Raw genomic sequence first — 69,500 nt, 5'->3', positions numbered from 1 at the left:
TGAAATAGGTCGATAACTCTGGTTCCGTTGTTTTTCTGTCATATTAAATTGAAGCTGTGTTTTCAGTCTTTTGGTTGATTTGATTGAACCTTTATTTGTTTGTTCATTTGTCTGTTTTTTGTTTGTTTGTTTCAGGGTACATTCTGGCAACCAAACTGAGGAGACACATGCGTTCGTCTCATGTAACAGAGAAACCGTATGTGTGTCACTGCGGTGCCGCCTACACCCTCAGACAGAGCCTACTGAGACACCAGGCCCTGCACAGGATGGAGGGGGCGGGGCCAGAGGGGGATGGGCTGAAGGACGAGGCCACGGCAACGAGCCGCGCTCAGATACCCTCAGGCCCCGCCCACCTGAAACCCATCAGAGGTCGACCCAGGAAGACATCCATGAAGGAGGCGGGGCTGGAGCGGCGGGGGGGCGGCAGCTCAGATCAGATGCAGCAGGCAGTGGTGTACGTGCGCACACAAGCCCCGCCCCCTGTGCTACTGAGCTCGGAGGGGGCGGAGCAGCAGTTGGTGGAGGTGGTGCTGTCGGACGGGGTGGAGCAGCAGTGCATCGTGGTTGAGGAGCAGCAGAGTGGGGCGGAGCTACTGATCCTACAAGGAGGGGGCGGAGTCTGCTCTGTGGCCCAGACGGTGGAGATAAACACGGGATGACACTTGCATCGGACTGGACCGGACCAGACCGAACCGGACTGGACTGCCGCTGACTGAGGTCATGGAGTGACTGTTACTGAAGATTCACTGATCAATGATCCACGTTTATTTATTGACTGATTAATTGTTTTACAGATGATCAGTGACATCATCATGACATCAGCCAATGAAAACCTACATCTGATGAAGAAAAAGGTTTTATCCAATAAACGGAACGTGAAGAGTCTTTTTTTATTCTTTGTCTGAAATCTGTCCTTTAGTTTTTACCCTCAGGGTGTTGTCATCAGTCAGTCGTCCGTCCGTCCGTCTGTCCAAACACTTTACCATGCATTAATAAGTCAGTCCACTGGGGGCAGTAGTGAGTCTGATAAGTCAGACTGAGGGTTTTCAAGTGCACACATTGTGTTTCCTTCAGTTTTTCCTCAGATTCATCTTTTTTTTCTGTCCTTTCATCCTGTTCAGTCCATAGTGGTCATGGCTTTTTATCTCAGTGTAAAGTTCTTCCCTTCATCCTGTTCTTCTGTTTCATCAGCAGGTTTTTCATCTGTTTTCCTTCAGTGTTTGTGACTCTCTCTCTAACTTGATCTTAAAATGGTCAAACCGTCTCCACTGTGACCGGTCCAAATACTTTTGTTTCCACTCAGTAATCCATAGTAGAATTGATCAGGACTTGGATTGGTAAATAGAATGGACAGAATCATTGATATTGATCTGATATGAGTTCCACCCTGGTGCAGATATCTGTTCTGTCCAGAAGGTTCCATCTTTAAAACACATCTGTATGTTTGATGTTTACATGTTCATTTTCTAATGTTTCTGCCACAGGAAGTACGCTGGACCTGTTATTTTATTAGTTTTATTCAAATACAACTTGGTTAAATTATTTCAGTGTGTATCTAAATGCTTTTGGAACATTTTGAACACATTTCAATAATACTGCGATAATAATGATAACTGATAATTTTGAACACAATAACCGTTATAAGACACTAGCGGCATTGTACCTGTGGTACCATTGTATGATAGCGTCCTCCCATGGTGCAACAGCGGCATTGTACCCATACGCCCTCCTGTGCTGCAACATCGATCGCACATTGAGCAGACATCGGACGGACACAGAACCCCCCCCCCCCACACACACACACACACACACACACACTGATGTACAGATCAGTGGGTCACCTGTGGGACACCACTATCGAAAGATGTGTGCGTGTCTTTCTCCACTTCCTGCTAGAATCTCCTCTCTGTGTTGAACTAAACAAGTCCAAGGTTCAGAGGACGAAGAAAATATATATGACATGATATTTACATAGTTAATGTTTCTGAAGGAAACAGTGGATTTAAACAAAAGAACATTTACATCAAAGTGAGGAAACAGATACAGACAGTGAATCAGACAGACTCCACCTCCTCCCCCTCCCTCCTCCTCTCCCTCCTTCTCCTCCTCTTCCTCCCCCTCTTCCTCCTCCTCTTCCTCTCCCTCCTTCTCCTCCTCCTCTTCCTCCCCCTCTTCCTCCTCCTCTTCCTTATCCTCCCCTCCTCCCCCTCTTCCTCTCCCTCCTTCTCCTCCTCCTCTTCCTCCCCCTCCTCTTTCTCTCCCTCCTTCTCCTCCTCCTCTTCCTCCCCCTCTTCCTCTCCCTCCATCTCCTCCTCCTCCTCCTCCCCCTCTTCCTTCTCCCCCCTTCTCCTCCTCTTCCTTATCCTCCTCCCCTCCTCCTCCTCTTCCTTTCCCTCTTCCTCCTGTCCTCTTCCTCCCCTCCTCCTCTCCCTCCTCCCCTCCTCTTCCTCCCCTCCTCCTCCTCTTCCTCCCCTCTTCTTCCTCCTCTCCTTCCCCTCCTCCTCTTCCTCCCCCTCTTCCTCTCCCTCCTCCTCCTCCCCAGCAGCAGACCATCACTGATCTGCATCACTGTTCCTCAGCTGCTCTGCTCTTTTCTTTGCATCTCCTCCTGTTTCCATCCAGTTTGCGCCTCCTTGTCCTCCTGCTGATGTTCCTCCTTCTCTTCTCGATCCGTTTGCTATGAGGATATCCTGAATCCACACATCTGGATCAGTTTCAGCTTCATAAGTAGGTCATTGTTTCAGCTTTAAGGTTGGAATCCCGTCCACGTTCTCCGTCCTTTATCTGACGTGCGTTGGTAGATGTGGATGAATTCAGTCCTTTTGGTGGATTCTGTATTTTCCTCCTGGGCTTCGTTTAATTCATCTGTGGGAGAAGAAATGTGAAGCTGAAACGAGATGGAAATGAATTCAAACACAGAACAAGATGAAACTAAGTGAGAATCAAGGAAATGACAGAAGAATCAAATAATAGAAATACTGAGAAAAGCAGGAGTTTGTCTTCAGACTGGAGTTTGTCTTCTGTTGGACTTGTGTTCATGTTCTTCTGGGTTCTTTCATTCTATTGTTAACGTGTAGAAGAAGAAACGTGAAGCTGTAACAAAACTGGAATGAATTAAAAGAAGAAAAGGATGGAAAGGACTCAGCAAAACGCAAAAAATGTCCAAGATGCCAAAAGGAAATGTTAAAGAAAAACCAATAAACTGATGTCTACAGTTTTAGAGTTTTATGGCTTTACAGTTTTACGGTTTTACAGTTTTACGGTTTTACAGTTTTATGGTTTTAGAGTTTTACGGTTTTACAGTTTTATGGTTTTAGAGTTTTACAGTTTTAGAGTTTTACGGTTTTACAGTTTTACGGTTTGACAGTTTTATAGTTTTACAGTTTCTTCTTCTACCCTTCCATTGGACGTTCGCAGACTCTTTTCTTCTTGGACCTTCTTGGTTTATCATCTCCTCTGGATGAATAAACATGAGTCTGGAGCAGAGTGAATTAAAAGAATTAAACGACCGCTAAAAATAAACACTGACAATAAAGTGAACGACACAAGATGCAGATAACGCTAACGACGCTTCAACAGGAAACGAAGGTCAACTCGAACCCTGAACCCTGGTCTTTGGCTCCAGATTCGGTTCCTCTACATCGAATCTTTCGGACGTTCTGACGTTCTTCTGCTTTCTTTTTTTTTTTTTCCTGTTTTCGTTCATTCGCTTGTGGGCATCTTCATGATGTCATCGACTCTCATTTAGTCGCCATGGACGTTTTGGTGCCTTCCATGGCCTCGCCACCAGAAGCTCTGCCTCCAAGCTCCACGGTAGAAGTGGGTCCCTCCTCCAGGTCTCCTGCGGTTCCTCCTCACTCTGCGGCAGTGGTGGCGCTCATTGTGCTGGCAGTGTCTGTCATCGTCATGGCGACAGTGGTGGGAAACGTCCTAGTGGTGGTTGCCGTATTGACCAGCCGCGCACTGAAGGCACCGCAAAACCTGTTCCTGGTGTCGCTGGCATCAGCCGACATCCTGGTGGCGACGCTGGTCATCCCCTTTTCACTGGCCAATGAGGTGAGAGTACAACTGATGCTACAGATACTATCACTGTACTACCGATACTGCCACTGTACTACTGATACTACCACTATACTACCGATACTACCATTGTACTACAGACACTACCACTGTACTACTGATACTACCACTGTACTACCGATACTACCATTGTACTACAGATACTACCACTATGCTACCGATACTACCATTGTACTACAGATACTACCACTGTATTACCAATACTACCACTATACAACCGATACTACCATTGTACTACAGATACTACCACTGTACTACTGATACTGCCACTGCACTACCAATACTACCACTGTATGTATATATCAGTGGCGATTTCTCATAGACTGCAAGAGAAGCTTGGCTTCCCCTAAAATTATGAAAATTAAATGGTCAAATATTTACGGTTGTGTTGACAATTCATTGACCACATATGTGTTAGAAGATGTTCATCTCAAAGATGAGTTCGTTCAGAATCAGCTTTATCACAAACCAACGGACTCGATGTTGTTCACTTCTCATACATTCCCATTGTCCCATTGCGCTGTTTTCTCATACCATCTATGGTCAAAGCACTTGCCCGTTGACACCCGGCATCCATGCACTTCAATGGGACTGAGTGGAACAGTTTTTTTCATTGCCTCAAAACTGGACGGTAATTGGATAGATGCCACAATGTACAAATGAAAATTGAATAAATATGTTCTTAAAAAAAAAAAAGCCACAATGTTGTCCCGCCCCCGGAGGCCCAGCGTCTCTGAGGGTGAATGGAGCTGTGGGCGGAGTTCGGCTGGGCTGGACGTATACATATATATATATGTATCTATGTATCGAAGACGCCAGAACACGTGATAAAACTATTTAAAATTCTACCATCAAAAACAACGACCAGAAAAGGATTCTTCAGGTTTTCTGTAAAACAGAACTACTTCATCTGGTGTTTACAGATTCCAACCATGTCTGGGTTTTACTTTTTCCTGCAGGAAAGAAAAAACATCAGGAATCTACAAATAAGTCTGAGCCACAGTTTAACGGTTAAAGAAATGACTGGATCTAAATGGATCCAACTGGACGATGGGATAGAAACCGACTCACACCATCAAACAGATTAAAAATCACATGGACATGACATCCAACGGAACTGTTTCATGTTTGTTTTATGGATTTATTCAGTGGATTTGCACACAGCAACAACTACGTAAAGTGGGTCAGACCAATGAAATAATAACAGAAGAACCTGTAAATAATGACAAAAAAAAATATTTATCTTTGTTTTTGTTTTATCCTGTTCATCTGATTCATGGTGCGTTCACTGACCTTTTGACCTGTTGGTCTGATTCATGGTGCGTTCACTGACCTGTTGGTCTGATTCACAGTGCATTCACTGACTGTTGGCCTGGTTGTCTGATTCGTGGTGCATTCACTGACCTGTTGACCTATTGGTCTGATTCACGGTGCGTTCACTGACTGTTGACCTGTTGGTCTGATTCGCGGTGCATTCACTGACCTGTTGACCTTTTGGTCTGATTTGCAGTGTGTTCACTGACTGTTGGCCTGCTGGTCTGATTTGTGGTGTGTTCACTGACCTGTTGGTCTGATTTGCAGTGTGTTCACTGACTGTTGGTCTGATTCGCGGTGAGTTCACTGACCTGTTGACCTGATTCATAGTGCATTCACTGACCTGTTGACTTTTTTGTCTGATTCAAGGTGTGTTCACTGACTGTTGACCTGTTGGTCTGATTTGCGGTGCGTTCACAGACTGTTGGCCTGTTGGTCTGATTCATGGTGCGTTCACTGACTGTTGACCCCTGTGTTTCAGGTGATGGGCTACTGGTACTTCGGCACCACCTGGTGTTCCTTCTACCTGGCTCTGGACGTCCTCTTCTGCACGTCGTCCATCGTCCACCTCTGCGCCATCAGCCTTGACCGCTACTGGTCAGTTACCAACGCCGTAAGTTACAACCGCCAGAGGACGCCTAAACGCATCAAGGCCATGATCAGCGTGGTGTGGCTCATCTCCGTCATTATCTCTTCTCCGCCGCTGCTCATGTCGCAGAAGGACGAAGGGCGGGGTCTGCACGGTGAGGAGGAGTGTCTCCTGAACGACCAGACGTGGTACATCCTGGTGTCCTGCCTCGTGTCCTTCTTCGTCCCCGGCGTCATCATGATCCTGGTTTACTGTAAGATCTACCGCGTGGCCAAGCAGCGAGCGTCCACCGTGTTCGTGGCCAAGAATGTCCTGGAGCGGCAGCCGTCGCAGTCCGAGACCTGCTTCGTGGACCAAAGAAAAGGCGGGACCTCGCAGTTCGTGGCGGCGAGGTGTGGTTCCAGAGTAGATGTGGGCGTGGGCGGAGACCTGGATGACATCGACTTGGAGGAGAAGGTCTGTGAGGACAGGAACCGGTCCTTTTCCTTCAGGAGGTCGAACAAGGACAAACCGGCCTCCGAGGCGTCAGCGAGCGAGCTGAAGCCGCCGCCCCCTCCGTCCTGCGCCTCCTTATCGTGGGCGTCGTCAGACCAGTGCTCCGCCCACTTCCTGCTGCCGTCCCCGGTGCAGACGCGCAGCCGGAAGGCGTGTCTGTCGAGGACTAAAATGGCGCAGCAGCGGGAGAAGCGGTTCACGCTGGTGCTGGCCGTGGTCATGGGCGCCTTCGTGCTGTGCTGGTTCCCCTTCTTCTTCACCTACAGCCTGCAGGCGCTGTGCAGGGAAAAGTGCTCCGTCCCAGACTCGCTCTTCAACCTGTTCTTCTGGATCGGATACTGCAACAGTTGCCTCAACCCTCTCATCTACACCGTCTTCAACCGCGACTTCAGGAGGGCTTTCAAGAAGATTCTGTTCCTGACGCGCAGACGCTCCTGAGGTGTCGAACGCCGGCGCCAAGCGTGACTTTAACCCCAGTTTAAACCAGACGTTAAACGCCTCATCATTCAGCATCAGGACTGAACCGTTATTGACCTGTTCAGTCTGGTTCGAACCAGGATTAAAACTGAAACATATTCTACAGATGGTTGATATTATCTGCTTTATCAGTTGGTCTGATTAAACTTCTGTTAATATTAATTTCTCAGGTGATTCATTCATCAGATCCATTGAACAGATCCTTTAATAAAACTAATGTCAGTGCGTTACAAAACTCCGTACTACATTAACATCAACCCTTTTACATCCACAGTAATTCTCCGATCATTATCCAATTTCTGCAGTTATTGGAAATATTCCATTGATCATGTAAACAGGATAATCTGATTGGCTTTATCCAATAACAGCAGTAATCTGATTATAATAAATCAGATTAACACACCTAGATTTGTCCCCAATACTCCGATGTGTTCACACATGTAAACATGTTCATCTGATTTATTTAGTTCTTTTACATCTGCACGTGTCAAAAAAAAAAAAATCGATATAAACACAAGTTATGCAGCGACAACATGAACCGAAGAAAAAAGGTAAACAAACATGACACGTAGCATCGAAAAGTTGGCAAAGACTCAGTTCTGAAGTGAAGAGGAAACAACAAATGAAAACTTTCCACATCCTCCATCTGTTTGAAATACAGGAATGGAGACACCGTCCAAAAGTTGTCCTTTAGAATGTCCCAGACAAGACCAGATGTTTGGAAAAGGACAGGAAGTGTATGTCTGACATCATAACGTACCTACGTACTCCGAAAGAAATCAAATAATGGACTGAAACATGTAAACCAGGGTTTATGATTATCCTATATCTGAAGTGACTGTAAATGCATCACATCTGATTAGTAACAGTTATTGGGTTTATGTGGTCGTGTGTCATTCCAGTGTTTTACCACGGGCTGGAGTTTGAGTTTGTGCCATAAATGTTACTAAACTGATGCCTCTATGTAGTTAAGTTTTATTGATTCAGCACCAACATAAGGCATGTCCAACATAAGACATGATCACCTCAAAACATTAGATCAGCACTTTAAAAAGACCACGCAACACCTCTGACACTAAAGTATTCAGTTTAAGTCACGTTGACCTTCAGAGTTGGTTATCATTGGGTCCTGTTTACAGACATGGGGGGTGGGGCTTTATTTGGCCAGCAGTATTGTGATTTGCCACTTGGGAGGATTGGCACCGAGACCAAATGTTAACCTGTAAAGGTTCATTTAGTCTTTGTCTACATGTGTTCATTGTAAATGCCACTGTGTTTATTCTTCTACGTGTCTATTTTATTGTAGTGAGCGTTTGTCCATCCGTCCACCAGAGGGCACCACTTTGAATTAAACTGGACAAAAACCACAAAGAAGAAGAAGAAAGTCTATAATAAAACATGGTGATGACAGGAGATTTCACAGATGTCGGTGTTAAAGGGTTCGTTGTCGTAAATGTAAAGTTCCACCATTTTCATCCATGGGCCAGGCCAGGTAGTGGTACCACCAAAGGGGGCAAAACCTTTGTGGTGCCATCTTGTTAGTAGGACATATCTACTTGTATTAAACCATGATAGCCTTTCCAAATGAGTAGCTTAGTCATGATTATATGGTACCTCTTTTTTCCAAAAAATGTATCATTACGCTTAATGGTACATGGTGGTATTTCTGAAATATTCCACCTTTTCCTGTAAAAATGCGAGTGGGATTGGTCCAAGATAAGGTTGTGACATTACATTATGCTTCTACTTTTCAGATTTTATAGGAAGATGTTCCAATTGATTGTTTCTTTCAGAATATAGTATACGTGTTTTCCAGTGGCAGCTGCTCGTCTTTCAGACAGGGGAAGCTCATTGTCGGCTTACATCAAAACAAAACAAAAAAAAGTCAAGTTATTTAAACATACATTCGGCCCTCCGTTCCTTTTTAAGAAAATGCTCAGTGACCTTATCGTACCAAGTAGGCGTCTTTTCCAGGGACTGGACCAGTGTCCTCTCTGCTTAGATTGCCTTGGCCCAGTGTGTTGTGGGTGTAAGACTTCAGCCTTTTTAAGCAAGAGATGCTCCTTTCACTCCGACCTAGCCGACAGTATGACTGATTTAACTATCTACAAAACGATATTAAACTCGAACAAGAAATGATTAAATTATGTAACTGAAACAAGAAAACTGTGAAATTATGTTAAATTGAAACAAAAAAAAGTCCAATGAGTGTGTTTTATTTACAGTGCAAGAAATGAACGAGTAATTTCATAGTGGTTTCTCTGATTTCACAGCAGAATGTGTGGCGGTATTAAACTGAACCGTGTCAGTGAAGGAGGAGATCTGAAAACAGCTGTCAATCAAACGGGATTCAGCCTTTCGACTGATCTTCCAATCAGCACGTGGGATTCTGGCGTCCAGCCCGGCCGAGCTCCGCCCACAGCTCCATTCACCCCCAGAGACGCCCGGTGTCCGGGGCGGGACAACATCGTGGCATTTATCCAATTACCGTCCAGTTTTGAGGCAATGAAAAAAACTGTTCCACTCAGTCCCATTGAAGCCCATAGACGCCCGCAGTCTACGGACAAATGCACTGAGCAGAGATGTATGAGAAAACACAGACACGGGAATGGAGGAGAAGTGAACAACATCGCGTCCGTTGATTTGTGATAAAGCTGATTCTGAACGAAGTCATCTTTAAGATGAACATGTTCTAACACATTTATAGTCCATAAAATGTCAACACAACCGTACATATTTAACCATTTAATTTTTGTAATTTTAGGGGAAGCCGGGCTTCCCTTGCAGTCTGTGAGAAATCGCCACTGGTGTTTTCATTCCATTCAAGCACCGCATCCGAGGCAAGTAAATATCAATGTTTATTTAAGACTTAGTCAAGACATAGTTACCTCCGCCAAGGAGGTTATGTTTTTGCCAGCGTTTGTTTGTTTGTTTGTTTGTCTTGGGGGGGGGGACTGGTCTGCCTTGGCGGAGGTCTGCGCTCTCCGAGTGCTTTTCTAGTTAAGATTGAAATAAGTGAAATGATAAATTCTCTTTTCATACAGAGCAAATGAAAGTTCTGGAGTGATCACACCAAAGACAGCAGTTTAATAATGACACAACTACGGAGCAGAAAACGAATGTACCATTTCATTTCATACATAAGAGCACATGTTACAGTTCCAATCCTGATGCAAACACACAAGAAAAGAACGCAGAAGGTATTTTGGTGTCTTTGCAGGTCTGGATGCCAGGGCTGAACTGAAAATGGACTCAGGGATGAGTGGCACAGTACCCAAGTGGGCACGCCTTAAATGCCTGATACTACTTTTGTCTCAATTCCCAAATAAAATGTTCTCTCTATTTAACTTTTCTTAAGTGATTTATCACCATTGATCATGATTTTATCCTATGTGATTTGCATTTTTTTCGGTGAAAATCAGGTATTTTCCTGTATTTGAAGACCCTGGTGCTAAAAGTACTGATATCACAAAAAAAAGTCTGTTAAAAAATATTTAGAGGGTGGACTTAGCTAAACAACTACATCACATTTATATGCTCAACTTGAATTGTCCAAAAATGTGACTTCGGTACTTTTAGCACCAGAGTCTTCATTTATTTTGATTTGATGTAGTGTTTTATTCCGAACATGCAATGAAATTTAACATATATGCAACAAGCAAAACATAAATAATAATACAAATATCAACAATTATAACAATCTTAGATAGAAGAACAGCACAATAATTCCATTTACATACCTAAAAAGGGGTGGGAAGAAGTGCAATTTAGTTAATCCCACCCCCTCTCCAGAAAATATTATTAATAATAAATATTTATCTCCCTGCTTTATGAATCATGAACTTTAATCATCATGGAACTTGAGAAATAGTGACTTTTTCTGTCCAATCTGTCATTAACTGAACATAAACCCAGTGTGTCCATCCACTGTCATTGATCCAATTCCATGGGTTTTACTGGTGAATCAATGTTGTAGAAGATGAAGGTGTTTCTACGGTAACTACGGAGCCTCTGAACGTTCAAATGGCTCATATCTGATGACCATGAAAAGATGAATAACTGTATTTTACACCAATTATTTACATGTATTGATAGAATTAATGGATCAGTCAGTATTAAACAGTTTAGATCAGTAGATGCTTTTGGTCACATGTGTACAGTATATTTGGGTCTTTATGGGTTAATTATGCTCATAATGAAACTGCTAAACTATTATATACATTTTACATTTTCTCCTAACCTTAAGGACTTTCTCTCACATTCACTTTACCACCTTATTTCACTTAACCTTAATTAAACTTAGCTTAGAGGAGAGACTATTCATCAACAAGACTGCTATATGTGTAATGCTGCAGTATACACTTATCTACTGTCTAAACTTCTTTTTTTAGGTTTATATGAAACTCAGATCTTTGATAATAACAAAGAACTGGCCATGAATGTGGCGAATCTGTGCTGGTATTAACATTCCATACATTCAAATGATGTTTTATGACCTCTGATTTTGTCCCTTACAGTGGGTTTATTCAATGGCTGATAGCTAGGACTAAGCTACTACTGTGGAAAGGATATCATAGAAAAATATTGTCTATAGATATAGGCCATTTCAAAATGCATCACTAGAACTTGCCCCCTTGGGTGGTACCAATATCCCAAATATCTGGTCTTGGCCCATGGACTATTTCTGGAAATTATTGGATCCAGATGTCAACACTGCCCCCTGTGGTTCCTGATGTTACTGCAATAAATTCTCCATTTGGTCCAAGTCCATACAAAAAATTCAGAAATCCAAATGAAATGAACCCAGTAGACGGCGCCGTGGGTAAACGTCTGAGTAGAGTAAACCAACCTTTAATCAACACATTCATTGTCAGATTTTCCGCTGATGGTGCCTTCAGGTGCTTTTACCATTTTGTGATAATCAAACTACGTCCTTCAACCCATCAGACTCCAGATCCAGAACTGAAGGTAAATTGTCATTGATGCTTTTTTTCTTTGGTGTTTTACGTTACATCTGTGCATTTGTTCATGTGAATAAAATGTCTGCAGGTGGTGAAACGTTTCCCAACGGAGCTGAAACTGAAACGCTCCAAAACACTGGGTGCATTTACAGAAACTGACAGAGTTTCATGAATTTTGTGCCTCAGAGAAACTAAACACCAGCAGCACAAAGTTTAACTCCAGCCTCCGACTAATGGACTGAAGCTGAAAGAACCCTTTCTACAGAGCATCGGGTTGAGTTGACAGTAAACGGCTCCAGGGAGAACGCATGAAACATTCATGAGCTCCAGCGAAAACACAAAAATAAACACTAACTATATAGGCCTCAAAACTAACACTACCGACCTCTGAACCAACACCACCGACCTCTGAACCAAAACAACTGACCTCTGAACCTACATTACCGACCTCTGAACCAACACTACTGACCTCTGAGCCAACACCACCAACCTCTGAACCAACACTACTGACCTCTGAACCAACACCACTGACCTCTGAACCAACACCACCGACCTCTGAACCAACACTACTGACCTCTGAACCAACACCACCGACCTCTGAACCAACACCACCGACCTCTGAACCAACACCACCGACCTCTGAACCAACACTACTGACCTCTGAACCAACACCACCGACCTCTGAACCAACACTACTGACCTCTGAACCAACACCACCGACCTCTGAACCAACACTACCGACCTCTGAACCAACACCACCAACCTCGTAACCAACACCACCAACCTCTGAATCAACACTACTGACCTCTGAACCAACACCACCGACCTCTGAACCAACACCACAGACCTCAGAACCAACACCACCAACCTCGTAACCAACACCACCAACCTCTGAATCAACACTACCGACCTCTGAACCAACACCACAGACCTCTGAACCAACACCACCAACCTCTGAATCAACACTACTGACCTCTGAACCAACACCACCAACCTCGTAACCAACACCACCGACCTCTAAACCAACACTACCGACCTCTGAACCAACACTACTGACCTCTGAACCGACACCACCAACCTCCGAACAACACGACCAACCTCTGAACCAACACCACCGACCTCTGAATAACACTACCGACCTCGTAACCAACACCACTGACGTCTGAACCGACACCACCACCCTCTGAACCAACACCACCGACCTCTGAACCAACACCACCGACCACGGAACCAACATTACTGACCTCTGAACCAACACCACCGACCTCTGAACCAACACTACCGACCTCTGAACCAACACTACCGACCTCTGAACCAACACTACTGACCTCTGAACCGACACCACCGACCTCCGAACAACACGACCAACCTCTGAACCAACACCACCGACCTCTGAACCAACACCACCGACCTCTGAACCAACACCACTGACCACGGAACCAACATTACTGACCTCTGAACCAACACTACCGACCTCTAAACCAACACCACCAACCTCTGAACCAACACGACTGACCTCTGAACCAACACTACCGACCTCTGAACTGACACCACTGACCTCTGAACCAACACTACCGACCTCTGAACCAACACCACTGACCTCTGAACCAACACTACCGACCTCTGAACCAACACCACCGACCTCTGAACCAACACCATCAACCTCTGAACCGACACTACTGACCTCTGAATCAACACTACCGACCTCTGAACCAACACTACCGACCTCTGAACCGACACTACCGACCTCTGAACCAACACCACTGACCTCTGAACCAACACTACTGACCTCTGAACCATCACCACTGACCTCTGAACCAACACTACCGACCTCTGAACCAACACCATAGACATCTGAACCAACACTACCGACCCCTGAACCAACACCACCAACCTCTGAAACAACACCACCGACCTCTGAAACAACACCACCGACCTCCGGAGACCTCTGACCTGCTGAACTTGAGCTCCACACTGCTGAACATCTTCACATCATGAAACATGACCAGGACACATGTTCAGTATCATTTCATTGAACATTTACAGTCTCTTTTCTTTTTCAACAGTAGTTCAAGATGTGTCGTCAGGTCCAAGGTTAGCCCAGCAGTTACTAAGCAACAAAGTTTGACAACTACATCATCTTGTGTTGGTTGTTTCCTCAGGAGCGTCTTTATGTTGAACAACAGGATGAACACCCACACCGATTGCAGACCCTCACGTTAAACATCTGCTCATTAACACAGTGAAACTATGTGGATTCAACAGCAGGTTCAGACACTTATGGTGATTGTGATGATATTGACTGGTCCTGAGTCAGTCAAAATGTAGAAGACAATCATCCATGTTAGCATCAAACCTCTGGCAGATGTGGAGTCGGATCTGATGAAGGAGATAAAACAGAAAACCCCAGAGCATCCAAAATGTCAGATTAAACTTTTCAACGTCCATGAGCCGAGTGTTGGTGTCTGAAAAACATCCACCTACAAAACACACACTGACATCCACTGTTTGTTTCCATGGTGACCAAATGAACAGGGACGTTCAGTCCAAGTCAGTCTCGTCCTCTGATGTTGAAAAGTTTTGTGCTGAAAGTTCAGGGTCAAAGGTCAACAATGTGTTGACAAATGAAAACAACATGAGGCAAAACACTGGATGAAGAAGCAGGAACAGAAACACAGACACACTGAGGAGGACAAGTCTGGATGTCCACAGGTCTGAGGAGGACAAGTCTGGATGTCAACAGGTCTGGACATCTACAGGTCTGAACATCTCCAGGTCTGGACATCTCCAGGTCTGGACATCTACAGGTCTGAACCTCTACAGGTCTGGACATCTACAGGTTGTGGTGGGTTATGTTCGGTCGGTTGTGGTCGATTGCGGTTGGGTGTGGACAGTTGTGGTCGGTCACAGACAGTTTTGGTCGTTTGTGGTTGAGGTTGGTCATGGTCGGTTGGCCGCAGTTGCTGAGGTCACTCCAGTGTGGTTGGTCGTGGTCGGTCGGTGGGTCAGTTGTGGTTGGTCATGGTAAGTCATTGTCAGTCATAGTTGATCAGTCAGTCAGTTGCGGTTGGTCACTGATTAAAGCTGCTTTCTTTTTCAGATCTACAGGGATGATGTGGTTTTACTGTAGTAAAAGTATTTACAGACAGTAAAAGTACAACAGAAGACACAGAGGCTTCATCAGTGACAGTAGGTATTTCAGTTTATTTTCGTCCCTGTTCTTCAGCATCAACTGGTTTGATGAGTTTGTATGTGTTTAAAAAGTACAGAGACTCCTAATGTTGGATCAAACTGGTATTAAAGTAAATCCTGCGCTGATTCCAGTTTTAGTTCTGGATCTTCTCTTTATTCTGGTCGGATTTATTTAGACATGTTTGATGATATTTATAGACGTTGAAACGTTCCGCTGATTTTTGATTTCTGGAAATTCGACGTCATCCATTTCATGTACAGTACATCTGTATTTTCACATCTTTCTGCTTCATTTGTCCTTTAATGAAACAAATGGAAGAAAAACAAGGAAGAAAGCCTCAAATCAGGAGGACAAAGCAAAGACGAGCATCATGGGTAAAAAGCTAAGACGCTGCATCAGAGTGAATAAGGTCAGCTGTAAATAAATCAAACAAACGCTGAATCAAAGCAACAAAGTGACATGTTCTGACATAAAAACACACGTATGAGTTCCTGTGAAGGGAAGAAACCACTGAAAAAAATTACAGGAATATGAAGGAAAAACTGTAGACAGAAGAAACAGACTGCAATAAAACACTGAAAAACCCATAAGAAAGACAGAAAGAAAGAAAGAAAGAAAGAAAGAAAGAAAGAAAGAAAGAAAGAAACTTCCTGGTAGGGGGCAGGGCTGTGTGCTGAAGAGCCCTGGTTGGTGGAACCCCCTGTCCATCCATTGACCTCTGTGTTTAATTTAGTGGTACCACCTACTGGACTGCAGCAGGAGTGCAGGTTCTGTGATGTCATCAGACTGATCCGATCTCCAGAACTTTGAGGTAAAAACACAAACAGCTCCATAGACCTGATGGAGAACCCAAAGCAGAACCGCATGGGATGGACCTGAAGAACAGAGAACGGTTCCACAGCAGGGATTGGATCTATTCTGGTTTTGTGTCTTTGTGTCTCTAGACTGTTGGACTGTTCTTTCTTTCTTTCTTTCTTTCTTTCTTTCTTTCTTTCTTTCTTTCTTTCTTTCTTTCTTTCTTTCTTTCTTTCTTTCTTTCTTCATTTCTTTCTCATCTATTTTCATCTTTCTTTTCAGTATAAATGAAACCCATCCCCTGGTGAAAGGACGGAACTGTGGAACCTTCCAGACGCCTCCTGGTTCCGTCTGTGTTTGGATGAAACAGAAGCAGAGTTTCATTAATAATCAAACAACATTTCAGCTGAATCTGAGGAAACGACGAACGACTGAACCAAAGAGAAGCAGAACAAAACAACAGAGATGTCCTAGATTCAAGACGGAGGAGGAGGAGGAGGAGGAGGAAGAGGATGAAAAAGAGGAGGAAGAAGAGGAGGAAGAGAAGGAAGAGGAGGAGGAGGAAGGGCATGTGCATGGTTGTGGGCGTTGGCCTTCACAGTTTCTACATGTGTGGGTTAGAACATGAATCAGTCAAATTCACATGAACTTTTATCATTGTCTTCATTTTTTACAGCGTTGGTTCATGGTTGATGTGTTTTTTTACAGTGTTTTGACTCAGCGGTTTTTGTTTTTGTTTAATTTTTTTATAGCGTTAGTTCTTGAAGGTGTTTGTATCTGAGCTTCGTTCAACCTTTTTCAGCTGCTTTGATGTTCAGTTTCAGATTGGTCGTCCTTCATCGGGTTCAGGTCGCTGTGAAGTCGACACTGACCTGTGACCTTCAGTTTCAGGTTCCTCTGAATCACTCTTCTTGTGATTCTTCTTCCTCATCATGTGCTGTTTCTAAACTGTCTGGTGTTTTTTTTTTCTTTATTTTTTTGCTGTTTTTGGTTTTCCTTGGGTTCAAGCTCAGACTCATATGTGACTCATCATGAGTCTGCTTTTTCTTCATCTGGATCCCTTTATTGGAATGAACTTTCATGTGACTTTAAGACCAGGTTTGTCCTATAGATGGAATCATTTTGAGAACGTCATTCTAATATTTGAAGTTTGCTTTATTTGAACCATATCAGTCTTTATTTATAAAACAGATGCTGAATCATCCATTATTGAATGTACAGGTTTAAACATTCCGTACGTCGCAGACTTCAGACTCATTAAAAAACCTCAAACATGTTTTTATTGTGCGCATGTTTCAGTTCCACAACAAGCAAATGATGTAAAAAACAAACAAACAAACAAACAAAAAACAGCTGAGTTTTATTTACAGGCAAACTAGACCTGATGGAGGCGACAGACAGCCCCAACAAGGACCAGGAACCACAGGTTTAGAACCTCTGGTCTATAGAAGAATAATACAGACACTGAATATATTTAATGAGTCAAATATAATGGACAGAAGCTGAGAATGGGTGTAGAAAACACAGATGGTCACTCAGCGGTCAGTGGTTGAGTGTGTGGACACCACAGGTCAGCAGCAGCTCCTCAACTTCTGTATATGATTCACAGTTACAAAACTAGAAGCACTCGGAGAGCGCAGACCTCCGCCAAGGCTGATCAGTGGCGCCCCCCGTGGGCCCCCCCACCCCCGATCACCACCAAAATTTAATCATTTCTTCCTTATCCCATTTCCAACAAACCCTGAAAATTTCACCCAAATCTGTCCATAACTTTTTGAGTTATGTTGCACACTAACGGACAGACAAACAGACAAACAAACCCTGGCAAAAACATAACCTCCTTCGCGGAGGTAATAACAAAATAATTTAATTAGTTAACACGAGATAACGACCTTTGCTATCTCACGACAATAAAATAATATGTAAATCCAGGACCGTTCTGTAACAATCAACAGTAATAATAGAACCATCATTTCATACTGTCTGTTTTTACTGAGTCATGTTTCCACTTTTAGCTCGATGTTCTTTTCTCTTTGTTGAGTTAACGCTGCCTCCTGCTGTTCACACACTGTCATTACATCAGTAGAGGTTGACCCTGACAGACCCGAAGATGCTGCCAAATGAACTTTCTTCTGTATTGAACTTTTCTTCAGTGTTTTATCACCATTTATTCTAACTTTATTTTCACTGATCATGTAGATGTTCGTTAAAGCTCAGATTATTTTATCAGAAACAGAGAAAACAGAAGAAAAGGTGACTTTATAAGAACTCGTTCACTGATCATAAACCTAGTGTGTCCATCCACTGTCACTGATCAACTCCATGGGTTTTATTGGTGAATCATTTTTTTCAATTTGTTTTATTAATTTTGTTCATTTTATTGCTTGTTTTATTTCTTTTTCTTCACTTTACTTCAGTTTGTGGCTTATGTTCATGTTACTTATTACTTTATTTGTTTATTATAAATTTTCTTTCATTTTATTGATTATTGTGGTTGTTTTTTTGTTCATTTTGTTGCTTATTTTCTCCCATATTATGTATTATTTTGTAGTTTTTTTAAATTCATTTTTGTTCCAACTCCGTGGGTTTTACTGGTGAATCAATGTTGCAGAAGATGACAGTATTTCCAAACTCTTTGTTAACTTGATTATCTCACTGTATTGATCAGTTTAGTGGATCAGAAGTTGTGAAACAGTTTAGGTCAGTAGATGCTTTAGGTCACCAGTGGCTGTTTGGGTCTTTAAGGGTTAAATTTAATAAAATAAAACATGAGTTTAATAAAAGACGTGGATGTCATTTGCTAAACATCTGAATTTATCTTGGTTTTTGTTTAGATTTTTTTTTTTTTTTTTTTTTTTGTGTTTCTTGTCCATTAATCTCTCATCTTTGAACAATGTATAATTTCTTTTCTTTTTTTTTTGTATTTTTCTTTGAATGTGTATGTATTTAGTTTTTATTGTTTAAAGTATTTTTTGTTTCTTTCCTGTTAATGTCTTTTTTTTAAATTTATATTTATTCAGTGTATTTTTTTCCTTTTACCTTTTGATGACATTTTTTTTTATTTCTTGCCTGTTTTATTAGTTATATTCTATTTTGTTTTCTACTTTGTTTACATTCTATTTTTGTTTACTTGCGCTATTATTATTATTTACCCTGTTTTAAACACTTTTTTCCCCCACATAATCTTTTTATTCATATTTTATTTTTAAAATATATTTTCAGTTTGTTTGTTTGTTTTTTTAATTAATTAAAAAAAAAAAAAAAAACCCTTTTTCACATCATTTATTTATTTATTCATTTAATTTTATTCCTTTACCCAAGTTATCGGTTCTGTCCATCTCCGGAAGTTGAGCCCCGGAAGTGACGTCAGTCATAGAGGATCTATGACCACGTGACCGCGCGGTCAGCTGATATAAGTCGGTGTTTTTATGCTCGGTCATTGCTGCAGATCTGTGTTCAAACTTTGCGGTGAAACCATGCGGGGCTCTACGGTGTTTCTGTTCGTGTTGGCGGCGATTTTAGCGGCGACGAGCGACGCGTTGATCCGGTAAGAAACACAAACAAATAATAAAGAAGTAAACAACGGGTCTGTGAAGTTTACAGAGAAAACGAAGACGTGACAGAGTTTAGATGACATAGAAACTGTTCATCACCTTCATCTGTCTGTGATAAACATGAAATTAATCCAATAAAACACGGCTCATGTTTAGCACCTATTAGCACCTGTTAACGCTGCGGCTAAAGTCACGTGACCTGTGTGTTTTCTGTTTTGTGTGTTTGACCTTTGACCTGTTTCACTTTGAGCCAGGTCAGTTTTCTTCATCACATTAATATTTTTTCATCATCTGTGTCCATTTTAAAGGTGAATTTGAGTGAGTTATGTTTTTAATTGTTCGTAAAATGACAAACGCAAACAAACGTTGTTTTGAGGTCTTTAATTTTGTTTTCTTTGGCTTCAGTCTGAGTTTAATTCAACAACAGTTTTAATGAGATTATGAGCAGAACATGACGAACTTCTGACCAGTTTAGAGGAAGAATCTTTAAACTGTTAGATGAACATGTTCAACATCAGCACGTACGGATTCAAATCACATCATGGCACAAAATGAACAAATGTGCATAAAATGACATTAAAATATTAACGCAGAGAAATAATGATTCAAATGCACACGTGACTGGTTCAGCCTCTGCTCTGGAGTTCAGTCCAATGAAGCCGTTGTCATGGTGACAGACCTGGAATCAGCTGATTGATCTGGTGCCTGATGTGAAGCTTTTTTTGTTTGTTTGTTTTTTAAATCCTTAGTTGACCTTTGACCCTGTGGACGGAGAACCCCCCCACACACACACACACACATACACACCCCTCAGTGTTTCTCTGGTTGGTTCTGACCCGGTCCAGATCAGTCCTCTTCATCTGCTTCGTTCATGTTTCCCATCCTAGTAAAAACCAGTTCATGTGGAACGTTGCAGAATGCAGGAGATCTAACATATGGCCTCCGGCCTCCAAAGGGTCCGATCGGGTCCACGGATCAAAACAAACCAAACACTGAAGATATTAACAAGCACTGGATGTTGAACTGGTTCTAGTTCAGGTGCAATAATAACAGAATAAACTATAAATAATGACCAATTCAGTTTTTCTCTTTGTTTTAGTGAAAAAAAACCCCATAAAATTATGAAAATATTTACATTTACAAACTATCCTTTAATGATAAAATGTGAATGACTGGAACAAATATGAAGAACCTGAAACATCTAAAGTAAATCCAGTGGAATTGGACCAATATTCTACCTGTTATTAAATGTTTGGTGTCTTTGTAGATTCGACCATAAACATTTAGAAATAAGACGATGCAGAATATTGTTAAAATTGCACTGATTTTTGTAATTTCATTTTTTCGGGTTCTTCACCTCTTTTGTTGTAGTATTTAAATGTTTTCATAATTTAATGTCGTATTTTGTTTGCATTTGTCATTATTCCAAGGTTATTCTGTTATTATTGTAATAATAATAATAATAATAACAATAACAATAATGAGTCAAACATCATTTATTGCTAATATCTTCAGTGTCATTTTTGCATTTGTCAGATTGATCCCCTGTCCTGGATCGGACCCTGTGGGCCCGGTTCTGGCCCATGGACCGTATGTTGGACAGCCCTCCACATGAACCTCTGGGTGAACGCAGCATCATCGTCTGTGTTGACGGTTCACTGTGTTCTTTCAGTTTAGTTCTGGTTCTGCTGAGTTTCTGTTTGACAAACTTCTGGATTCTTCTGCTGATGCGGTGCTTTTCTTTTTCCTTCCATCAGCTGTTTGGGTCATGTGACCCGCTATGGTCATGTGATTTCATCAGTGAACCGTTTATTTAAGCTGTCTGATCATCAATAGTATCAGAATAATGATTAAATCAAACCCAGTTTAGACTCTGGTTTATCTGAATAATTCTCTGGATAAGCTGAACCTGGATCAGGTCCAGGTCTTCGTCTAATGGATCTAATGTCATGTATCAGGACGCCTCCACTAAAACACTTTCAAAGCTTAAATTTAAAACAATGACTGAAGTTACGTCTGAGTTTAATCTGGTTTTAAAGATGATTATGATTAAAACTGTTACAAAGAACTGAGCTGAGACTAAGACGTTAACAGACTGTAAACTGTGCCTTTAAATCGAACATCTTTCAGTTTTATTCTGATATTTGATTAAAAACATTCAGGGTTTGAAAACGGAAGAAAGTGGGAATAGAATAAACTTCTGTTTCTGAGGGAAACTTGGTATTTTCTGAAGGTGGGAAGCAAAAGCCACTTTAAGTCTGGATCTTTGACAGTTTTTGGGTTTATTTGTGAAAATTAGAGTTTAGTTGAAGGATTTTATTCCTAAAAATCCGACTGTTTTTGTCAAATACTTGATTCTTTTCTCATTTGTGTTTTAAGCCTCCATAGTTTGTAGGTTTCCACTTTAATATGAAAAATGAACCTGATCCACGTCTGTGAACTATAATAAATAAGTAAATGTAAAGATAGATAGATGTGTATTTGTGTGTTCCTTTAGGTTCCAGGTTCACATATTTCCGTCTCTAATAAATAAACCTTTTGAATCTAATGTTCGAATCTGTTGATCGATGGTGGACGTGGACCATAAACGTCCTGGTTCTAGTCCTCATTGGACCGGTTCTGATCCAGTCCGGTCCTGTATGTGGGTTGGGCCTGGTCTACACTGTAGCTCAACCCTGGTTTTCTGTTTTCCCAGAATCCCCTTGAAGAAGTTCCGGTCCATCCGACGTGAGCTGACTGACTCAGGGAACCAGATCGATGAGCTCCAGGCCAATGGTCGCTCCCTGAAGTACAACCTGGGCTTCCCATCCGCCGGGCCCACCCCCGAGACCCTGAAGAATTACCTGGACGTAAGGAACCCCTGTTCTGTTAACAAGGCGCTTCCACAAAGGACCCGTTGTTCTGACCCGTCGGCCTGAGCTTGGATCAGCACCGGGCCAGTCTGACCGGAATAATCCTCCACAGACTCAGATAGTCTGGGTTTAATGATCAGAACCTCATGATCAGAGCAGAACAACAGAACCATCAGTTTATTATTAGATCTGTTAAACATCAGCTGATCAGATCAATCAACAACTGGAATTATATTGGATCAATATTTCACAGCAGACAGTAGGTGAAGACACCGGGACAGAACCGGTTCTGTCTGTGGAACACATGAAATAAAATTTAAAAATACAGCTCCCGTTGGCACCTGTTAGCGCTTTAGCTAAAGTCAATCAATCAATCAATCAGAAAGCTCCGTCTGAACCCAAATCAAACAGAACCATCAACTGTTTCTACATTTGAACTGAAACAAAATCAAACTGATGATGTTCACGGTGGTTTTATCTTCATCAGTTCCAGAATCTTCTTTAACTGACATTAAATTAAACCCAGGGTCTGGTTTAAGTTTGTGTCTTAATCTGGATTGGTTTGGACCCGGACCGGGTTGAGGTTCTTCTCTGCAGTGAAGGAAACAGATTTGAGTCGTTTTAACCAAACTTGTGAAATCTGCTTTTGTTCTGCTTTTGTTTGGTTAAAAAGGAGAAACTGAAGACGATGTTTGGAAACGGTTTCAACAGACACTCGCATGACCCTCCGCAGGCAATCACATGACCCTCACGTTTGCTCACGTTTGTTCTCAGTGGCGTCTGTTTCAGACTCAAACACTGAGTCAGATTTAGTTTCATTCACTTGTTTAATGTTTATTTCCACAAAACAAACATTAAAGCCACTGGTGAAAAATGAAAGACCAGTCAGCGGTGTTCCGGTCCGGTTCTGACCTGTCCACTGTAGATGTCCCGGTCCCGTTCTCATGTCATCCTCTGGTCCAACGTCCAAACGTGTCGAACAGAAACAGGACGTGTGTGTTTGTTCAGACCCGGTGGATTAAACTAATCTGTTTGAATCCAGAACCTTTGGCTCCGCTCACTGTGACATCATCGTCCTGTTGTTTTTCTTGGCTTCAGTTGTTTTCTAAGTTCCTGTTGTGTTCTGTGTTGCTTCTAGGCCCAGTATTATGGGGACATCGGCCTGGGGACACCCCCCCAGCCCTTCACCGTGGTCTTCGACACCGGATCCTCCAACCTCTGGGTTCCGTCGGTCCACTGTTCTCTGACAGACATCGCCTGCCGTGAGTTCAGTCATTTAACGAGTTGATGGAACAGTCATCGTAATGAAGGTCCTCACATGGATCATGTTAGATTAACCCTTTCAGAACCGGAACCAGAACAGGACACTACAGAACACTATAGAATCACAGGACACCATAGAACCATAGAACACTATAGAACTCCATAGAACCCCATACAAACCTCCTGTCATGTTGTAGTCACATGACGGTCTGAGTCACGTCAGACACAGAACCATCAGCAGTGTCAAACAGGCACATCATGTGACCTGCACACGCTCACTGATCACAAGAAACAACATGTACAACCCCCCCCATGAAGAAAATAAACCCATGGTCATAATGTGGACTTTATGACTTTAAGATAGATGCCGTCAGTTCCATTATCATTGGTCATGTGATCATTAAAGCTTTAACCTGAACAGATGCATCATGGTCATGGTTGTAGACATTTAACTTTATCTTTTAGATGAATTAACAAAGAACAGATCAAAGGAAAAGGTTCTAAACTGGAACCTGACACTGGAAAAAATAGCACTGTCTGATAATGTTGAGATGTTAGCTTAGCTGTGTTAGCTTAGCTCTGTTTTTAGACTGAAACAGCCACAGTAAAACCACTAATCCCCTCTGTTATCTTAGCTGTGTTTCCTGTTGGTTTGTGTCGTCAATAACAGAATTAAAGATGTGTTTGAATCCAACAAACAAGGTCAGAACTGAACAGTTTAGTTTGAACGGAAATTTGGCAATGATAAGAATATCCCATAAGAACTGTATACCTTCTTAATCCTCTGAGTCCAACTTACCCGTGTAGAAGAAACACTGACATTTATGTCCAACTCCATTCATACATTTACAGCTGAGTCCAAAACAACCACTATTAGAACACTTCTCTTCTAGGACTCTGACAGTTGGTTCTTTAGGGTTCTCATTCTCCACTTGCCTGATTATAAACACTATGTGGACGCTGTAGGTCATCGTATCAGTATTGGACAGTTCTAAACCTGTCAATCTGTGGGTTTTTTTTTTTTTTCAGTTCTTCATCATAAATATAACTCACAGAAGTCGAGTACATATGTGAAGAACGGGACTGCGTTTGCCATCCAGTACGGATCAGGAAGTCTGTCCGGATACCTGAGCCAGGACACGTGCACGGTGAGGACACGTGCACGTCTCGTATTAACCCTGGGTCGTTCTGACCAGGTTCTGTCCGGGTTTTGACCATCCCGTGTTTGTGCGTGTGCAGATCGGCGACCTGTCCGTGCAGAAGCAGGTGTTTGGTGAAGCCACCAAGCAGCCGGGCGTGGCCTTCATCGCCGCCAAGTTCGACGGTATCCTGGGTATGGCGTACCCGCGGATCTCTGTGGATGGAGTGACGCCAGTGTTCGACAACATCATGAACCAGAAGAAGGTGGAGCAGAACGTCTTCTCCTTTTACCTGAACAGGTGAGGGCGGGGCAGGGGAACGGGCTTGTACAATCCCACTGTTATTTCAGCCCTTGGTTCTGGTTCTGGTTCTGGTTCTGGTCCGAACTCTGAACCCTGTTGGTGTTTGTCAGGAACCCAGACACAGAACCTGGCGGAGAACTGCTGCTTGGAGGAACCGACCCAAAGTACTACAGCGGAGACTTTAACTACGTGAACATCAGCCGACAGGCGTACTGGCAGATCCACATGGATGGGTAGGACGCAGTACTGATACACACAAGTACACAGTACTGATACACAGTATAAATACAGGCTACAAATGTGCAGTACAAATACACAGAGTACTGTTGAAGGCCTGGTACTGCACAGGTTTAACACCAAACTCAAAGAAAAGTACAAAATACTAATAAAAGTGTAAAAATATACAGATCTGAACAGAAGCACAAAGAAAATGAGTTAAAAGTATCAGAACCTTCAGTTGAACTCTGGTACCATAAGACGGGCCCCCTCTGGTACTGTAGGACGGCCCCTCTGGTACCGTTATGAACCAGTATTGTTCCATCAAACCCACATGATCCGTCTGCACATGCTCAGTTTCATCCAGGTCAAAACAGTTTCAGCAGAAAATGAAACTCAATGATTCAGTTTTTTTTTTCTTATCGTTTGTCTGATGCAGCATTGCCTTTAGAAACGGAAATATTTTTGAGAATATTTGTGATTGTGTGAAACTCATAATCTTTTTTTCTTCTCCTGTTCATGCCCATGCGGCGCTGACCTTTGACCCTGCATCTGTCCATCAGGATGGCGGTGGGCGGGCAGCTCAGTCTGTGTAAGGGCGGCTGCGAGGCCATCGTGGACACAGGGACGTCTCTGATCACAGGCCCGTCCGCCGAGGTCCGGGCACTGCAGAAAGCCATCGGAGCCACGCCCCTCATCCAGGGAGAGGTGAGCCAAAGACACACCCCCAGGGTTGGGGGTCGGCCCACATCAGAACACCAGCATCCTAAAGGGAAGATCAGCTGGTCTTGGGTCAGTTGGTCCTGGGTCAGCTGGTCCTAACACTGAACTCCCCCTCAATTTAAAGTGACCCTTCAGTCACTATTGCTGTTGCTGATGTAAACCCGGCTCAGAGTCACAGGGGTCGGGGGTCAGAGGTCAGGGTCGGCCTACGTCAGGATGAACCGTAGCAGTAAATGAAACCTGTTGAATTTCTTCAATAAAACAGGAAAAGGTTCAGTTTGAGTTTTTAGTTAAACATGTTTGTGACGTGTTTAGGTCTGAGTGGGAGTCCGTGACCTTTGACTTTTATGCCAGTAGAGGTCATCCCCTTGAATCTGTCCTGTACCAGTGTAGTTCTGTTCATCTCCTTCTGTCCTTTCGATGGAATGTGTCTGAGTTTTAATCCAGATCATCTTTAGTCTGAGTCGACTCGCCCTTTAATGGATGCAGATAACAGCCTTTTATTGGACATGATCTTATTCAGTCTGTTCTGTTTGGTTTGGGTCCATTTGTCCAGTCTGTTAGTTATGTCTTTGTCAGTGTCTGTTCTGTCTTTCTTTTCCAACCCTATGAAGAATAAGAATTTATTAATTTTAAAAGTCCCCTTTAGGCTTTATGTGTGCATGTGTGTTTTATTCAACTGCAAACAAGTAAATAAGAAAGGGTTCTACTGTTCAGAACAGAAAGGGTTCTTTCAGTCAGTACAGTCATAGAATTTGTTCCTACTGTTAAATTCAGTTTTTTCTGACGAGCAAAATAAAATTATAATTTTGGGAGAAAAAAGACCTGTTCTTTACGCACAAAACATGTACGAAACCATGGCCCAAGAACCAAGGTATGGACTGAACCGTTGGACCCTAGTCTGTAGGTGTTTTACATATAGACCAGAGGGATCTTAACTGAATTACCCATGATCCTTAGGGCTGAGGTGTGTGTGTGTTTTCAGTACATGGTGAACTGTGATAAGATCCCGTCGCTGCCTGTCATCACCTTTAACCTGGGAGGACAGTCGTACACACTGACTGGGGATCAGTACGTCCTGAAGGTAAGAGTTGAAATCGACCACCAGTGGGTGAGGCGTGCACACACACACACACACAAAAAGGGGGCTCTGTGGGAGTGAAGGAGTCTGGGTATTCACTGCTCAGATAAACAAACCAGAGCTGATGATGTCCTGAAGGAAACACATCAGAAATACAATCAGACCAGTCAAACACCTCAGATCATGTTCTATGATTGACGCCTTCCTGTGACGTTGTCCTTGTGATTGACAGGAGTCTCAGGCGGGAAAAACCATCTGTCTGAGTGGCTTCATGGGCCTGGACATCCCCGCCCCCGCTGGGCCCTTGTGGATTCTGGGAGATGTGTTCATTGGGCAGTACTACACCGTGTTTGACCGCGACAACAACCGTGTGGGCTTCGCAAAGTCCAAGTGAACAAGGCTCCGCCTCCTGCTGCCGGTGCCACGGGCTCCAGTTACTAGTTGTAGATGAATGCACTGATGTGGAGGGGGTGGAGTCTGAGAATGACTGGGATGGATGAGGGTGGGTGTCAGAGTGGATCTGATCTGTCGGGTGATGTGATTGATTATCAGCTGATTGTTGTTGTTTTTTCAGCTCATGCTTTCTTGAATCAGGGACCTGTTTTAACTCTTTTAGTCGACGTTGGTCCATCGATACTGACTCTACATATGATCGACCTGAACAAATAAACCCTTTTTAAAACACTCTGTTGTTTCTTCTGTCATTGATTGAAGGGCACTCATCTACTCACACAAAGGTCAAAGGTCATGGACTCCATACCCCTCCTTCAACCACCACCTTACAGTGGGGGGGGTTTGAGTGCCTGAATGACCCTTGAAGCTGTGTTGCTGGGGGCGACCAGCTCCTGGTCAGGTCTCCCAAGGCACCGGGTCAGACCCATGTGGTAGAACCCGGTTCCGCTGGCCCGGATCAGGGTCACCAGAGCCCCACCCTGGAACCAGGCCTGGGGGAGGGGCTTCTCGGCAGGTGCCTGGTGGCCAGGTCTTTGCCCACTGGACTGTCGCCCTGTGGACCCGCCCCCTACGGAAGGACCCCTACAGGTCTGGATTAAACCGGTCAGTATCTGTGTCAAATCTGAATTTAAACCAAACCATGAGTTTCCATAAACTGGACTGAGGGGGTGTGTGTGTGTGGTTTTTTTTGGGGGGGGGGGCTGTAGGGCACGACTGTAATAAACAGTAGAAGAAGTAGAACATTGTGTTTTCTGTTCATGTTAGACCTGGGTCTAAAGTTTAGATTCTCCACAGTTCAGTTTATTTTACAGTATTAATAAACAGCTAGGGGCGACACGGTGGTGCAGTGGTTAGCACTTGTGCCTCACGGCAAGAAGGTCCTGGGTTCGATTCCAACACCAGTCGACGGGGGGTGGGACCTTTCTGTGTGGAGTTTGCATGTTCTCCCCGTGTCTGCGTGGGTTCTCTCCGGGTACTCCGGCTTCCTCCCACCATCCAAACACATGCACTGATAGGTTAATTGGTTAATCTAAATTGCCCATAGGTGTGAATGTGAGAGTGATTGTTTGTCTCTATATGTTCAGCCCTGTGATGAACTGGCAACTTGTCCAGGGTGTACCCCGCCTTTGCCCCTATGTAGCTGGGATAGGCTCCAAGCGACCCCCGTGACCCTAGTGAGGATAAAGCGGGTTCAGAAAATGAATGAATGAACAACTAAACAGAATGAAGCTCTGTTCAGATGCAGGTAAATGTGTCCATATGTGACCTAGATCTGATCTGATACAGTCTGAACAGCACTAATCTGACCCAGACCACTTTCATATGCAGTCCGAAATCTGCCCTGGACCACTTTTATATGTGGTCCTGAATCTGACCCAGACCACTTTCACATGTGGTCCTAAATCTGATATAGATCTGATATTTTCCAATGTGACTTCAGTTTCAACGTCCTGGTTGCATTTATCTGACCTTTATGTCATTGAAATGCAAACAAACGTCCCAGTTGTTCATCCCAGTTGTTTGTTGGAGCAGAGGAAAACCGTATTTCCTTCTGTAAACACAGTGTGTCTGCGTGGTCTCGTATTCCATCAGGACCTCTTTAGTGCATGTGGGTCACTTCAGGGTCACATTCAGTTCAGACTCAAAACTGAAAGAAGTCGCATTTAATGTGAAATATGAACCAACACACAAAAAAATCCAAATTGTGCATTAGACCTGCTGTGAACAGAGCCTTAGATGGAGGATAATGGGACTAAGACCTGTATGGTGTAATGAGGTCACATGACTGGCCAGTTCCACCGTGAATTATTCTCTTGTTCTCTCTTGTGCACAGGTAAAAAAACAGTTTCCTGTAAATGTGACCTGATGGAGTTCAGTTTGTATTTGATCCATAAACTAAAACAGTAAATGTTCTAAACTACAGGTTTTTCCTTTTACTGAGGCATCTTTGGTTCCTTTAGTTCTTGTGGTTCTTCAGTTCTAAACTGAACAGGTTCATTCTCCTCCATTTTAATCTAAAACTGAAAAATGAAAGCTTTCCTTCTTTTGATGCACATGTAACTTGTTCCTATTGAAGTAAAGGTCACCTCGAGTGAAAATGTTTTGTCACATTGGAAAAATTAAAACCTTAACATTAAATCCAATAATACAAACGTGTGTGTGTTTTCATCTACATCAGTTTGAACTCGGATCGGTGATGATGCATTTTCCACCATCGTACGTTTGTATCTTCTACATAATGAGGATGTGAAGGCTTTGAGTCACACTTTATTATCCCTGAACATGAACACAGAATGTACAAAGTGAATGGTTACATCACATGTTCATCAAAGACAGATGGAGCCTCTGAAGGCTGTTAATGTTCAGTAGTTGTTTCACTGCTGGTTCAGATTAGTGACGTTGGTATAAAAGTGCAGAAAAAAACCTCATCCGTTTGTTTGGACAATGATCAACATGAAAGATTGAACACAGAAGTAAAAGACTCAGACCAGACACGGCGTTCAGTCTGCAGTGAGCGTAGAAAATCCACTTGTACACTGTAAAAAGTTCACACTCATATGACCCTACACTGTAAAAAAAAACTCAGGTCTACATGGTCTGTCCATGTTTACTGTTGGGGGTTAAAATGGTCCAACACTGACCCCAGACCTGCTTCAGGGTCCAGGATCACGAAGCAGGTTCATCTGACCCAGGATCAGTTTCTGGGTTTCACAGTTAATCTGGTGTCATGGCAACAAACCTGTGTATTATGGATTTAAAAAAGGAAAAACTACTGTAAAATAAACACAGATGGAGACGCTCGTCAATAATCAATAATCAAACTATGCTTTTGGAGTTAATATTGAAATTCAGGATTTTTCACAGTTTTCATGAATCACAGATTTAGGTAATGAATTAAGCCCCGCCCATATCACACAGGACCAATCAGATAAGAGGTTCTGGAGCATCCATCCCATAGTCCTAGGCTGAGGTGGACTCCCATGATGCCCCTCTTCTCCTCTGTCTAACTTTGTGTCTTCTGTTTTTTGTAGTTTGTTCCTGTTCTATTCTGCAGGTATCTCTGCTTCTGGTTCTGGTGGTTCCTGATGTGGTTCTGGACTCCATCCACTAACCCCCAGTGGTCGAGGCAGATAGACACCGACCCAGACCTGAGTGGGCGGGTCACTCATGTCTATTCCAGATTATGTTCCAGGTGAAAAAAAGCATCCATGTTGGTGTAGAATTAAAGCTCAAAACCCGGGTTGAACCTGAACATATCATGACCCGCTTCGTGATTTGGACCCTGGACGGCTTTACTTTGACAGAATATAAAACATTTATATTTGTGTTTTGTGAAACTATCACATAAAGACGTGTAACATCAGGACATGATCTGGACTGTGGAATTTACACTGTAAAAAAATTCTTTTCAGTTCTGTTTAAACAATCGTACACTGCAAAAAGTTACACAGTGGAATCTCACAGTAGAAACAGAAAAACCTTTGTGTCCTTGAACGTGACATCGAGGTCGACTCGTTTCCAAAAAGTGGCATCAGTTCAGTTTTTCCACCCCAGCCGAGTCTGACCCCTGACCCCTGAACCCAGACCTGTGACCCCAGAGCCCTGACCCCTAACCTCCGACCCCAGACCTGTGACCCCTAACCCTTGACCCCTGACCCCATACCCCTGACCTCTCACCCCTTACCCTTGACCCTTGACCCCTGTTCTGCTGCTGTCAGCCCTCCTGCTTCTTGTTTTCCTTCTCTGTATCTGGACCGGTGTTGTCCCGGTCCTGGTCCTGTTCCTCCATGTTCTGGTTCTCCTCCCTCAGTGGGGCGGCCGGGTCTCGGACCACACCGTCCATCTCCCCCTCCCCCTCCGGCTCCTCCTCCGGCTCCTCCTCCACCCGGCCCACGGTGTCGGGGATGATCTCCACCTCGATGTCAGATGAGTCTTCGCTCTCCTTGAACCACACCGTCTTTTGCCCCTCCCTCCGCCGCTGTTTGCTCAGGATGGACCTGGCGCCGTAGTCGTCATCGTTGTCGCCCCGCCCCCCCCTCGCTGAGCGGACCGCCGGGCTACCTTTGGGGACGTGGTTGGAGTAGACGCCGCAGGAGGAGCAGTGGCGGCTCCGCCTCTCCAGGGGGATGACCCTGCCGCGGGCCGAGGGGGCAGAGCTGCGGCGGGGCAGCGCGTCGTTCCATCGCCGGCCTCGGGCAGCATCGGCCTCGTTCTGGAAGCCGTCGTTGGTGTACTGGAGCGAGTCTCTGTGTCCGGACCGGACCGGGGGGGTCGCGAAGCAGGGGCCCAGACACTGAACACAGAGGACACCTGTTAGAGCTCCACCAATCACACATCACCATAACGGCACCATATTTACACCAGCACCACCGTTCTGCCCATGTGCAGAGCGTCTATCTGATGTCAGTTCTAATCACAGGAACACAGTCATATGTCATAGAACATGTGATAAAATCCAGAATCAGCTGATCCTGTGTCTTGATATTCAGCTCCGCCCCCACTGGTCGTCTGTCACATGACATTGACCGACGCTTTATCAGAACTGATCAGATTCAATGGGTCCAATTTTTAATCCTTAAACCTTTAATTAGATAAATTTAATCAAATGACCAAAGTTCTGTTTATCTGATGTTTTAATGTATGCCATAGTCTAATTACACATACATGTTAGTTTTTTGGGGGAGAGTTCTTTTGGTTATTTTTTTTTTTCATTTCCTTCATTATTTTCCCCATTTTGTTCAATATTTTCTTGATTTTTATTCATTTTGTTCAATATTTTATTCATTTTTGTTCATTTTGCTCATTATTTTATTCATTTTTGTTCATTATTTTATTCAATTTCATTCATTTTGTTGTTTATTTTATTCATTGTTTGTCATTTTAATCATTATTTCTCCATTTGTTTTCCACATATGTAGTAGTTTGTGTCCAGTAAATAGAACCTGTAAAGTCTGAGGGATCTAAAGTTTCGTTCTTCTGACCTCACAGATTTTGTCGACGCCTCCATTTCCCTTCAGTAAACGTGAAAGCAGAAATCCGATGACAATGAGGCAGAGCACCAGCAGGGCGGCCATGACCAGGCCCAGCAGCGCCATGTCTCCGGGTCGGTACCCGGTGTTGGACGGGGACGGGATGGCCACGGCTGCAGACGACAAACAGGTAGAACATCAGACCAACAGGGAGAACCCAGCAGGGTTGTGGTTTAGACCCAGGTGGACTGAAATAGTCCTAAAATGAAGCTAATATTAGTTAATATCCACTCCTACTGGTCCTATTGGTCCTACTGGTCCTACTAGTCCTGCTGGTCCTACTAAATTCCCACTGGTCCTACTGGTCCCACTGGTACTACTGGTCCTACTAGTACTACTGGTCCTATTAGTCCTACTGGTCCTACTAAAACTACATTCACATGTTGAAGGTTGAGTTTGAGGTCGATTTGTTGTTTTAAGATGGAAGAAGGATTAATGGAACACAAACGTATGATGACAGAAGATTATTGTAACTTAATATGACTTTTATAGATTCTGAAGAAGCACAAAACTGACTGATTTATATTTAGAATTACATTACAATAAATGATCACCATGAAATGTTTGAAGAAACAATGGAGCAGGTTTGTAATGGAGGCTGATGATGGTGATGGGGACGAGAACGCCTATGTGGAGACCCAATCCAGACCAAGACCATAAAACCAAGTCTGTTTAATGTGGGCCCAGTTAATCCACAGTTGGACCTACAGACTAACCTAGACTGGGAACTGCTTATCAGAGCGGTCTGGAACATTCTACTGAACCTCTTCATCTGAACTTCACTGTCATTAAAACGATCCCCACCATGTGCATCATCTTCTGCCAATTCTACCAAACTGCTTCAACAGCGCTGCTGTCATGAACACGTTAAACCCACCCTGTTTCCCAGACATGATTTCACACTGTCTAGAACTCACAGAAGATGCAGAACCATGGATCTGAACCAGGTCCTTAGAGACTTTTTGGGTTAAACTTGGAAGTAAGTGGGCCCTTGATATTAATCATCAAGTTGACAGACGTTTATTCTGCCTTTCTCGTTTGCATTTCTAATTATCATGCACCTTTCAACAAGACATGCAATGACCTGTCAATCAACTGGGGTGGCACCGGCACCTGAAGAGGTGTCCAATCAGGTTCCAGAGGTGGCCAGTGCTAGTTAGCAATATTTTCCTGGGCATGACCTGCCCTACTCTGCCTCTGATTGGTTCATCAGTCCTCATTCCTAAAGTTTACCAATCTAATCAGTGAAGGCATTGAGTACTAGCCAGTTAGAGGCAGAATAGAGCGGGTTATGGATTCACCATCCCAGGGGAAAAAATAGGCCATTTGGGCAGCTCTACTTCTTCTACTGTTTGTTAGACTTATATGTGATGTGGCCTACAGCGCCACCTTCTGGAGACACCACACATCTGATTATTGACTCCAAACCGGTTTATAGAAATTCTCCTCATATTGGACGTGTTCCGGCGTTGGTACCTGGAATGACCTGAACAGACAGAGCTGCTGTTCCAAACTCCCCCGTTGTTGAATCCACGGCTCTGAGCTGCAAAAACAGACACGGCTCAGCGTTAGAACCTGTCAATGAAGTGACCATGGGTGGAACTGGACTCTGTTCTCATGTTCATTCACCTGCAAAGCGAACGATTCTGTCTTCACGACTCTCTTCAGGACCACAAAGCCGTCAGACGTCACGTTGACATAGCTGCTGTACTGAACCTCGTACTTAACGTCTGGATTCACGCCCTGACACGACCAGATATAGAACCACATTTACAACAGAACCCTGCTAGAACACAGGTCAATGGGATCAGCATCAACAAACATATACAGCCCCTGAATGACCCACCACAACCTGGAAACACCCTGGAAACACTTTAAAAACACCCTGAAAACATTCTAGAAACACCCTGGAAACACTCTGGAAACACTCTGAAAACATTCTAGAAACCCCCTGAAAACCCCCTGGAAACACTCTGAAAACATTCTAGAAACACCCTGAAAACACCCTAAAAACACCCTGGAAACATTCTGAAAACACTCTTGAAACACCCTGTAAACACTCTAGAAACACCCTGAAAACACTCTTAAAAACACCCTGAAAACACTCTAGAAAAACCCTGGAAACACCCAGAAAACATGCTAGAAACACCCTGAAAACATTCTAGAAACACCCTGAAAACATTCTAGAAACACCCTGAAAACACTCTAGAAACACCCTGGAAATGCCCTGAAAACACCCTGGAAACACTCTGAAAACATTCTAGAAACACCCTGAAAACCCCCTGGAAACACTCTGAAAACATTCTAGAAACACCCTGAAAACACCCTAAAAACACCCTGGAAACATTCTGAAAACACTCTTGAAACACCCTGTAAACACTCTAGAAACACCCTGAAAACACTCTTAAAAACACCCTGAAAACACTCTAGAAAAACCCTGGAAACACCCAGAAAACATGCTAGAAACACCCTGAAAACATTCTAGAAACACCCTGAAAACATTCTAGAAACACCCTGAAAACATTCTAGAAACACCCTGAAAACACTCTAGAAACACCCTGGAAATGCCCTGAAAACACCCTGGAAACATCCTTAAAAACACTATAGAAAGACTCTAGAAATGCCCTGAAAACAGCCTAAAAACACCCTGAAAACACACAGAAAACACTTTTAAAAAACACCCTGGTAACACCATGGAAACACTTCTAAAAAAACACCCTAAAAACACTCTAAAAATACCCTGAAAACACTCTAGAAACACCCTGAAAACACCCTGGAAACACTTTAAAAAAAACACCCTGAAAATATTTTAAAACACCCTGGAAACACCCTGAAAACATCCTGGAAACAATCTGAAAACATCTGGAATAATCCTGAAAACACATTTGAAGTGTTGAGGGTGGTGTTTGTTGGGGTGTTGCTGGTCGCATTTTTTGTGGTGTTTGTTTGGGTGCTGACAGTGGCGTTTGTTGGGGCATTGATGGTAACATTTGTTGGGGCATTGACGGTGGCGTTTGTTGGAGTGGTGGCATTTGATGGGGTGTTGGTGGTGGTGTTGGTTGGGGCGCTGACGATGGCATATGTTTTGGCATTGGTTGGGGTGTTGACGGTGGCATTTTTTAAGGCACTGGTGAGGCCGTTTATTGGGGTGTTGATGGTAACGTTCGTTGGGGTGTTGATGGTAACGTTTGTTGGGGTATGGACTGGTATTTGTTGGGATGTTGATGGTGGTGTTTGTTGGGGGTGTTGATAGTGGCGTTTGTTGGGGTGCTGACGGTGGTGTTTTTTAGGGCGTTGGCGGTAGCCTTTGTTGGGCATTGATGGTGGTGTTGACAAACTCACGGTGGCGAAGTCCTCGTCGCGGGCGCGGACCCTGAATGGTCGGTTTGTGCTCCTGTCGCGGAGGATCATACTCTCTGGAGCCGAGTTACTGTAAATGAATCCTTCATATCGTTCCTTCTCAAAGCGAGGAGGGTTCCTGCTCTTTTTCATCACCTCAATGGTCACCTGAGTCACAGCGAATTGGTCTCTGTTGGTCACCTGCGATGCCTGAAGGGGGTGCAAGTCAAGAGTTAAACCAGGTTTTACTGTGTGTTGTTTTCAATGAACTATGGATCAATTGGTGCATATTTACGATGACGGTGAGTGTTATTGGACCCAGGATGTCTGCAGCTTTAGCCATGCTGATGTTCCCTGATTCTTCATCAATTTGGAAGATGTTCCCCTCATTTCCTGAACACAGAAGAAGGAACAGCAACACATGAAGAAGATGACAACAATGACCACAACAAAGACAATCAATGTGGAGATAAACTCCTAATAAAACTTAACAAACTACAGACACAAACCCAACAAAAAAATCTCACAATTTTCAAGTCCTTCTTTTCTTAAAGTGTGCAGTAGTTTCTGCTGCAGTTATCATAACACCACCTGCTGTTGTGGAGAGGAACTGACATTTGGATTCACTGAGAACACTTGTATAATTTACTTTAAAAAGTCCTACTATTAGCACAAGCAATTTAAGCAAATGTGTAACAGCAAGTGGAACTCAGTCATAAAATGTAAATACTGGACTAAATTACTTTAAAACTGAAGTAAAAATACTGAAGTTTAATTTTTTGTGGTTTTTTTTTTTGTGTTTTCAGTGATTAGTTTCTGTGCAAATTAACATCTGGATTAAATTCATTAAATAAATCGACTTCAGGGAGACGTTATCTTTCTGTTTTCTAGTCTCGTTCCTAGTCACGGTTTTTATTTTAGACTAAGTTTCTGGTTTTGTCTCTTCATGGATGAACCTTCGGATCCTTGTCTTCATGTTTCTATCTAATGGATAATGTTGAGATGAAGCCATCAAACTGACCTCTGAGGATTTTGTAGCTGATCTGTTCGCTCCGGTTCTTGTCTCCATCTTTGGCAAAAACCGGTCCAGGTTCCAGGACCAGAGGACCGTCCTGAGAGTGAAACCAGCTGTTACTGTCTGGACATGACAACGTCCACCTCACATCCACTTCATGTCCACCTGCAGATGCTTCTGGAACATCTGAGGAGCTTTCAAAGAGTTATAAGTGCTGCAAGCCCATTTGTATCACTAACAACAGAGGATGAAAACAAAACCACTGAGTGTCACCGGTCCACTGGCACCAAAGCAGAAGACAAACAAGCTACAACAAACAACTGGAACTGGCTCTTCACTGACCTCTGACCCTTTTATGACTAACCTCTGACTCCTGGGGACTGCCCTCTGACCCCTGTAGACTGACCCCTGACCCCTTGGGGACTGATCCCTGACCCCTTTAGGCTGACCTTTGACCCCTGGGGACTGACCTCCCTCTCGGTGAGGTTGACCTTCCCTCGGTAGCCGCCGCTCACACACAGTTTGCTGATGCCAAGGTTGGTCCTGATGCAGGGCTGGAACCACGGCGGCCGGTTGTCCACGTCCTTTACGTTCACTGTGATGGTTGCCACTGATGTGAAGAACGGTTTGTTGGAGGCCGAGCCGTTGAATGTGTCCTGAGATGTTTGTCACAGGTCAAAGGTCAAACAGAGCAGAGCGCAGTATTGGGATGTGGACGATGGGTTCGTACCTGCACATGTAGAACCAGAGAGATCTTTTGCACCGAGTCATAGTCGATGATGCTTTTGACCACGATCTTTGGACTGTTGATGTTTTCCAGGCGGAAATATTTATCCTGGTTTAAGAAAGAGTTTACAGACACATTATAGTCACTGGTGATAAAGTTGTCCCGTAGTCACTAAAGTTGTGGCATTTATTAGAGGAAGTTCTTGAAGAGTCCTCGGAGGTTTGTTAAAGATCTTAAAGTTGTTTAACAGGTTGAAAGAGTCTTAGATTTAGACCAGTTCAGGAGGTTTTAGAGTCAGTTCTACAGACAGAGGACTGCTGAAGTCATTAAAAAGTTTAGAGTTAGTTCAATAGTTGTCAAGAACAGAAGAAGGTTTCAGAATGTGAGGAGGTTTCAGAGTTACTGGAGCTGCAGGCTTATGTAAACACTGATTCTGGTTCTGAAGAGGTTAACTGGACTTTAAGGATGCCTTTTAATTGGATTTCATGAAGGTTTTATTGTGTTTTACTGATGCTGGACTTAAACTCTGGTGTTCTGGTGACTTGGTACCGTTGCCGGTTCCAGGCGGTAGAACAGCGGATCCGAGTCCACGTCCGTAGCCTGGATGAGTCCGACGCTGGCGTTCACCGGAGTCAACTGTGGAAATGAAACCGACCTCAGCATCAACCGCCACCGACGCACGACCACCAGTAAAACATGCACTGACCTCGTTCACGTCCAGGATGTAGTGGTTCTGGGCAAAGTTGGGAGGGTTGTCATTGATGTTTTCCACCAGAACCTCCACGGACTCGTTGACCTGAAGGAGGCGCTGACGTTAATGTGCATCTATGAATGTGGAGTTAAAAAACAAACTGGTTCGTGTAATGTTGAACTCACTGATCTGGAATCAGCTCTGCACTGCAGCCAAACCGTCAGGACGGAACTGGACAAAGACTGGAGGACAGGGGACAGTTAGGACCCCAACACAACAACCTCTGACCTTTGACCTTGAGTCTAAATATAACTGATATTAATCAACCTGGAACGAAAAAACACTTTCTTCAATTGTTAAATGAATAAGAACCTGATAGAACCTGGATGAAATGGGGTGGGTGGGACTGGGTCTGGGGTTGATACGGGTCTGGGATGGCATGGGGTCTAGGGTTGAACTGAATCTGGGGTGGAACCGGGACTGGGGTGGGACCAAGTCTGGGGTCTCACCTCGTAGTCCAGGCCTCTCTTGACCATCAGGACATTCCCGTTCAGGTAAAACAGGTCTTCAGGGTTCACGGTCAGGGTCAGGGTTGGGGGCGGGTCCAGGTCAATGTTGGTGCTGATCTCCACCACGGTGACATCGGCTGTGTTGTTCTCAGCGATGGACACGGGACCCGGAGGAACCACACAAACTGGACCACAAACAAACATAAATATGACCCGGTAGAAAAACAGAACCAGTACCAGAACCAGAGGAACCACGCAAACTGGACCACAAAAAACATACACATGACCTGGCAGAAAACAGATCCTAAGGAACCACATAAACTGAACCCAAAACAAAAAAAAAACGGGTAAAAAAAAACAAAGCAACTAGAACCAGAGGAACTAGAACCAGAGAAAGCAGAACCAGAGGAACCAGAACCATGGGTCTGGGTTTCCTTGAATTCATCTGAATCATCTGTAAATATTATTTTCCATCATTTTATTTCATTACATTAAAACTGAATTGAACTGAAACTAGGGAGGGGGGCTTATTTCAGGAAAATTTTCAGATTCAACTTTAGCCCAGATTTTCTAATGCTCCCATGTCTTGGGAATACAAAAATGTGAAGAAGTTAAAATCAAGCCCAAACCCCCCCACCCCAAAAATTACTTTTTCAATACTAAAAACGTAGTTTTTTTGGCAAATTTCAAACCTTCTCCACTTTTGATAAAGTACAATGTAGCAATATGCTCATGCTGGGCCCTTAAATGTTTTTTTATGAGACATGTCATGTCTTAAGAGTGCTTTGCACTACAAAAGGTGTAGTGTCAAGGTCAAATTATAGGTCAAAGGTCACCCAAATGGTCAAAAATGGATATTTCATGGAATTAAGCTGTTAATGTGGGTTCTTCAAAATGCTTGGCTCAGGTTCTCTCCTCAGAACCTATTGACCACAAATAAATAAACTTTTATTTATTTATTTACTTACTTACTTATTTCTTTCTTTCTTTATTTTTAAAAAATTAACTATTGACCACTAGCAACTTCCATTCAATAAGACACATTAAACAGAACTATTTACTCAATGTATTATCCATATAGACATGTCAAAAAGAACAAACGGTAATTTCACATGACTTTGCAATTTAAATGAATATGTCCCACTGTGGGTGACACGGTGGTGCAGTGGATAGCACTGGTGCCTCACAGCAAGAAGGTCCTGGGTTCGATTCCAACACCAGTCGATGGGGGTGGGACCTTTCTGTGCGGAGTTTACATGTTCTCCCCGTGTCTGCGTGGGTTCTCTCCAGGTACTCTGGCTCCTCCCACCATCCAAACACATGCACTGATAGGTTAATGGGTTAATCTAAATCGCCCATAGGTGTGAATGTGTGAGTGATTGTTTGTCTCTATATGTTCAGCCCTGCGATGAACTGGTGAAATGTCCAGGGTGTAGCCCGCCTTTACCTATAAGTAGCTGGGATAGGCTCCAAGCGAGCCCCGTGACCCTAGTGAGGATAAAGCAGGTTCAGAAAATGAATGAATGAAGTGTTAGTGATTCCCGCCAAAATGTGTGTTAGTGTTTCCCGCCACACTAATGGCAGCAAATTCAAATGGAATGTACGTGTTGCAATATTTCTTCTCTAATGTGGCTTTGAAAGGGCCAAAGGCCTCGGGGGATCCCACCAGGAAACCAGAGGAAAGAGAACTGAGGACATATTTGATAAAATGTTGGAATGGTATGAATTTTTGAAAAAACTAGGCATTTTGGTGACCTTTAACCTACAACATGACCTTGACATTAGACTTTTCATAGTACAAAGTACTCTTACGATACAATATGGCACTTACAAGATCATTAAATGGCCCATCATGAACATATTTATACATTGCACTGGACAAAAGAGTGGAGAAGCTGTGAAAGTTGTGATTTTCAGAGTTAAAAAAGTAATTTTCGGGGTGGGGGGGGGTTTTGGATGAAAATTTCAAAAAAATTACACAGGAGTGCTTAGAACAGTTTGTTGCATCAGAAAATCAGGGCTAATGTGATATTTGATATTAACCCCCCCCACACACACACACACACTGAAACAGGAACAAACATCAAGAAAAAAATGATGAAACTCAGTCTGAAACGAAAACGAAACACGATGACGATTCAGTTCAGACTGAAGTTAACGAAGTTAACAAAGACAATGAAAGTACTTTTACTTCAGTTCAACCTCAGTATTTGTACTGTTACTACAGTTCAACCTCTGTATTTGTACTGTTACTACAGTTCAACCTCTGTATTTGTACTGTTACTACAGTTCAACCTCAGTATTTGTACTTTTACTATCGTTAAACTTCAATATTTGTACTTTTACTACAGTTCAACCTTAGTATTTGTACTTTTACTGCAGTTCAACCTTAGTATTTGTACTTTTACTGCAGTTCAACCTCGGTATTTGTACTTTTACTGCAGTTCAGCCTCAGTACTTGTACTTTTACTACAGTTCAACCTCAGTACTTGTACTTTTACTGTAGTTCAACCTCAGTATTTGTACTTTTACTGTAGTTCAACCTCATTACTTATACTTTTACTACAGTTCAACCTCAGTGTTTGTACTTTTACTGCAGTTCAACCTCAGTATTTGTACTTTTACTACAGTTCAACCTCAGTATTTGTACTTTTACTACAGTTAAACCTCAGTATTTGTGCTTTTACTGCAGTTCAACCTCAGTACTTGTACTTTTACTACAGTTCAACCTCAGTGTTTGTACTTTTACTGCAGTTCAACCTAAGTATTTATACTTTTACTACAGGTCAACCTCAATACTTGTACTTTTAGTACAGTTAAACCTCAGTACTTGTACTTTTACTACAGTTCAACCTCAATACTTGTACTTTTAGTACAGTTAAACCTCAGTACTTGTACTTTTACTATCCATCACTCATCCGTCAGATAATTCACCTCAGATCCATTAAAACTAAAACATGTTGTAAAATGTCACATGAAAATGTTCAGATGTGGTACCATGGTCCCCGGTCTCCCCTATGAGGAAACAAGTGTAAAAATAAACATGATGTAACAAGATGAAACTAAAGGACGAGGACTGAATCAGACCAAATAATCCCAAACAGATGGATTAGAGTCTTTTCTCACATATTTATAATGTTTTACAGATTAATTTAAACCAATTAATTCAGATTTAATTGTATTTAATTCAAACTCTTCACACACAAACACAGATTCAGCTTCAGTAAACATATGTTGTTTCCTTGAAATCATCAGTGTTTATGGGATGTTTCTGTCTTTTTAACTCCCTTCTATGTCTTACACTGTTTCAGTTTGATTAGAATATGAAACAGAAACATTAACTTCCATGCCTCAAAATCATCTGTGAATGGAACGATTGGCCTCGGTCTCCCCTACAACAGCAGTGAAAACAGTCAGATTTAAGGTTTAATAAACTAAACGAAATGAAATGAACAGGACGTTAAAGTCAAAAGTGGACAAATCCAGTGTGAGTTTCGTCTTTCATGTCCTTCAGTCCAACCTATGTCAGAACCCAGGCCTGTCCTCTGATCTCCCATCATGCCCCTCTGCTCCTCGCCGTCCCGACCGTACTCACGTCTTTGGGTCCGACAGATGGTGGCGAGGCCGAGGCAGACGGCGCCGAGCAGCAGGGCATCCGCGGGCCGGCGCTCCGGTTTCACGTCCATGTCCCCAACGCCAGCAGAGACGAATGGAGGCCGAGGAGGACGAGGAGGACGAGGCACCAGCTGGTACTCGGACATAAAGGCCCGTCTGTGCTCGCCTCAGTGGGAGTCAACTACAGACGCAATGTTTGTGACTTCATGTTACGGCCGCGTACTGCATTAAGCGCCGCACGCCGCCCACACGCATACTTGCATCTGTTTGAGCTGATTCAGGCCCGTTCTGTCCTGCACCGACGCCCCGGTGCATGCTGGGAGGAATGTCTGCATCTGGACACAAACACAAACAAGCACCGGGTCCAACACACCTGGAAAAGACTGACGGGTTTAGAGATGATGATTTAAGATGAAAATGATGGACAGAATAAGAAGAACAAAACAGGATGACGTCAACAAACGACACAAACACAGAAGGAACCGGATGGACTGAAGGTGGACAAGGGAGTCTTGTACCATGGTCCCCGGTCTCCCCTACGAGGAAACAGCCCTAAAAACAAACAACAACATGACGCAAGGAGATGAAACAAAAGGACAAAATAATCCCAAACAGACAGATCGGAGTCTGTTCTCACATATTTAGAGTGTTTTACAGATTGATTTAAACCAATTAATTCAGATTTAATTGTATTTAATTCAAACTCCTCACACACAAAAACAGATTCAGCTTCAGTAAATATATGTTGTTTCCTTGAAATCATCAGTGTTTATGGGATGTTTCTGTCTTTTTAACACCCTTCTATGTCTTACACTGTTTCAGTTTGATTAGAATATGAAACAGAAACATTAACTTCATACCTCAAAATTGTCTGTGAATGGAACGATTGGCCCCGGTCTTCCCTACAACAGCAGCGAAAACAGTCAGATTTAAGGTTTGATAAACAAAAGTAAACTAAACTAAATTAAAGGACATTAAAGAGTCACCTTTACATTTGGACATTAAATAAATACGAATAAAAATCTGAAACATTCATTGGAACAAAATGTTACATCAAACATGAACTTTTTACATTTTTACAGTAAAATCACAATAAAATTTTCAGACGCTAAATTTTTACTGGTTATTATTAGTTTCAGATTTTTGTTTTACTTTAGTTTAGTATAGATTACATTAGATTAGTTTAATTTTGATTAGATTAGTTTACGTTAGTTTAGATTTATATTAGTTTATTTTAGATTAGTTTAGATTACATTTGATTAGATTAGAGTAGATTACATTAGTTTAGTTTAGATTTGATTAGTTTAGATTCGATTAGTTTTGATTAGATTAGTTTGTTAGTTTAGATTTATATTAGTTTATCTTAGATTAGTTTAGATTAGATTGGAGTAGATTACATTAGTTTAGTTTAGATTTGATTAGTTTACATTCAATTAAATTAGTTTAGATTGGTTTAGTTAAGTTTAGGTTTAGATTGGAGATTAGAGTTTAGTTTAGATTAGATTAGTTTAGGTTTGGATTAGATATGATTAATTTAGATTAGTTTAGTTTGGATTCTAATTAGATTAGATTAGATTAGTTTAGTTTAGATTTAGATTTAGATTAGTTTAGTTTAGATTAGATAGAATGTGACAGAATTAGCAACAGGTATAAAACAAATGAGAAGAAAAAGGAAATGAAGACATTATTATTATTATTATTATTAATAATAATAATAATAATAATAATAATAATAATAATAATAATAATAATGATGATGATTATCATAATTCATTCATTTTCTGACCCCCCTTTATCCTCACTAGGGTCACGGGGGTTGCTTGGAGCCTATCCCAGCTGCTTATGGGTGAAGGTGGGGTTCACCCTGGACATAGGACCAGTTCATCACCGGGCTAAACATGTAAAGACAAACAAACACTCTCACATTCACACCTATGGGCAATTTAGATTAAACAATTAACCTATCAGTGCATGTGTTTGGATGGTGGGAGGAGCCAGAGTACCTGCAGAGAACCCACGTAGACATGGGGAGAACATGCAAACTCCATCCCCATCGACTGGTGTTGGAATCAAACCCAGGACCTTCTGTCTGTGAGGCACCAGTGCTAACCACTGCACCACCGCGTCGCCTTATCATAATCACAATAATAATAACAACAGAAGTTTAAAGTCAGTCCAGTGACAGTAGTTTTATTGCGAAAGGTTGCTGCTGTTTCCTGTTGGATCCCAGTAATAATGACTCAATGTTACACTGGTACTGAGTGGAACCAACAGAATCCAGTACCAACTGACACCAGCAGGAGGAGACATTCACTTTAACCAGAATCTGCTGGACTCAGACACACACTGAAATAAACAGACAGACTGACAGACAAACAAATGAACAAACAGACAAACGAACCTGTGAAATAAATTAGAGTCTGTATTAAATATTGACTGGAACTTACAGAATTAAGAAACAAACACATGAACAGAATCAGAACAGAAGCAGAACCAGAAAGAGCACAGAACCAGAACTGAACCAGAACAGAACCAAAACAGAACAGAACCAAAACAGAACCAAACAAAACCAGAACACAACCAGAACAGAACCAAAACAGAACAGAACCAAAACAGAACCGAACAAAAACAGAACCAGAACAGAACCGATGAACAGAACAGAACCAGAACCAGCTCAATGGAGGTAAATGTGAGAGTCAACCAACCAAATTAAAATCAGACTGAATGTAAAACATTCAATAAATAATGTGATGAACTTTGACCTTTGGTTAAAAACCATTTCATAAACGTACATTTTTACAAACAAACTAACACTTTTAAAACATATGAAAACTTTAATTTGATCCTTTTTTTTTTGGACCCAAACAGATTCATGTTTCAGTGAGTTGAAGCTCATTCCAGTTAAATCCTGGATGACTTTGGATGTAAAACTGATGAAGGCCTGGTTCTGGTTCGGTTGGATCCGTTTCTTCCCTCTTTGGTGCAGGTGAATGTTACCAGCAGGGGGCGACACTGGGACAGGACTGCAGTCTATCAGGGTCTGGGGGGGGTTCCTCCTGTTTGGGTACAGATGGAACCTGAACCACAGAGTCTGGATCCGCCTTCAGCTCTCAGAACCACCTGGTTTATGTCTGAGTCCACGAGGATCCAAATGGGACCCAAATCCTCCTGTGTTCTGTTTTCAACCCGGTACCAAACGCCTCCTGTTCTGTTTTCAGTCCGGTACCAAATGCCTCCTGTTCTGTTTTCAGTCCGGTACCAAACGCCTCCTGTTCTGTTTTCAGTCCGGTACCAAATGCCTCCTGTTCTGTTTTCAGTCCGGTACCAAATGCCTCCTGTTCTGTTTTCAGTCCGGTACCAAACGCCTCCTGTGTTCTGTTTTCAGTCCGGTACCAAACGCCTCCTGTTCTGTTTTCAACCCGGTACCAAACGCCTCCTGTGTTCTGTTTCCAACCCGGTACCAAACGCCTCCTGGTCTGTTTCAGCCTGGTACCAAATGTCTCCTGTGTTCTGTTTCCAACCCGGTACCAAACGCCTCCTGTGTTCTGTTTTCAACCCGGTACCAAACGCCTCCTGTGTTCTGTTTTCAACCCGGTACCAAACGCCTCCTGGTCTGTTTTCAGTCCGGTACCAAACGCCTCCTGTGTTCTGTTTTCAACCCAGTACCAAACGCCTCCTGGTCTGTTTTCAGTCTGGTACCAAACACCTCGGCCTTTGTTAAACTTTGGACTCTGAGGTTTTTCTTTAGTGACGTAACAGGAACCAAAAACCTAATCGTCTTAAACATTAATCCCATTCCTGTTGTTTGTGAAACTGAGGCTCAGTTGAAACAGTTGAAAACACACATTTAAGCCCAAAGATCAGAAGTGGAATTCAACTTCAAGCTGAAAGAGTTTTTATAAAGAGACAGTGAACGAACGTCAAAAGGAAAAAGTTCAGAGTCTGTTTTTATTTTCACCTCAGCATGTTTTCAACTCAGTCTGAGGAAGATGATGAGGATAATGAAGATGAGGAGGATGATGAAGATGATGTGGAGGAGGATGATGAGGAGGAGGATGAAGATGAAGAGGATATAATGAAGATGATGAGGATGAAGATGAAGAGGATGATGAAGAGGATGATAATGAGGATGATGAAGATGATGATGAGGATGATGATAAGGATGAAGATGATGTTGAGGATGATGATGAAGATGATGATGAGGAGGAGGAGGATGATGATGAAGATGAAGAGGATGATAATGAGGATGATGATGATGAAGATGATGAGGAGGAGGAGGAGGAAGATGAGGATGATGATGAAGATCCTGAAGATGATGACGATGAACAGCGGACATGAATAAATGAGCTGTGTTAAATATGTATTGCAGACACTGACTGATGGGATCGGTCTAATTACTGGAGGAACATGGACCAGACCGAACAGAATCACAGACTTAAGTGGTCCAATAGAAGGAGGAGACGTGGAAGACGTGGATGTTTTCTCCCATAATGCACTACTCACTGATATTAATATGGTCTAAAATAGAAACATCACTAATTCATGACTCTGTTCGACTCTAGGATTAAACCCATTATGAACGAGTCAAAGGTCAAAGGTCAGCCGCAGCAAAGCCTCATGGGAGTGCAACGCTCACCTTTGGACCCAGTGTTTGGGTTTTCAATCATGTGACAGGTCATATAGAGGTCAGACAACATGGAGGCGGGGCAAACACGGTGGGGGCGGGGTTAAAGACGGTGCCCCCTTTAGGATGGAACCGGCAGTCATCTAGACCCAATAGAACCAGAACCAGAACCCTCAGACCACATTCTGAACCAGAACATGAACTTGCAGATGATATCCGGAACCAGAACCTCATTTATCTAGACCCGATAGAACCACAACCCTCAAACTGCATCCAGAACCAGAACCACTTTTATCTAGACTTGATAGAACCAGAACCCTCAAACTGCATCCAGAACCAGAGCTCCATTTATCTAGAGCCAATAGAACAAGAACCTTTCTTTCTTTCTTTCTTTCTTTCTTTCTTTCTTTCTTTCTTTCTTTCTTTCTAAACTAATAATTGAACAACACAAATGACTAATACCGTTATAGTTTTCAGAATATTCTGATATTGAATGTTTTTTCCGTTAATATTCGGACTTTATTGTAGTTTGGTTCTGTCGTAAAATACCGTAAAAAATTAATCAAACAATTATGAAGAAAAACTACAGGAAACAACAAGATGTTTGAAAGAATTCAATTATTAAAATGTTCTGACCCTTAAATACTTAATTAAGAATATTAGTCTACAGCAATTAATTAATTTATTAATTAATTAATAGCTCAACAAGTCAATAAAAATCAAACATCATCAAATATCAAAGTAACTGTAAGAATAACTGAATAATTTAACCACCACTGGAAAAAATGTTTTATTCAATAAACAGAAGCTGTCAAGTCCATCAATTTAAAATTGATCAATAATCAATAACTGAACCAATCCCTAATTAGACGATCCAATAAAACCAGAACCAGAGACCAGAACCAGTCCTGGTTTAACATGTTCAGTGTTTTATGGAAAAGCCTCTAGTGGCCATCAGCGGAATTTCACTTTAATCTGATCCAAACTGGATTAATGTGGTCAGTTAATGACCAGAACCAGATCAGAACCAGACAAAAACAAGACCAATACAAGACTAGAACCAGACCAGAACCGGACCAGAACGAGACCGAAACCAGACCAGAACCATATGAAAATCAGACAAAAATAAACCAGAACCTGACCAGAACCAGACCAAAACCAGACAAGAACCAAACAAGAACCACACCAGAACCAGACCAAAACCAGACAAGAACCACACCAGAACCAGACCAAAACCAGACAAGAACCAGAACCAGACCAGAACCAGACAAGAACCGAACCAGAAGCAGACCAGAACCAGACCAAATCCAGACCAGAACCAGACCAAAACCAGAACAGACCAGAACCAGACCAGAATCAAAACCAGAACCAGACCGAGCAGCTTCAGCTGAAACATGAACCTAAAACCGTCAACGTCAAGAGTCCATTCTTTAATTAGAATCAATGATTATTAATAAATGAATAAATGAGTTCATGTTCCATTTATATGAAAAGACTGAAGATGAAAGAGAAACGAAAGGAAAGGACACAAGAAAAGAATAGGAGTTTATATATAAAATATATACATGAAATAAAATTAAATAAAATACAAAACATAATATAATACAAAAATACAAATAAAATAAAAACAAGTTTATAAAAAATACAGACAAACAGTCAGAAGAATTCACTAGATTTAAAACATATTTAAATTAAATATATTTTATTTTAATATGTTTAACTTATGGTTTTCTTATGTGTAACTATGTTTTTACATTAACATTAAAACGAAAAATACGTTTGTTTTTTTGTTTTTGTGGTAAAAATACTCATGGTTTGGATTCAGGACCAGGACTCTTTCCGGTCCCCTGTGGGTCTGTGTGATCAGATCAGTATCGATCCCTGAGTGCTCGTGGGACCTTAAAGGGTTCAGGACTCAGCCGGTCTAAGCGGATCCACATCATGCGTCTCTGACTCTTCTGACGGGAGCGCACGGAGCAGGCGCAGTCTTAGGAGCGCGCGTTCTGGAGCGGACCGGACCGGACCTGACCTGCGCCTCCCAGAACCCCGGACCGGATCTGTGCCCACCCCAGTCCCGGACCCGCGGGTCCCGGTTTTCCATGAGAGCCTCCCCCCCCCGGGGCGGTGCGTCCCGGACCATGGAGGACTCCGAGAACGCGTCGGAGCCCGGGAACCAGACAGTGCCGCTGTCCGCGGTGCCGGTCCACAACGTGCCGGCGCTGGTGTTCGGGGTGGTTCTGATCGTGGTGGTGACCGGCGGGAACGTGCTGGTGTGCGTCAGCGTCTACCTGGAGAAGGCTCTGAAGACCACCACAAACTACTTCATAGTCAGTCTGGCGTTCGCGGACCTGCTGCTGGCGGTTCTGGTTCTGCCGCTCTTCGTTTACGCAGAGGTAAGACCCGGTCCAGGTCCGACCCGGTCACGTGACTCTGTGGCTGAGGGTGGTTTGATGGGACAGGTGACACCTGGTGGGTCTGGTACGACTCCGCATCAGTTGGATCGGTTTGTGATGCCTCTGCGGGTGGAGATCCGGGTGGAGGTTCGGGTGGAGGTTCGGGTCTCTGGGGTCTTAGTTAAGCCCTCCTGAATTAGACACCGATGATCCTGTTACCTGTAATCTGCACCGGGACGCATGCGCGGAACAGGATTTAGAGAAGTTATGGATGGAGAACAACAGGAAGATCTCACAAACCAGGACCTCTGTGTGTGTGTGTGTGTGTGTGTGTGTGTGTGTGTGTGTGTGTGTGTGTGTGGATCCTATCCTTCTACTGTTGGTTCTGTTTATGTTCTGTCGATTCTTTTTGTTCTGTTTATGTTCTGTTGGTTCAGCTTGTGTTCTGTTGGTTCTTTTTGTTCTGTTTGTGTTCTGTTGGTTCTGTAGGTTCTGTTGGTTCTTTTTTTGTGTTCTGCTGGTTCTCTTGGTTCAGTTTGTGTTCTGAAGGTTCTGTCAGTTCTGTTGGTTCTTTTTGGGGTTTTTTTGGGTTCTGTTGGTTCTGCTTGTGTTCTGAAAGTTCTGTCAGTTCTGTTGGTTCTTTTTGGTTTTTTTGTGTTCTGTTGGTTCAGTTTGTGTTCTGAAGGTTCTGTCAGTTCTGTTGGTTCTTTTTGGGTTTTTTTTTTGGGTTCTGTTGGTTCTGCTTGTGTTCTGAAGGTTCTGTCAGTTCTGTGGGTTCTGTTGGTTCTTGTTGGGTTTTTTGTGTTCTGTTGGTTCAGTTTGTGTTCTGAAGGTTCTGTCAGTTCTGTGGGTTCTGTTGGTTCTTTTTGGGTTTTTTGTGTTCTGTTAGTTCAGTTTGTGTTCTGAAGGTTCTGTCAGTTCTGTGGGTTCTGTTGGTTCTTTTTGGTTTTTTGTGTTCTGTTGGTTCTGTTGGTTCAGTTTGTGTTCTGAAGGTTCTGTCAGTTCTGTCGGTTCTGCTGGTACTGTCAGTTCTGCTGGTTCTCAGTCTTGGTTCTGTAGTTTCAGGGTGGGCTGTGGTCTCTGAACATCGTGGTGTGCGACGGCCTCATGACCATGGACGTGATGCTGTGCACGGCGTCCATCTTCAACCTGTGCGCCATCAGCGTGGACAGGTACGTCTGTGGGGGGTGGGGCGGGGCCAGGGCAGGGTGGGGGCGGGGTCACAGATGACGCATGTTCACGTCAAACTTCAACAAACTGTTTGGATCAGATGTTAATGTGATGGTTGAACTCACTGATTTCAACAGTTTCTGTGATTATTCAGCTGATGGTTCATGTTCTGTAAAGATGACACTTTCCCAGAATCCTTTGCTTTTGCCAGACTTATCATTGTAGGTTTAGTGACAGTGTTGAATCTGTTCCGACCCTCGTGTCTGTTTCTGTGCAGGTTCATCGCCGTGTCCATTCCTCTGAACTACAACCGTAAACACGTGGACCACCGTCAGCTGGTCCTGCTGTCGGCCACGTGGCTGCTGGCGCTCGCCGTGGCCTCGCCTGTTGTCTTCGGCATCAACAATGTCCCAGACCGCGACCCCAGCGAGTGTAAGCTGGAGGACAACACCTACGTGGTGTACTCGTCCGTGTGTTCCTTCTTCATCCCGTGTCCTATCATGGTTGTGCTCTACTGCGGCGTGTTCCGCGGCCTGCGGCGCTGGGAGGAGGCGCGTAAGGCCAAACTGCGCAGCAGCATTGAGGCCTGCAGGAAGCTGCAGCACGCTGCCGTGGCCACCGCCCTGCACCCGCTGGCCATCCCCACCATCCCTGGGCCCCTCCTCATGCCCCTCCCACGTATCGTCGAGAGGGACCTGGCCCAGCGTCGCCTGGACGACACCGACGACTACCGGCAGCGGGAGGTCCCGTACCCGAGACAGTACCGCGAGAACTCGGTGCCCACGCTGAGCTTCAACCAACAGCAGCTGAGGAAGAAGAGCACCAAGATCAACAGCCGCGAGAGGAAGGCCATGAGGGTCCTGCCCGTCGTAGTGGGTGAGTATGCCCACCAATCACAGAGGTGTTTCAAGACTGGATGAGTTACCGTGGCAACAGGGTGACTCACCGGTCCTCCACAGGGACTGGACGTCAGGACGGACATGTGACGCCCCCTAGTGTCGCATTTCACCGACCAGATCAGATCAGAAATAACACAAAACATGATGTAATATCATGCAGATCACTGATTGGTTGATCCAAGTTATCGTCATGTGTTTAGATTTGAGTCTTAGGCTTCGTTCAGATGCAGGTAAATGTGTCCATATGTGACCTGGATCTGATCTGTTAAAGACAGTTTGAAGGGTGAAGAGACTGGGTTTGGTATGGACTCTATGCACAGCCCCACTACTTCCTGAACTTCAGGTGGGTCCTTTATTTCCTGTCTTTCATTATTGGACACACTGATTAATCCAGGTGTGTCTGCTACTTCTTGTTGTGACAACTGATTAATTAGGCACACCTGGTTTAATCAGTGTGTCCAATAATGAAAGACAAGAAATAAAGGATCCATCTGAAGTTCAGGAAGTAGTGGGGCTGTGCATAGAGCCCACTGACCCTTTGCATCGACGTCACAGTTATCATGTGACTAGGGGTGCAGCGCCATGGTGGACGGCAAAAGCAACACAACAAACAAATGAATGAGTGACAGATTATGACTACCAGCACTGAAAATATAGTTTTGGAGTTGTCCTGCAAAGTGACTAACCTTACTGGATGGCAGAAAGAATGCTATTTGGAGAAGCTAGCGATAACACGACTAGCTACCGACCCATACCTTCTCCTTCCTGATGTGTTTATGGATCTAGCAAAATCCTCCAGTCTACTGGAGTTTAAAGCACACGGTCTGTACCATTCTGTTCTAAATGGAGTGTCCCCATACACAGGTGCTGACCTAAAAGCATACAAAAGTCTGAATGATACCAGTTCTTAGTCTCAGTTTACATTACTGAGTCGCTGTACTGCGCTCACGGCAGAGGAATGTATCTCATAATGGTTAAGGAAAGATACAGCTAATGTTAGCTAGCTAGCTGTGTATGTTTTTTGAATGTTTCCCCCAGCATGCCATCCAAACTCAAATAGACTGTAACCAAAAGCAGCTCTAATTAACTAACACTGTGTAATAATGTTAGTGGCTGTCGTAAGTAGACTACAATATTAGCTCTGTTGTTGAAGTGGCGGCCTATCTACTATCTACACACAGTAATATGTACAGTTCCACCACGAGAACATATGGAACAGCATAATGACAATAACAGTATTTCATAGAACATAGTGTAGCTGGTAGAAGGGCAGACACTACAACAGCAGAGCTAATATTGAAGGCTACTTATGACAGCCACTGGAACATAGTGGCTCATAGTAGTTAACCCAGTATACCACCTAGCTAGCATTTGGGGGTGCTAATATGCTATGGACACAAACAGAGCCTGTTCTATCTGTAATATCAGGTCCATCAGAACCAGGCTCTGTCTGGAACCAGCTGAAACTATGGTTGGGACTGTTGTGTGCGACCGCTGTATGTGAAAAGCAGGGTTAAAAACGAACAAAAACGAGAACGTTCAGATCAAATTCGATATTAGTCGGTTTGCCGTCCAGTTCAGTCCAGCACTTCCACCGTCCGTCATGGCGCTCGTTTGTGGCGTGAACAGTGCGTGACGTAACGTGCAAAGGGTCAATAAATTCCGCTGTAGGACTGGTCTCTTACCATGGTAGCTCCTTGTAGTAGATGCTCATGCTGGATCTGGTGACCCCTGGTCTGGGGGGAGGGGACAGGGACACCATGCTCTGCAGTACTTTAAATGTGACTGCAGAACCAGTTTTGGCCACAATTCTATATTACGACTCCTTTAAGACCTGGTGTCTGAACGTAAACTAAAACAACTATTTTCTGACCTGAAATTGTAACTTGACAGTTTTTCAGCTGATCGTCCACCTTTATTGTGTCGTTTGTAGCCGCGGTCACACTGAAAACGCCACAGTTTTTCATGTTGTGTAAATGTGAGTGTTGTTTTCCCCCTGGTGGCAGGTCGTAGTAGAGCTCATAAATCCCATGTTAGTCTTAAACCCCTTTTCCACCACAGGGTTCCACCTAAAGTACCCTCCAACCACAAACTTTCCCTGGTAAGTTCCTAGTAAGGTGTGGGACTTTTCAGATTATTCAGAATCCTTGAGGGGCTGTGTGTTGAAGAAGGCTGATTGGTGGAACACACTGTCAGCGTTCCATTCTTTCGTTCCGCTTCCATGTTTAATCCATTCAGATCACATGGTTTTATTTACGATGTAGTGGCAGCTGCTCGTCTTTCAGAGAGGGGAAGCTCATTGTCGGCTTACATAAAAAAAGGGAAGTTTTTTAAACATAAATCCGGCCCTCCGTTCCTTTTTAAGAAAATGGTCACTGACTTTATCGTACCAAGTAAACAAGAAAACATTGAAATTATGATAAATTGAAACAAGGAAGTACAATGAGTGTGTTTTATTTACAGTGCAAGAAATGAACAAGTAATTTCGTAGTGGTTTCTCTCTCAATTTCACAGCAGAATGCGCGACGGTATTAAACTGAACTCTGTCAGTGAAGGAACAGATCTGAAAACAGCTGTCAATCAAATGAGATTCAGCCTTTCAACTGATCCTCCAATCAGCACATGGAAGCCTGGGGTCCAGCCCAGCCGAGCTCTGCCCACAGCTCCATTCACCCCCAGAAACGCCGAGCGTCCAGGGGCAGGACAACATCGTGGCATTTATCCAATTACCGTCCAGTTTTGAGGCAATGAAAAAAACTGTTCCACTCGATCCCATTGAAATGCATGGACGCTGAGCGTCTACGGGCAAATGCACTGAACAGAGATCATATGAGAAAACAGCGCAACGGGAATGTATGAGGAGTGAACAACATCAAGTCCGTTAATTTGTGATAAAGCTGATTCTGAACGAACTCATCTTTGAGATGAACGTGTTCAAACACATTTGTAGTCAATGAAATGTCAACACAACCGTAGATATTTAACCATTTAATTTTTCGCAATTTTAGGGGAAGCTGAGCTTCCATTGCAGTCTATGAGAAATCGCCTTTGTTACGATGTAATGACAACAGAACGAATGGAGCATGTTAATGACATCATCGTGCATGTTTGGCCTTAAGCCTCTTCTTAGCTCCGCCCACTGGACTGGAGGTCTTGTGCAGTTTCTTTGGCCACTCCCACATCCCTCATCAGATTGATTTAAATACATTTTCCTGAGGTAAAAACACAAAAAACACAGAATCACAGTAATTATTTTTTACCAGGTAAATAAATTCCTGCAAATGTTGGTGGAAAAAGGGTCAAGCGTTTATTCACATCACCATCGTTCTGATCAGTTTGATATTAATGTCGTAAAATGGGTGATTGACAGTTGTAACGACCAATCACAGAGTCAAAGAGGTGAAAAACATGGGATTAAGAAGAGCTTCAGGTTTCGGCTTCTTTTCGTCAAAAATAATTCGGGAATGTTTGGTTTATATTTGTCACAGTAGGTTTTTTTTTTTACTGTAAATAGCAGTCACAGATCTTCATATTTAGATTTGAATGTATGTGAACAGTGAACTATGATAAAACCTTTCACCTGATTAACCCTTGACCTGTTACACCAATGCAGCGTTCGTGTTTTTTTTTTCTGTTTGTTGCGTAATGCACTTATTGGATTGGGTTTAAGCTGTAAGACACGATGGTCGGTCAGTGATAGGGAACAGTTTAATCCTCAGACTGAACTGCATGAAGCTCAGCCGTACGTTCACCTGTCGCTACGGAAACGCCCTCACACACACTGATTTCCTTCACTCACAACGTGGTCAACGTTAACGGTAACGGTGGATTCATCACCAGCTTTAGATGAAGAATGGTCCTGATGCAGAATTCATGTGACGCCTCCAGCTCCAACATCTCATTAGTCTTGTCATGAATCATTTACATCCTGTCGTCTGATGGGGGGTGTGGCCAAGCCAGCACCTACCCAATCAGCATCATCCTGCAGCGTGTCATCGTCATTAAACCTGGGTCTGTTTGATGGAGCTGCAGCTTCAGCCTTTAAACTACTACTACTACTAATAATAATAATATTAATAATAATAATAACAATTTTAATAATAACAATAACAAGCCCCGCCCCTCACATGTATTGTGTCTTATTTTGGCATCAATCCAGCTGATGTCATCATAGACATAGACGGCATAGACACATTTTGCTCATTATAACTGTACTAGTGTATTGAGCCGTGTGGTTCCACAGGTTCTAGATGTGGTCGTTTTTATATTGTTGTGTATTTGTACATGTTGTACCACATATGTCCAGCAGTCACTGCCAAAGTGTTCTGGACATAGAAACATGATTATAAGGATATTGGATTAAAATTGACTAATATCTGCCAAAATATTGGTCCGATCAACTGTTACTGTTTACACTAGTCTGTTCACTGAGCAAAAATACAGAAGGATGACAAAAACACACACACACACACACACGCACACACACACTCACACACACACACACACACACACACAAAGGTCACTTGGCTGTTATATTATAGATGGGGAAAAAAAAGATTTTAAAAATTAATTTAAAAAAATTTTGAACTTTGACCTACTTTCCCCAAAATGTAATCACATTTATTCTGTGTCACTGGTAATCTATAAACCCAGTTAGGTATGAATTCAATCAATAGATTTACTGCTAAAGTGTAAACAAACAAACTGAACCAAGAACAATAGCCCTTGCCTCTTCTTCGAGGGGCGGGGTAATAATAAAATTATCTTTAATTATGAAAAACAAAGGGTTTTCCAAAGAAAACGACATATGATAAAAGAAAAAGATAAAAGATACCAACTTAATTTGATGATCAACATGAACCATATTTGAGCTGGATTGTCCTACTATATCTATTAATAATGTAAAAAAAAAAAAATTCAAGAAAAGTATCTATTTCAGGTCTATATCTGGTCTATATCAGATCTATATCAGGCCTATATCTGGTCTATATCAGGTCTATATCAGATCTATATCAGGTCTATATCAGGTCTTTATCTGGTCTATATCAGGCCTATATCTGGTCTAGACCTGTTGTGAGACCCTGTGGTTGTGGTTTCTCACTGCAGGCTGCTTCCTGTTCTGCTGGACGCCGTTCTTCGTGGTCCACACGACGCGGGCGGTGTGCGTGGCGTGCGACCTCCCTCCCCACCTCGTCAGCACCGTCACATGGCTGGGCTACGTCAACAGCGCCCTGAACCCCATCATCTACACCATCTTCAACACAGAGTTCAAAAAGTTCTTCAAGAAGTGTTTCTGGAGCTGCTGCTGACGGTGAGCAGCTGTGGAAGGACGCCAGACGGAGGTCCATTACCTGACAGAGGTCCAGTACCTGATGGAGGACCAGTACCTGACGGAGGACCAGTATCTGACGGAGGACCAGTATCTGATTGAGGTCCAATACCTGATGGAGTTGTAGTTTTACTGGTTAAATCCTTCTTTTGTGGGTGGTTTAAATAACATCAGAACTGATCATATGATGGATCATATGACCGACCGTTTCCACTGATGTTGGTGGTGAATAAGGTGTTTCCGTCGACTCCAGGTCCAGGAGCCACTGGGTTCTGTTACTGCCCTTTAAGTTGGTGCCATATCCATGTTTCAAGTGTTTGAGGCCTTTAGACCACGCCCCTGTTGTCGTGGTTTCACAGGATGAAAACTTCACTCAAGGTTACGACAGACTTGGCACCAACACAGAAATAAGTTAGTTTCCTTGAGGTGGAAAGAACAGGAACAAAGTCTGTTCTGTTCAGTGCAGAACTCTGGGGAGTTGGACCGAGTGGGACCAGACTGGACCGTTCTGTATTCTGTTCACCTGTTCTCTCTGGTTCCATTATTAGAACAGGAACATATGGGTTCACTGTCCCTGACCGTGGTGCTGATGTAGATCTGCAGTCTGAGGCCTTCAACGGCAGCTCACTGACACCAATGCCTGCTAATGCTAATGCTAATGCTAGCTACTGTGTGTGTGTATTATGGGTAAAATGCAGAGACTGAATTTCCCTTCGGGGATAATCAAGTGAGTTAACCTTTAACCTTTTTTTTAAACCACGCCCACTTCCAATTTCTGACCAATCAAACAATAGTTGGTCCTACCAGATGATGATGTGTCAAAAACAAACACAGACTGAGGTCATGGAGCAGAAAACAACCGTCTCTGTTCTTATGGTTCTACTGTTCATTCATAGAACCAGTGATTTTACACCAAATGAGTAAAGTCTGTGTTTTGAATTGACTTTATTGACCTTATTCTCTGGTTCCTGTTCTTTATCATCTCCTACGTTTACTGGAATGGACTGAATAAACCTCAGAGGAAAGAAAAACTATGGAGAACTCAGCCAATCACAGACGGACTCATAGCATCACGTCTCTTTTCCATCGTCCATCTGAGTTAAACTTTCCACATATTTCCTAAATGTGTTCCAAACAGAAGTGTGTAATGTTGGTTTTTTCCATTCAATCCCAAATGTGCTGATTAGTTTCTTTCTTCTGGTAGATGTCAGTAGAAGTCATTCCATAAACATGAACAGAAATCTGTGCTGTTTTGAATCTAGAATGCTCATCCCCCTCTATCTCCTACTAAATTCTAAAATGATTGGGTTTCCTGGTGTGTCCACACATATCCACACGTTTGGTTTAAACTCTTTTTCTTCTCTTGTTCTAACATCCATCAACATCTGTTTGTTTTGGTCATGTGACTGTAGTTGGACTCAAAGGTCTTTCCATTACAGTTTTGTGTCATATACCATCAGCCCCCTGTGTACCAGCTCTGTGACGTTCTTCTGATCTCCACACTGTTCCCTAAGTCAGTTAACTTCCTGTTCCAGTTACAACAGCGGAAATGGACAGACAGAAAAACTCTAACGCTTCAACTGTCAGAAAAAGGAGTAAATCTAATCTGAGGGATACTTTGAAGGTCCACAGTACGGTGGTGGATCCACTGAATCCTGCTGAGACACTTTGAACCAGATCGAGTTGCTGTAATATCCGAACCTGCTGAACCTGCCGTCTAAGCGTCTCCATTCCTTCCTTCATGTTCTCATCCTGTTCCTGGTCGACTGGCTCCGTGGTCCTGGTCCACTAGCATTGGAACCATAGCAGTCTCCTCCTCAGTCTCCACTAGGGCAGGTTCTGGACTGACAGGTCAGTCCGGTTCTCCCAAACACCACCCATGTCCTGGTGCTGGTTTAGTTGTTCCAGTCAAACAGCGATGGTTCTGTCTGTAGCTAAAACCCATCCACCTTTAGCAGTTCTATGGATCTGATCCAAATGTCTGCTCCATACCTTTGTGCGCTGAGGAACAACAAACCCTGTCCTTCGTATTTTCTGTATCTACTGCACTTGAAGGACAGGGTCTTTAGGAATGTGATGGAAGCTGATTTCACTGTTATAGTGACTGGATCCAGTTCAAAGTGTCTCAGCAGGGTTCAGTGGACCCACCTCTGTTCTGTGGACTTTCAAAGTATCCCTCAGATCAGATTTACTCCTTTTTCTGACAGTTGAAGTGCTCCAGTTTTTCTGTCTGTCCATTTTCCCGCTGTTTACTGTTGTGACTGGAGCAGGAAGTTAATAGAAACGGACTTACCGATCATTGTTGAGATCAGAAGTACGTCACAGAGCAGGTGCAAAGGGGCTTTTTCACTACGCCTCAAAAACCACCTCTTGTAAGCACAAAAACTTTTCATCAAAAAACTAGACTTTTGGCCAAATTGTCATTTTTCCATTACGCAAATTTTTATGCACAAGTTATTTTCATGATATTTGAGGGTCGATGGAAAAGCGACAAGTGTCACATGGAGGTGATGAACTGTTGACGTTGGTCTCCTGGTGTGTTCATGGGACTTTCATTCCACTTTATTTTTATGATCAAATGTTGTGAATCTCTGACAAACACTCGATGCCTCTGAAAACGTTAAAGCGTGTTCTGATGTAAAGGATTCGATGTTTGTTCATGTTATAAAAACATTTTTTCACCTTTTATCATCTGTTTGGTTTGAGTTTGTCTGATCCAACTGATTCCACTCTGAGACCAGGACGTTCATTGGACGCACAGTTCATTCTTCTTTTCACAGCTGCAGGACGAGAGAAGAGGTGCATTCAGGGAAGTGAGAGGTGAGGAGGTAAACGAACATTTTAAAAGAAGTGGAATGTTCAGTTCATAGTTGAATTCTATTGAATCAGTGTTTTCATCTCAGATCCACAACAGAAACATCACCAGCTGCACTTAAAACGCACTGTTTCCATGTGGACGAGACCTTGAACGCCTGAGGAGTCATGTGACCTGTTCACCTGTCACAGGTCAGAGCTGATGATAACGCAGACTGTTTAAAAGGGTAAAAAGTCCAAAATAATAATAATAATAATAATAATAACAATAATAACAATAATAATAATAACAACAAATGAGTGTTTAGGTTGAACATTTCATCCTTTAATGGATTTAAGGGAATAAATAAGTGTAAAAACTTAAATAAGTTAAATCCTCAAAACTGAGGCGCTAACGACACATTTGGGGTCTTTTTTTCAACTTTTTAATCAAGTTGTAATTAGTTAAATCTTCCACTGGTTCCAGGTGTTTTATTTGCTAGAACATTCATCTGTCATCTCTGTTTCAACAGTAAAGACTCAGTTTTACTGTAAAAAGTCAAAAATACTGAAGAAATATTCAACAGAATTGTCACATTTTAGACCCTTTTCCTCCAACATTCCCGGACTTTGATTCAGTTTATTCCAACCCCCACTAGAGGGAGTGGAGACACAAAAAACTTCCATTGGACACATTTAAACTCGTAGATTCACCCAGAAACCGATTAAAGCTGAAAATGTAGAAGAAAAAACCTAAGTTAATGAAGAAAAATAAAGGAGCAGAAAAACTGAAAAGAAACTAATGATTAAAACCAGGATTTTATAACAATAAAGAAGAAAATTTACATCAAATATGTTCATGTTATCTAAAATTAAAGTTAAATATTTGCAGAAAAATGCAGATTCTCTCAGATTAAATTTATTAAAGTTGAATTTACAACAAAATAAAAACCAAAAGTTCTGATTTATTTGATGAAACTGAAAGGTCTTCATCTGGGCCCAGTTCCATTTGTGTCATTGACCCATTATTACAATTATTAATCATCTGTGTGTTCAACTGGAAACAATACAGCTGATTGGTCACATGTTGGTGGGCAACACCCACTTCTACGAGTTTTTCTTCTGATGATTCAAAAACAAACCAAGTGAATCTGGTGTAAATGGAATAAACCAGTTACAGACGCCACTGGATTCAACCTGGAGGAGAACGGAAGAGTGGAACCACAACAGTGGAACCACGACAGTGGAACCATGACAGTGGAACCCTTTTAACCGGGAACACAGGTGGAAACATTGAGACGTAGGGGATGTTAAAGTGGAAACAAGGCTGATTGTCTCTTTTTCTTTGGATAATTGTGACAAAAACGTAGAGATTTAATGTTTAAATGGACTGAAATGTCTCCATTAGGGATCAGTCTAATTCCTGAAGTGGGTTCAGTATATTTAAAGGTGAACTTCAGCTTCAGAGCCTGTGTGTGAAACTTCGTCCATCACTCCTCCGTCTGTTTGACCTGCAGGTGAAACACACATCAGATCAGACAGTCAGCAAACCAGGACCGACCCGGTTCTGATCCAGGACCGACCCGGTTCTGACCCAGGACCAACCGTGTGCGCGTCCATCAGGGCCTTCAGGTCTTCAGTCCACCCCACAGCGTCCACCAGAGCCTGGACTCCCTGGACCACGTCTCCGAGCTGAACCACGTCCCGGTGGCGCCGCCCCCCAACAAACGGGCCGACCCGGTCCCTGTTGATGAGCAGACGAGGAACCGAACCTCTGACGGCTCCGGCCAGACTGGCGAAGGGCTCCACCTGCAGGACAGAGGAGGAACTACAGTGTCACCGAAGGACAGACGTCCTCAGGTAAAGACCACATTTGGACATTTTCATCTGATGTGAGATGTGGAAGCGTGTCCACCAGGAGGCGCTAAAAACAAGAAACAGGTTCAACATCAGGGGGTTTGATTCAAACTATAGATTTGATGAAGAATTAGCGGCGATAACAATAAAAAATCTGATATCTATGAGAAAAACAGCCGTAATATTTAAAGTTCTGTTTGATCTGGTGTGAGTTCCTTATTTTTCATGTTTTTACAAAAGCATGTTTATTCGTCTTATTCAACTTGAAGTCAATGTGACTTTTGTAACTTAATGACTTTTGTCTCATAAGGATCATGTTCTTTTGTCATATTCAGACTTTTCTCTAATAATGTTGTGACTTTTTTCTCATAATATTTTCAATATTCGTTCTTTTACTCCAAATATCAGACTTCATCATATTTGATGGGACTGTTCCATCATTTCTTGGGCTGATGATGTTTGTGGAAGTCTTGGACCCACGTGAATATTCTGTAAAACTTCATCTTCATCATCATCACCGTCTTCCTCGTGGCTCTTACCTCCAGAGACGTGCCCATGATGATCAGCAGGTCGGCCATAGGGAAGTCTGTCAGGTACTTGAAGAAGTGAACAGGAAGCTCCTCCCCAAAGAACACGATGTCAGGTTTCACCACACCTGTGCAGGTGGGACACTTTGGCACTGCCCCCTTCATCACATCAGGCTGAAGGAGCAAAGACAGGATGAGGAACAGAGAACGTGAGGGAAGAAGAATGAAGAACAGAGGAAACAGGAGAAAAATGAATGGAGAGGTTGGAGAACATGAGGAACATGAGAACATGTGACCACGAGGAACATGAGGAACATGAGAACATGTTCAAGTTCTGGTTGGATCTCAGGTGTTCCCCAGATGTTCTCCTGCTGTGGTCACTCACCCTGAGGTCAGCGCCGTCGTATTTCCTCCGACACACGGTACACGTTGCCGTGGAAAACGTTCCATGAGCTTCGACCAGCTTCTCTGGAGGAACCCCAGCGACTACGTTGACATAGAAACACAAACATGAGATGGAGGAACCGCGGCGACTGCGGTCCGACCTGTGGCGGTGGTGGCGGCAGACGTACGGCGCTCCAAGCCGTCGATGTTCTGCGTGTACATGCGCAGCAGCTGGTTCTTCTGGTGCAGCAGGCAGATGAAGTGGTGTGCGGCGTTGGGCCGGTACGACCCAGGGTACAGCGCTTTGGCCAGGGCGAAGAAGGGCCTGGGGTCACGGTGGAAGAAGCCGATGTCGAAGATGGCCTCGGCATACGGCAGGTTGTACTGCTGGAGGTTGTCATAGAGACCACTGCCCGGAGACCTGACAGCCAATCAACAGTCAGAACAGGCGGTCTATGACGTCATTGCCAATGGCTGACGTGTGCATTTCCTAACCTGAAATCTGGGATTCCGCTCGGCGTGCTGATCCCTGCCCCTGCCATCACCACCACCCGCTTCAACTTCCTGTCTCGGATGTCTTTGGCCACGCCCTCCAGGGTCAGCTGATCTGCAGATGAAGTGCCAGAGAACAGACGTGGAGCCGCGGTCCACCAGGGGGCACTAGAACATCTGAGGAGGAACAAGAAATAGGTTTGGATTCAAACTGGGACCTCACAAAAGATCTGGGACGAAAAGAAAGAAATATCTGAAATTTACAGACAAATATTCCCAATATTTGATCTTAAAATATGACCCATCATGTGTTCTATGTGTTTGGGATCAGGCACTGTCCGTGGTGCCGAATCACACATTCCAGTAAAATTTGCAGGAAAACACTGACCTGTTAAACAGAATCAAAACTGTAATAGAAACCCGAACATGTAAGACATGAAAATAAGAAATCTAAAGTAGAAAGAAGAGAAGAAAACAAAGATACACAAGATTAAGAGAAGGAACTGAACCCAGTGTCTAACCCTAACTGTCTGGAACTCAGTCCACCTTGAGAAGGTCATATGAAATGGTCCATAGATTGTTTATATGGTGTTTGTAGTCGTTCCTAATGACATTTGTGACTGAGCCTTAAATTAATAATTTCATGTTTGTACAACAGCATCTTTATTTGTCTCATTCAACTTTAATTCAATGTGACTTTTCTCTGGTAACTTTATTATTTTTGTCCCATAAAGATCATGTTTCGTCTTGTAATATTCAGACTTCTTTCTAATAATGTGACTTTTCTGCCATAATACTAGCACTTTTTTTTAATTTATATTAGCAGTTTAGTCTCATAACATTCTGACTTTTCTTATAGTTTTATAATTTTTCTTGCAATATTATGACTTAAACTCTTCAAATATCTGATTTTCATTTATATTTGCTACGACTCTGTGACTAATTTCTTGAACTAATTAGTTTTGACTCTATTTCAGGCTCATATTTCCACATAATCACTGTATCTTTACACAAACATTATGAAAATCTAAAACTGATGATGAATGAAAAACAGAAATGACTGGATCTCCAAAGGTTTAACCATGAAAACAGTGTGTTCTCTGTGATGGTCCTGAACTGGTTTGACTTGATGTGGGATCTGCTCGTTTAGAAGATAATGAACAAGAACTGCAGTAAAAGACCAAAAACATCTGGATGAACTCACAGGGAGGACACAGGTGAGGAGGGGGCGGAGCCTGGGGCATACCTGGACCACCTCCTCTGACCTGAAACACATGACGTCAACAACCAAAGCTGTTTTAAGATGAAACTGTGACTGACTATAAGTTTGTTAAATACATTAGTGTCATTATTCTGGTTCATGTGAGTGGAGTTAAAGGTTCTGGTTCTGTGGTGCTTCTAGAACTGTTTCACTGGTTGAATTTCAGTAAAATGAACCAAACAAAAGGATATTTGTGCCTTAAAATCAGACTTCTTTCTGTCCAATCCTTTAGACATTTGATGTGTTGGGTTTTAGGGTAAGTTTTTAATTCATAATTTACTTTTTAGATTAATAATACTAATAATAGTACTACTACTACTAATAATAATAATCTCCCCCATCATAGAAGTCCGTGAGGATCAGTCCAACTTGTTCCATTGGGTCCATTTCTTTCAATTCTGTTCAGCTGTTCCTGTTTTTACTCTGGTACCGCTTTAAAAATCTAGTCTAAAAGTTAAATGACCTGATTTAATCAATTAAATCCAGACATTTGATGATTAATGTTCAGTTTTCTGGATCCGAATGTTTCCTGTTTTTAGTTTAACACTGAACACATCAACGTCTCACTGTTCTGCAGGTTCTGGTTCTGGACCAGTGGATCCGGATCACTGGATCTGGATCTGGTTCAGTAGTTCTGGAACAGTGGATCCGGACCAGTGGTTCTGGATCAATGGATCTGGATCCGGACCAGCGGTTCTGGTCCAGTGGATCCGGACCAGTGGTTCTACATCTTTCGTGGGTTCATCTGGTTCTGTTTGTTTCTTCTGTTGAATCCATTAAAGATCCTGTTGGTTCGGACCATGGAGGATCTGGTTTGACCTGGTCCTGGTCTCCTCTAAAACCTCCGTGTCTCCACTGACCGTGAGTCGAATCCAGACGTCCGAGACCCGGACCCGGTCTGAGACCAAGACCCGGTCTGAAGCGGACCGCCCACATCACAACCGGAACCACGAGACGACGACGAACATCAGAACTAATGTCAAACAGCTCTGTGTTTACCGTTGGCTTCTTCTTCTACAGTTTATTAACGGGTAGGATCCAATGCACCGGTGCGTCAGCGCCTCCTGCTGGACACAACGAACAACACACGACAAACACCTGACCATGATCCACAGGGTTTAGTTCTGTTCTGACAACTCAATAAAATAAGGAATAACAATAATAGAAACTATATACAGAAGTAGAATAAATAAGCCAATGGTTCATTTAAACGGATTAAAAGTCTTTGGATTTTGAAGAGAGTCATAAAATAGATCATACACTGGCATTAAAAAACTGAAAAAAAGAACAAACATGAAAGTCAGATTAAAAAAAACAAATAGTAAAGAATTAAATCCTCATTTTAAATGAGGAGAACGGTAAAATTAAACAAATAAACACATTTTTTATTATTTTTGTAGTATGGTGTCTACCCGTTATTCAGCTCTGTTCAACACACAAACTATATGAATTTACATTAATCCAGCATGTTTATATCCATGTTTATGTCAGTCAATATAATTATAGATATAATAATTATCATATATGTAACTGTGTCATAATTCACAACATATGTTGCAATATGATAAAAAAAAAATAAAAAGTAACAAAATAAAAATATAATATACATCAAACGAAATAAAATACAAATAAAGACGTCCATAAAAACAGAAACAAAGAAATAAAAATAAAAATTGTTAATTAAATAAGTAAATAAATTATCCATACTCCAGATCAGACGGTGGCGCCAATGCTTCTGAAAGTTGTTGATTAACCCTCTTTAAAGAAGACGAAGAAGACGTTGCCCTAGACTATTGCGCATGCGCAAGTTACTCAAGCGCAGAAAACTGAAGCGTACTTTTTTCTGTCTTTTTAATAAAATTCCTTTAACTTCGCTACCATGAAAGATGTTAGCGGGTACCTCAAACAGCAGCAGAGCAGCAGCTCTACACCGGAGATGGCGGCGGAGTGGCACGGACTGGAGGAGCTGTACAACAAAAGGTGGGACTTTAACACCGGAGCTCAACTACGGCTAGGCTAGGCTAGGCTAGGCTAACGACAACTCATTCATTGGAACCGCACGCTGAGTCACGGAGCTAGCATTAGCTACGGCTAAGCTAATGTTACCTGGTGATTTTCAGTGAAGCACAGCGTTAAAACCTGTATTTTTTATTGTTGTTTCAGATGTTTTGTCACACGTTACTGACGTTAAATTAAGATTAACTGTTGTTCCGAGATAGATATACAAATAAAATGTTTTTTGCTCAGATTGTCTGGTGGTCAACCCGGTAGATATGAAGAAACAACTAAATTAAACCATTTAAGCAGATGGAAGTATTAAAACTCAAACATAACAAATCATGCATCTTATTGTTTATTCGGATCCTCATTATCTTCCATTATAGTGGTTGTTTCTCTTCCTGGGGTTCGTTAAAATACAGAGACAGTTACTAAATACAGTAAAAAGTTTACCAGTCATTGTTATCATCAGCTGAACATTTCATCTCAACAATAAACCTTAAAACATTTAGACTTTTATCTTTTACAGAACCTTGGTTTGTGAGAGTCAAAACAATCATTTTTATTCCTGCATTTTCTTTAGTAGTTCTGTTTGAGTGTTTTATTTTCTTAATAAATGTAAATTTTTAGTGTGTTTGATGTATGAAGGGAGCCTATTCTATAGATATGGAAAAGACAGAATGTTTCAGTTGATTCATTTTTGGTTTGGAAGTCAAGTTCATCAGTGTCAGTATATCCATCATTTTCATTATGTCATTTTATTTCCTTAGGTCATGAGACATTGAACATTATTTAAAAAGTGGAGAATTGTCTTCTTTTAAGTTGGGTTCAGTAAATAAAAATGTGAATGAGCGGATTATGGGACCGAAATATCGGGACTGTAATGTAATTATTTTACTGTTGAAATGTTTTTATTTAATCAAAGCAGAGTTTAGGAATGAAAGGAGGTTTGTAGTAACACATGATGCCCAGTTCCCAGATCCCTGTTTTTCCTTGGTTCTGATCTGTTTTTCCTTGGGTCTGATCTGTGTTCGTGTCCACAGGTTGTGGCATCAGCTCACTCTGAAGCTCACAGATTTTGTCAAAGATCCGTGTTTCCAGACCGGAGACGGCCTCATTCAGGTAAGTCCCCAGCATCAACAGAACATCTACAAACAGCTTATCTGTAATCATTTATTAGTCAATTAAATTCTCTCCAGTGTCACAAAATAAATACAAACTCATCTGCACATGTTAACGCTGATAATACTGATGAGTGGTGGTGTTGTTTCAGCTCTATGAAAACTTCCTCAGTGACTTTGAACACAGGTACAGTTTCATTCTCACCTTTACTGGAGTTTGGTTCCATCTCAGTCTGTGTGTCTGAGCTCTTCATTTACTGTTCTGTTCTAGAATTAACCCTCTGTCCTTGGTGGAAATCATCCTGTACGTGGCCCGACAGATGCCAGGTTAGAGCTGCACACACACATACACACACACACGTTTCACACTGAGGTTTTATGTTTTCTAAGCGTTGATTCCATATTCTCAGATCCTAAAGATGCCATCACTTTTCTGGAGAAAACCAAGGAAAAAGTGAGTCCTCTGACAATATTCAAAGCTCTTTTAAATGTTGACGTTTGGGTTTAAACGTGTTTTTGTGTTTCAGGTCAAAAGCAGTGATGAAGCTGTCATCCTTTGTAAGACGTCCATCGGGAGCCTCAAATTGGAGATCAATGACCTTCCTGCCACAAAGGTCAGAACACGTCTGGACTCTGGGTTCTAATGTGGTTCTACGGTGGTTCTACTGTGATTCTACTGTGAGAACACATCCCATATGGTCCATCAGGCCTTTTACTGTGTCATTCTACCACTCTGGTCTTGTTCTCATTTCCTGTCTCTGTTCAATGAATCTATAACACAAAGAATATAAGGTTATCCTCAGATCATAATTAACACAAATGTTCAACAGTCTGTGTCCATCAGTCTGTGGACCCGTTTAATCCAGGTGTTTGTTTTCTAACAGGGGTCTGGGATCTAAAACAATATTGATATTTCCTGGTCCGGCCCACCTGAGGTTGCATGGGTCTGAATGTGGAACCTGAACTAAACTGAGTGACACCTCTGAGCTCTGTCATATAGGGATGCACCGATACCACTTTTTTCCAGACCGAGTACGAGTACTTACATTTGAGTACTTGTTGAGACCGAGTACCGATACGAGTACTTAATAATCCCAGTCCAGTTCTTAGTTCCTTTTGTAAATGTGCTTTATTGTCATTGTCATTAGTCTGACTGTAACAAGGTGCTGCTACTGACATTTAATGTGTTGGAATGAGCGTTTCTCAATTAATCCACCAGGGGGCACTGCTCTTAATTAGTTATACTGGATAAATACCACGAAGAAGAGTAAAGTTTTTTTTTTTTTAGAAGGAGAAGAAAGTCAGTAATAACAAACATGGAGACGACAGAGGCAACACTAATGTGATACTAATATTGCAGCGTTTTCGCTGGTAAGGTTTAAAAGCTTAGCTTCAGCAGGTAAAGAAAAGATAAATGAGCGATAAGTTTAGTTTTCACTTCCGCTGGCAGCGGTCCGCACCGCTCCCTACCCCCAGTCCAGCCCTGGGTAGTTGTCCTAAATGTGTCAGTAGTTTTTCACTAACTCCCACAGTGGCTCTTTGAACAGATCCTCTACCTCCACGGTTCTGCTGGTATTCTCTGTCTGGGTACGCATCCACCAGCACCTGGAAAACAGATGGAATGTACGCAGAGGACGGACAGAACGCTGCGTCCGTATCTGTCGGTGTCTTTAACGTTACTTGCAGTCAACGTTACTTTTCTCACCATCATTTATTTTGTTAAATCTCCACACTCTTCACACTCCCCACACATTACTCCTCATCGTACCTGCTGCACTGAACTGTGAATGTCACACGGCCGTAAGTCCTATCGGTGCATTTGTATCAGATATCTTTTACTAGTACGAATGCGGGTACAAACACTGAGTATCGGAGCTGATGCTCGATACTGGTATTGGAATCAGTGCATCCCTACTGTCATGATGTTCTGAGGATGACGACGTGTGAACCAGAACTCTTCAGAACCTGCCGTATGTTCATGTTGTAAAGGATCGTCCACCGGAGTCTGTCTGATGCATGGTTTGTGTTTTCTGGCTCAGAAAATCATCGAGGAGGTGGAGGAGATGTTGAATAACCTTCCCGGCGTGACTTCGGTCCACGGCAGGTTCTACGACCTGTCCAGTAAATATTATCGAATCATCGGGAACCACGCTGCGTATTATAAGGACGCTCTGCGATACTTGGGCTGTGTGGACATCAGAGACCTGCCAGGTGAGACAGGATGCCACAGCTGAGGGG

At 42.8% G+C, this 69,500-nt stretch overlaps 7 protein-coding genes across 13 annotated transcripts in view; 5 read left to right on the top strand and 2 right to left on the bottom strand.

Moving 5' to 3' along the window:
• The window catches only part of LOC115410508 (zinc finger protein 264-like), a 9,478-nt gene extending 8,593 nt beyond the window's left edge, over nt 1-885 (top strand). For both annotated transcript variants that reach the window (XM_030122169.1, XM_030122177.1), the window contains one exon: nt 136-885. In XM_030122169.1, coding sequence (XP_029978029.1) covers nt 136-568 — 433 coding nt within the window. In that variant the 3' untranslated portion in view covers nt 569-885. The remainder of the gene's footprint in view (nt 1-135) is intronic.
• A 2,813-nt stretch (nt 886-3,698) lies between these two features.
• On the top strand, nt 3,699-7,107 carry LOC115410428 (alpha-2Db adrenergic receptor-like). Its single transcript, XM_030122077.1, has 2 exons — nt 3,699-4,056; nt 5,876-7,107. The coding sequence occupies exons 1-2, from the start codon at nt 3,754-3,756 to the stop codon at nt 6,914-6,916; spliced, it is 1,344 nt and encodes a 447-aa protein (XP_029977937.1). The 5' UTR covers nt 3,699-3,753; the 3' UTR covers nt 6,917-7,107.
• A 9,664-nt stretch (nt 7,108-16,771) lies between these two features.
• On the bottom strand, nt 16,772-42,829 carry LOC115410356 (cadherin-related family member 5-like). Of its 2 annotated transcripts, none has more exons than XM_030121984.1 (15): nt 42,395-42,829; nt 38,800-38,984; nt 38,476-38,532; nt 38,306-38,395; nt 38,149-38,235; nt 37,603-37,707; nt 37,343-37,528; nt 36,879-36,969; nt 36,153-36,250; nt 35,861-36,067; nt 34,148-34,261; nt 33,995-34,061; nt 32,471-32,631; nt 31,153-31,782; nt 16,772-16,783 (listed from the first exon to the last, which is right to left on the bottom strand). In XM_030121984.1, the coding sequence occupies exons 1-14, from the start codon at nt 42,558-42,560 to the stop codon at nt 31,204-31,206; spliced, it is 2,193 nt and encodes a 730-aa protein (XP_029977844.1). In that variant the 5' UTR covers nt 42,561-42,829; the 3' UTR covers nt 16,772-16,783; nt 31,153-31,203. The 2 variants fall into 2 exon arrangements, with proteins under 2 accessions (XP_029977844.1, XP_029977836.1); XM_030121976.1 differs by lacking the exon at nt 16,772-16,783 and adding an exon at nt 30,317-31,075 and having other exon boundaries at nt 31,125-31,782.
• Nucleotides 19,294-27,720, top strand: ctsd (cathepsin D). 2 transcript variants are annotated; one of them, XM_030122118.1, is made up of 9 exons: nt 19,294-19,451; nt 22,154-22,307; nt 23,449-23,572; nt 24,603-24,721; nt 24,813-25,012; nt 25,126-25,248; nt 25,795-25,939; nt 26,940-27,038; nt 27,268-27,720. In XM_030122118.1, exons 1-9 carry the CDS (start codon nt 19,333-19,335, stop codon nt 27,427-27,429), a joined length of 1,245 nt encoding a protein of 414 aa, XP_029977978.1. In that variant the 5' UTR covers nt 19,294-19,332; the 3' UTR covers nt 27,430-27,720. The 2 variants fall into 2 exon arrangements, with proteins under 2 accessions (XP_029977978.1, XP_029977985.1); XM_030122125.1 differs by lacking the exons at nt 26,940-27,038; nt 27,268-27,720 and adding an exon at nt 26,149-26,196 and having other exon boundaries at nt 25,795-25,963.
• Nucleotides 42,830-48,883: 6,054 nt separating the features above from the next.
• LOC115410485 (D(4) dopamine receptor-like) lies at nt 48,884-65,014 on the top strand. Of its 2 annotated transcripts, none has more exons than XM_030122150.1 (4): nt 48,884-49,431; nt 50,491-50,603; nt 50,879-51,477; nt 64,926-65,014. In XM_030122150.1, exons 1-4 carry the CDS (start codon nt 49,138-49,140, stop codon nt 65,000-65,002), a joined length of 1,083 nt encoding a protein of 360 aa, XP_029978010.1. In that variant the 5' UTR covers nt 48,884-49,137; the 3' UTR covers nt 65,003-65,014. The 2 variants fall into 2 exon arrangements, with proteins under 2 accessions (XP_029978010.1, XP_029978001.1); XM_030122141.1 differs by lacking the exon at nt 64,926-65,014 and adding an exon at nt 56,607-58,018.
• LOC115410556 (NAD-dependent protein deacetylase sirtuin-3-like) lies at nt 60,225-65,126 on the bottom strand. Of its 3 annotated transcripts, XM_030122256.1 has the most exons (8): nt 65,004-65,126; nt 64,087-64,147; nt 62,886-63,059; nt 62,579-62,811; nt 62,392-62,492; nt 62,019-62,180; nt 61,228-61,431; nt 60,225-61,133 (listed from the first exon to the last, which is right to left on the bottom strand). In XM_030122256.1, exons 1-8 carry the CDS (start codon nt 65,077-65,079, stop codon nt 61,113-61,115), a joined length of 1,032 nt encoding a protein of 343 aa, XP_029978116.1. In that variant the 5' UTR covers nt 65,080-65,126; the 3' UTR covers nt 60,225-61,112. The 3 variants fall into 3 exon arrangements, with proteins under 3 accessions (XP_029978116.1, XP_029978107.1, XP_029978122.1); XM_030122247.1 differs by lacking the exon at nt 65,004-65,126 and having other exon boundaries at nt 64,087-64,407; XM_030122262.1 differs by lacking the exons at nt 64,087-64,147; nt 65,004-65,126 and adding an exon at nt 64,064-64,081.
• Nucleotides 65,127-65,917: 791 nt separating this feature from the next.
• The window catches only part of LOC115410532 (26S proteasome non-ATPase regulatory subunit 13-like), a 7,513-nt gene continuing 3,930 nt past the window's right edge, over nt 65,918-69,500 (top strand). Inside the window, exons 1-7 of the mRNA XM_030122210.1 lie at nt 65,918-66,123; nt 67,185-67,263; nt 67,415-67,449; nt 67,534-67,589; nt 67,673-67,716; nt 67,790-67,876; nt 69,302-69,473. Coding sequence (XP_029978070.1) covers nt 66,023-66,123; nt 67,185-67,263; nt 67,415-67,449; nt 67,534-67,589; nt 67,673-67,716; nt 67,790-67,876; nt 69,302-69,473 — 574 coding nt within the window. The 5' untranslated portion in view covers nt 65,918-66,022. The remainder of the gene's footprint in view (nt 66,124-67,184; nt 67,264-67,414; nt 67,450-67,533; nt 67,590-67,672; nt 67,717-67,789; nt 67,877-69,301; nt 69,474-69,500) is intronic.

The sequence above is a fragment of the Sphaeramia orbicularis genome, chromosome 3, assembly GCF_902148855.1.
Source record: "Sphaeramia orbicularis chromosome 3, fSphaOr1.1, whole genome shotgun sequence".
In the NCBI taxonomy this organism is placed as follows: domain Eukaryota; kingdom Metazoa; phylum Chordata; class Actinopteri; order Kurtiformes; family Apogonidae; genus Sphaeramia; species Sphaeramia orbicularis.
Note: the sequence above shows the minus strand (reverse complement) of the source record. Positions and strands in the feature narration are given on the sequence as shown.

Excerpts from the sequence above, each read along its gene's own strand:
- LOC115410556 (XM_030122247.1), bottom strand. The coding sequence starts at position 64,244 with ATGAACCAGAATAATGACACTAATGTATTTAACAAACTTATAGTCAGT. Across the intron at positions 62,493-62,578 it reads CATCGACGGCTTGGAGCGCC|TCGCTGGGGTTCCTCCAGAG; the intron begins GTACGTCTGCCG and ends ATGTCAACGTAG. Across the intron at positions 61,134-61,227 it reads CCCTGATGGACGCGCACACG|GTCAAACAGACGGAGGAGTG; the intron begins GTTGGTCCTGGG and ends TTTCACCTGCAG.
- LOC115410485 (XM_030122141.1), top strand. The coding sequence starts at position 49,138 with ATGAGAGCCTCCCCCCCCCGGGGCGGTGCGTCCCGGACCATGGAGGAC. Across the intron at positions 49,432-50,490 it reads CGCTCTTCGTTTACGCAGAG|TTTCAGGGTGGGCTGTGGTC; the intron begins GTAAGACCCGGT and ends TTGGTTCTGTAG. Across the intron at positions 51,478-56,606 it reads GGTCCTGCCCGTCGTAGTGG|GCTGCTTCCTGTTCTGCTGG; the intron begins GTGAGTATGCCC and ends TTCTCACTGCAG.
- LOC115410428 (XM_030122077.1), top strand. The coding sequence starts at position 3,754 with ATGGACGTTTTGGTGCCTTCCATGGCCTCGCCACCAGAAGCTCTGCCT. Across the intron at positions 4,057-5,875 it reads CCTTTTCACTGGCCAATGAG|GTGATGGGCTACTGGTACTT; the intron begins GTGAGAGTACAA and ends CCTGTGTTTCAG.
- LOC115410356 (XM_030121984.1), bottom strand. The coding sequence starts at position 42,560 with ATGTCCGAGTACCAGCTGGTGCCTCGTCCTCCTCGTCCTCCTCGGCCT. Across the intron at positions 36,970-37,342 it reads TCAACCTCACCGAGAGGGAG|GACGGTCCTCTGGTCCTGGA; the intron begins GTCAGTCCCCAG and ends TTTCACTCTCAG. Across the intron at positions 34,262-35,860 it reads GCGACGAGGACTTCGCCACC|GGCGTGAATCCAGACGTTAA; the intron begins GTGAGTTTGTCA and ends TGGTCGTGTCAG.
- ctsd (XM_030122118.1), top strand. The coding sequence starts at position 19,333 with ATGCTCGGTCATTGCTGCAGATCTGTGTTCAAACTTTGCGGTGAAACC. Across the intron at positions 19,452-22,153 it reads ACGAGCGACGCGTTGATCCG|AATCCCCTTGAAGAAGTTCC; the intron begins GTAAGAAACACA and ends CTGTTTTCCCAG. Across the intron at positions 24,722-24,812 it reads TGAGCCAGGACACGTGCACG|ATCGGCGACCTGTCCGTGCA; the intron begins GTGAGGACACGT and ends GTGCGTGTGCAG.